The sequence below is a fragment of the Quercus lobata genome, chromosome 9, assembly GCF_001633185.2.
Source record: "Quercus lobata isolate SW786 chromosome 9, ValleyOak3.0 Primary Assembly, whole genome shotgun sequence".
Taxonomy (NCBI): Eukaryota; Viridiplantae; Streptophyta; class Magnoliopsida; order Fagales; family Fagaceae; genus Quercus; species Quercus lobata.
Window position 1 is genome coordinate 37,304,994 of NC_044912.1, and position 72,089 is coordinate 37,377,082.

At 35.8% G+C, this 72,089-nt stretch overlaps 4 protein-coding genes across 9 annotated transcripts; 1 reads left to right on the top strand and 3 right to left on the bottom strand.

The window, feature by feature from the left end:
* Positions 1-22,481: 22,481 nt before the first annotated feature.
* On the bottom strand, positions 22,482-23,231 carry LOC115961684. Its single transcript, XM_031080620.1, has 2 exons — positions 23,040-23,231; positions 22,482-22,901 (listed from the first exon to the last, which is right to left on the bottom strand). The coding sequence occupies exons 1-2, from the start codon at positions 23,229-23,231 to the stop codon at positions 22,482-22,484; spliced, it is 612 nt and encodes a 203-aa protein (XP_030936480.1).
* Positions 23,232-32,678: 9,447 nt separating this feature from the next.
* On the top strand, positions 32,679-33,842 carry LOC115959035. 3 transcript variants are annotated; one of them, XM_031077325.1, is made up of 3 exons: positions 32,679-33,170; positions 33,274-33,480; positions 33,577-33,842. In XM_031077325.1, the coding sequence occupies exons 1-3, from the start codon at positions 32,889-32,891 to the stop codon at positions 33,628-33,630; spliced, it is 543 nt and encodes a 180-aa protein (XP_030933185.1). In that variant the 5' UTR covers positions 32,679-32,888; the 3' UTR covers positions 33,631-33,842. The 3 variants fall into 3 exon arrangements, with proteins under 3 accessions (XP_030933185.1, XP_030933187.1, XP_030933184.1); XM_031077327.1 differs by having other exon boundaries at positions 33,274-33,471; XM_031077324.1 differs by having other exon boundaries at positions 33,274-33,842.
* A 586-nt stretch (positions 33,843-34,428) lies between these two features.
* Positions 34,429-43,213, bottom strand: LOC115960199. Of its 2 annotated transcripts, none has more exons than XM_031078970.1 (2): positions 42,975-43,213; positions 34,429-36,007 (listed from the first exon to the last, which is right to left on the bottom strand). In XM_031078970.1, exon 2 carries the CDS (start codon positions 35,992-35,994, stop codon positions 34,969-34,971), a length of 1,026 nt encoding a protein of 341 aa, XP_030934830.1. In that variant the 5' UTR covers positions 35,995-36,007; positions 42,975-43,213; the 3' UTR covers positions 34,429-34,968. The 2 variants fall into 2 exon arrangements, with proteins under 2 accessions (XP_030934830.1, XP_030934831.1); XM_031078971.1 differs by lacking the exon at positions 42,975-43,213 and adding an exon at positions 37,089-37,977.
* A 3,150-nt stretch (positions 43,214-46,363) lies between these two features.
* On the bottom strand, positions 46,364-57,151 carry LOC115959824 (mitogen-activated protein kinase kinase kinase 1-like). Of its 3 annotated transcripts, XM_031078424.1 has the most exons (10): positions 57,053-57,125; positions 55,830-56,933; positions 53,026-53,110; positions 52,801-52,863; positions 51,595-51,752; positions 49,828-49,900; positions 49,652-49,711; positions 48,090-48,200; positions 47,442-47,690; positions 46,364-46,852 (listed from the first exon to the last, which is right to left on the bottom strand). In XM_031078424.1, the coding sequence occupies exons 2-9, from the start codon at positions 56,822-56,824 to the stop codon at positions 47,478-47,480; spliced, it is 1,758 nt and encodes a 585-aa protein (XP_030934284.1). In that variant the 5' UTR covers positions 56,825-56,933; positions 57,053-57,125; the 3' UTR covers positions 46,364-46,852; positions 47,442-47,477. The 3 variants fall into 3 exon arrangements, with proteins under 3 accessions (XP_030934284.1, XP_030934283.1, XP_030934285.1); XM_031078423.1 differs by having other exon boundaries at positions 55,830-57,151; XM_031078425.1 differs by having other exon boundaries at positions 46,364-46,855; positions 55,830-57,151.
* Positions 57,152-72,089: the final 14,938 nt, after the last annotated feature.

The following is a 72,089-nucleotide window of genomic DNA, read 5'->3' on the forward strand; positions in this document are numbered from 1 at the left end:
ATGGATTTTGTGTTAGGATTGCCTAGGACTAAACGTGGAAGAGATTCAATTTTTGTGGTCGTGGATAGATTTTCTAAAATGGCACATTTTATTCCATGTCACAAAACGGATGACGCTTCACATGTTGCTGATTTGTTCTTTAGAGAGATTGTGAGATTACATGGCATGCCTAGGACAATTGTTTCGGATAGAGATGCTAAGTTCTTGAGCTATTTTTGGAAGACTTTGTGGTGTAAGCTAGGTACTAAGCTATTGTTTTCCACTACTTGTCATCCACAAATTGATGGTCAAACTGAAATAGTAAATAGGACTTTGTCTACTCTATTGAGAGCAATCATTAGAAAGAACATCAAAACATGAGAAGAATGTTTACCACATAGTGAGTTTGCATATAATAGAGTTGTTCATTTTGCTACCAAATTTTCGCCATTTGAAATTGTGTATAGGTTTAATCCTTTAACTCCATTGGATTTATCTCATTTACCTTTGATGGAACACGTTAATTTAGATGGCAAAAAGGAAGCTGACTTTGTGAAGCAGATTTATAAGAAAGCAAGACTCAACATTAAGCGAAGAACAGAGCAATATGCCACGCAAGCCAACAAGGGACATCGCAAACTGGTTTTTGAACCCGGAGATTGGGTTTGGCTGCATATGAGAAAAGAAAAATTCCCAGCGAAAAGATGTTCCAAATTGCTCCCAAGAGGAGATGGTCCCTTCCAAGTCCTCGAGCTTATCAATGACAATGCTTACAAGCTAGATTTACTTAGTAAGTACGATGTAAATGCCACTTTTAATATTACTGATTTGAGTCCTTTTAATGTAGGTGAAGATTTGAGGGCAAATCCTTTTCAAGAGGAGGGGAATAATGGAGATCAAGGCACCGCTTCGAAGGATCTCGTTCAAGTACCAATTGGGCCGGTTACAAGAGCACGAGCAAAGAAGTTCAAGGATGTACTCAACGGACTCATTCAAGTGTTATGGGCTCAAGCAAACTCGTGGAGGCCCATTGAGCATGATCCACGTGGGCAACAAAAAATCGTCACCTTGATTCAAGTTCTAGAAGGATCCGGTCAAGGCTAAGAATTGACATGAAATATTTTAGATCTATGTAAAAAACGTTATTCTAGGTTTAGGTGATTTATTTCCTTGTTTTTAGGTGCATTTAATGCTTTTTAGGTCAAACTTTATTCCTAATATAGTTAAGTATCAATTAAGAGTTATTTTAGAATATATTTTCTTGTTTGTCAAGTTTTAAGGAGCCCTTAAATAGTCATCTAAGTCTGTAAACGTTTTTCAGAGATTATTGATAAAACTTGTGAGGTTTATTCTCTTTGGTTCTTTGAAGAACTACTCAAACTTATTGGGAATTACCGTGGCGTTCATCTCGACTTATCAAATGAAGTTTCCACCACCGTTTGTGGTGTCTTCCTTATACCGAATTTCTTATTTGTCATAAACAACGGGTCGAGGTCTCCCATTTGAATCTGTCCATAGAACGATCTTGGGTTCCCTTTCGTTGTTGGGTCTCGTTATTCTTGACGGGCTTCACATCAGTAGTCCAGAGCATTGCTCCCGGACTATACAATAATTACTCACACATGTAGGTAAGAAGTTTTCCCTGCAATAAATAGGGTGGAATTGTGAAGACAAATTCATCGTAAGGAGACAGATGATGAAAATGTTTGATATGATAGGAAAGATGTGATAGAAGAAAAATACAATCCGGGTTCTAAGGATTATCTTTGGTATAACAGGAAAATATCTCTGATAGACGTGTGAAACCTAGAAAGTAGAATTCCTCTTGCAAGTTTCAACGAGGGGCTCTGTTTTGTGGAAAGATTATGTGGTAGTTAAAAAGAAAATCGTAACATGCATGTCTCAGACTTTGGTCTTGCCCCTTCATTTCCAACCGAAGGACAAAAGGGAAGGACTTCTCCTTGTCCTAATGGCTGATGCATGCATGAGGATAATGGCACCAGTTGACCCACTGGCCGCAAAGCACTACTTCCTAAATAGACCTGTATGTTTGCGGCGTGCCCTAATGACGTGTTATGTGAATGAATCTGAACTGTGTATTTTGATTCTAATTGCTGTATGATTAAACACTAGTGCTTTCCCCTTGGCGTTATAACAGGAATAAATCCAAATGCATGGTTGGTAAAAGAAGTACATAATTATTTTAATTTATAGAGAAAGTTTAGGACCACAAAATTTTGCTATATATTGCTGAAATGATTGATTGCAAGTACGTAATGGATGTATGTGAAAGTGGCTAGTCGTCTACTACTCATAGTAGTGGTGGCTCTAGGAATTATTTTTAGAATGGTCACTGAAAAATTTAAATTATACAAAATCTAATAAAAAGATGAATATTTGCTACAACTGTGAGTCGAGTTACTAAGAAGAGTAAAATTGTTGCGACTGCAAAACCAAAAAAAATATATTTGTCGTCACCATCAAGGAGAATTGACAACTACAATATTTTCCTTGGTTCCTTTTAGGGAAAAATAAAATTAGAAATTATTTTTAATGAATAAGTTAAACGAGCTACAAATTTGAATATTTAGCGATTTTTTTTTTTTTTTTATAATAGGCTTTTTGTTGAATAATTTGATCACTTGATGTTCTTTGGTCTTATCTTGTTTTTGTTTGATTTTATGTTTATTGTTATTTGGGCTAATATTTATTGTTGTTATTTAAGCTTTTTCTTTTTAATTTTATAAAAGGGATTAAGGATTGTTTTTGGGGGGAAGAATTAATTTTGGAGTAATACTACGTCTATAACATTTTTACAATAAATCTTATGCAAAAACTGTTATTTGTGATTAAAAAAATAATATCATTATTGGGCCCAAATTAGATTTAGTAACAGCTTACCATATTGGATTTGTTGTAAAAGTATTATGAAAATGTTGTGAATATAACATTGTTTTTATTTTTTTTGAACCACTTTTTGTAATTTTCAAAGTCAAGGTGTTTAACATTTTTATTAAGATGGTCACAATAGGTTAGTTTAACATATAATAATTTTTTGGCAAGTATATATATGCATTTTTTTGCAAGTCAGGGTTGTCCTATGACCACCCTAGCTTGCATGTGGCGCCGCCAGTGACTCATAACCGGTCATTTTAGTAAGTTGTAAAAAAAAGTTATATCCATAGAAAAACTGTTTTTTCTATATATTTATGTGAAAGTTTATCGGGTTTACTACATAACAATCCAAATAAACATAGGTTATGTGACTTGGTCAGTTGGATGTCTTCATAAGTCACATAATTAAAATATGTTCGTACATGATTATTTGAACCTTCAATTTAGAGAAAACTTTATCCTTAGTAAAATATAAGCAGTATACTATATATATATATATATATATATATAATTTTTTTTTTTAATTATTGTTAATCGTATAAGATCAATTACTCTAAAGAATACATGTGTTTTTTTTTTTTAATAATTTAAAAATATAATACAAGCATTAAATATTTTGTATGATACTTATACAAAAATACTTCAATTTGCATGAATTGTAATACCCTTATCAAAGCTATACTTATTTATTTTTATTATGAAAAAATAATTATCAGAATTAACATTTTTAATTTTTAATTATCAGAAAACTTTATTGTTTGTGTTCTTGAATTTTTCTCTTTGTTTTATTAATTATTGTTCTTTGATTTTGATTCTTAATTCGATATTCATGTCAAATATATATGTAGAAGTAAAAGATGTATATGCATATGTGTGTGTGCATATATATGTTAAATCATTTAATTAAAAAATATGAAAAATAATAATTTTCTAAAAAGTATGAAAAAATTGAAGAAATATGTGCTCAATATATTTGTTACTTAGTTAATATTTCTAAATTAGGTTTTATTTTTTAAAATATTTTTTTAACAATATCCTAGGAAATTGCATGAAGATAATATAAACATGTTATTAAATTAAATATAGTAAAGTCATTCTTCTAATTTCAGATAGAGTTATCATATAAACAAGATATTTACTTGGTGTAACAATGATTTTTAAGTTCAACTTTTATTATATAATATATGAATTACATGACGTAAAATGTACTCATATAATTTTTAATTTATGTTTTTTATACTAATTATTTTAATACATTGATAGTTGGGAATGGAGGAATTTAAATCCTAAATATTTTTATTAGAAATACTAAAAAAAATGCTAATTGAACTACATAAATCATGGCTTATACCAAAATTATAATACATTTAAACTTAATGAAATACACAAGTGTCTTTCTATCAAAGATATAAAGAAAAATACACGTGTACTATACACATTTTAATATTGTAAGACAACACATCAGTTTTTCTAAAGAGAAATTCTTAATTTACGTTGTATTATCAATGTCAACATATAATTGTCCTTTATTGGTTCATTTTTTTTTAAAAAAAAAAAAACAATTGTCCTTTATTGAAAAGTGGACCTAAGGGTTCACGCAGAAAATATGACAAAAAGATCGAATTGTGAATTATGGTCTTTCGTATGGTCCATAAAAGCCTTAAAGTCTTCACCCACTTAAATCACACTTGAATATTTAATTGATGATGTTTTTCAAATTTCCACTCAAGCAGCTTTCGGTTTGGACATGTGTCACGCAAATTATTCACCCCCCCCAACACACACACATACACACACATACATATATATATATATATATATATATAAAAGAAAATTAAAAGCTTCACATTCTTACATCTGACACATAAAATCATATTACACTGGTGAGGAAATGGAAATGGTGCTTAAGCAGGTTAAACAATGCGAGGAATTGATTACTGCCAAGGGAGAGACACACTTCGTGCCTAAACATGAAGGTGTAATTCCAGCAAAAAGGAGATCAGTGAAAAGAATGATGTTGAATTGCCCCCTAGGCCCATTTTGACAAGGCTAGTAGGAGATGCTTATATTTGGTAGTCAGTTTGCGATATAAGTTGCAATTGGGTTGTAAACGTTTGAAATGTGCTTAAATGGCATTTCAAATTTTATTAAGCTGTTCTGTCTACAATTTATGGTTGTTCTTTTGCATCTAGGGTTTATTAACTTTAGGGTTGTTCTTTTGCATCTATGGTTGTTCATTGTAATAATCACCTTTATCGTCCATGGTTTATAAGTATCGGAGATTATTATTATTATTTTTTAATTTTTTAATTTTTTTTGAGGGGATAGTGGAGGTTATGTGTAAACCAATTAAATTACAAATATTCCCTTGCTTTTTTTACTTGTCTGTTATGTTATATGTTTGTTTAGATATCGAAAGTTTTAGGCCCTTTTGGATATATATCACTTTAAGTTTATTTAAAAAAACTTTTTTTCCTCTCCTCGTGTGTGTGTTAAAAATACTTAATATTTAAAAAAAAAAAAAAAAGATATCGAAAGCTTTATTACCTATTTATTGTGAAACCAAATAATATATAATAGGTTTATGAGAAATTATTAAAAAAAAAAAAAAAAAAAAAAAAAAAAAAAAAAAAGAAGAAGAAGAAGAAGAAGAAGAAGAAGAAAGAATCATACATGAAGTACAAAGATTTACGTGGTTCGACTTTTGATTTATGTCTAGGTATGACATCTAAGGGAAAGATTTACTACGAAAATAGGGAGATTATAAAAAAAGAACAAAAATACTATCACCAAAATCTAAATTCCAAATACATTCAAAGAGTTCTCTCACGTTACAAAGACCGGTGAGATATTGTTAATTATATTCTATAGATGTGCCAAACTCTCTAATTAACCATTTGTCCAGATGTTTTGCCACGTATGTGTTTATATATATGGCAAGTGTTGCTTTTGTTGATACAATTCCTGGTTGAACACGGCCAAAACAATATCATTGTTTAACTAGGATTCGGTCAAATGCATTGACTAAATAAGTCGCATATATTACAAATCTTAACATTTGCTTAAATTTTGCAAAAGAAAATTTTGTTAAGAGTTCTCTCCTCCATTAAGAGTTGTTGTTGTTGTCGTCGACGACTTGTTGTTGTTGTTTTTATTTTTTTTATTTTTTAATTTATGGGAGGACCATTGGGCCAAAGGCACCAAACCTTTTAGTTAGGACGACGTGAAGGGAGGGCTATGGAGGCCATGGCCCCCATGACTTTTCAAAAATCCTAACTGCCTCTTGCATTTTTGGTTAAAAAATAATAATTTTGGATAAAATCTCAATAATGCCCCTTCTAGATTACCAAAAATATATAATGTATTTATATAGCTGACGACTAATGCATTTTTTATTCCCTCGAATTATTTTTATGGCATACATAACTCATTAATTTAAAAATAATGACTTGCTTTTATGTGTTAAATAAAAAATACAAATATTCCATGTAAAAGTAATAAATAAATAAATTATATATATAAATATATATATATATATATATTTATATATAAGTGTGTGTGTTATTCTTTAAACTAGTCGCTAACCCGTGCGATACACGGGCTAGTTTTTAAATAAAATGTTAACATGTTCAGGTTTAAACATCTCTCTAATTTCAATTATTGCAAGCTAAATTGGCTCTAATATAAGATGAAATATGTAATATTATGAAGTAATATTAAATATGAGATAAATACAAATATTATGAAGTAATATATTACAAAAATCATAATGTGCACTTACATTTGGTTTAATAAGTATTACAAAAGAACCCATGCAATGCACGGGAATGCTACTAATTTTTTTAATTAAAAATAAGTAAAAATTATATCCATAATAGAAGGACATGAAATGTAATTACTATCCCAAAAGATGACACATACACCACAGAATGCTTGTTTAGCCAATCAAATAGCAAGCCATTGTTGGACGAGTTACCTGATTGTGTTACTATTGGACCAACTGGGTACACTGATCTTTTTAATACATAACCAAATAGTTTATCATCTCTAAAAGCCGCAACTGTTTTAGGCTGAAGCTCCTCCCAAAAGTTTTTTATTTGCATATATTGGGCAAATGTCCCAATACTATGTATTTTTGCTATGGCTTTTTTTTATTTTTCAATTTCATTTATTTCATGACTTCTACTAAATATTCAATGTATTCATTATATTTGATGGTGTCTAAAAAAGTCTAAAAAAGGCCAACTCCTTACTCGTCCATGGATGTCGTCCACACAAAAAGGAGCGTCGTCCTAAGTTTACAAGGCAAACTACACTACTGTCGTCTAGAGAAACCTCTAGACGACGTTTTACTAACTAGTGTACTATCTCTCGTCCAAGCAGCACTTAGGACGAGGGCAAGGCAGTTTTTGACACACATAACCGCTATAGCGGTTATCAGATTGTATGCTCTGGACTCCGTGAAATAGGGGGAGGTTATCCAACGGATAACCGCTCCCTAAACCTATAAAAGGAGATGAATCTCCGACAAGAAAAGGTAGATTTTTTCTTCTTTACAAATTCTTTACAGACAATATTTTTCTTTGAGAGGAGAATTGCTAACTTCATCATCGGAGGAATTTCGACCGGCCAACCCCGGTCACCTCTGATCTTCTATTTCTTATCTTTCAGGCCCTCAACATCATCGTGATCCGTGCTATTCAACTAACTGATTCCTTGATCGCTATCAATATTTAAAAAACATTGAAGTAAAGTTGTATTCTCAAATAACTAAATATAAGAATTTAATTCCTCTTTGTTTTAATTTAAAAACAAATTGTGCATAAAGGCAAAAAAATTTCCTTTGTTCCTATATGTCTTTAGTACAAAAATCACAAATCCATTAAAACCAAATTGTGTATAGAAAATCTTAGAGATTGAAATACAACTTTAAAGTGTTTTTTGTATCTTCTTCCTTTGTTGCTTTGTAGTAGTTCCTGAATATGCCCTTTTGTTTTCCTTGAGTACAGATGTTGGTGTGAGTTGCACATTGCTTTGAACATCAAGTTTTTGAAATTTTGTAAAATCACCATCTTCTTTAGTTGATAAGTTGTTGCTACATTCATTTGAAGTATCACTGATGTAAGCCTAACAATAGAATAGGTTGAGGAATGTATTACAACATATACATCTTAAATATCATATTTGTAATTTTGCTAAATTAAAGAATACGTACTTCTGTCATTTTATCAAGCTGAATTGCTATGTCAGTTTCTTCAAAAGAGTCAAAAAATTTCTTGACAGTGTAGAAATCCCATCCATACTTGAGATTATAGTCATTTAGTTGTATTTGGAAAACAAATCATTTTCCTTTCAAATTTTCTATTTGCACAGGAAGGATGACTTCATCGGGCTCCTAGCAAAAGTAACATTTTTCAAATTGTAAACTCAAGTAAAGTTTAGTAAATATTAAATACTAATTTTATCTTCCACATTCTCACCTCTAAAGATTTGTCAAAAGGTCTTTCGCTGATATGTTGAGTAATTTTTCTGCTTCTGAATCAAATAAAATGAATGTGGCCATTCCTGAGCTATCTTCAACCTTTAATTGAATTCTATACCTGATAAAAGAAATGGCATATATAATGTTAATATCATATTAGTTATTGTATATTTTAATATAAAAAGTAAACATTTTCATTTTGTGTACCTTGGGATTGGGAAGCATGCCTTTTTGTTGCAATTGTCGCACCATAAAAATTTTTCTCTTGACTTTACCTTTTTACGACATATTTCGCAAGAGATGAAGTAACAACAAGAATTATCTATGTCAATGTTTATAATCTTTCCTTGATAGGTAAAGATAGTTTCCTAGAAATTGAATTTAATATCAATCAATTCATTATTTTATAGTTAAATTTTGTAAAAGCTGGTCTATAGTATATAAAGCAATGTTAAGGACACAATGTTATTGTTGAAGTTTTTTTTTTTCTTACCTCATTATCAGAGTCCCACATAATTTTTGTTATTTCACTTATGGTTCTTCTGTTGATGTTCATCGCTTCTTGAATTGTCACTTGTGGTTTGAATTGCTTTGGCATTTGTACTATTGGTTGGTTATTTTCCACTAGCCTATTATATTACATAAAGATATTAGACATAGTATTGTAAAGACTGTAAATATATTAAAAATGTGAATCCAAAACAAAGCCCTTACTGATCTTTGAATTCAGCAGTCTCAGGAATATCCAAATCAATATAAACCCTTGGTCCACTTGTTGACGATAAGTTATACTCTCCTGCAATGCATGGGATTCATTAGAAAAAAAAAAAAGTACATTGACTTAAAATGCCAAAATGACTTAAAATGTTCAGGTATAACCTGAAAATGCTTGAACATTTTCAGGTATAACCTGAAAATGCTTGAACATTTTCAGGTATATCCTGCAATAAAGAGTTTCATTTTGGGCCATTAATGACAAATATATTTTGTTTCCAAGATATATTAACCATCATAACATCATGCAGACAGTGATTGATCAATAATGAAGTTCAAATAAATGTTAGATTTGAGCCCCAGGACCTCTGGTAAAAGGTAATGTAAAAGTACAATATCAATATTACAATCCTATGCGTTAAGCATATTAATGCCTCACATAGGAACCACATACATACACATTTCCAAGATTGAGACTTGTTATCACCAACATGGACTCCTGTCTTTCTCACATCAATTACTAAACCCCTCACCAACACATTACCACCAATTAGGTTCCTATAATCAAACAATACAGAAAAGAAACCATGACCATAATAACAACATTGCACTCATATATTATATCATCCACCACAACACAAGTTATAGATTCACAAATAGCAAAATTACAATCACAAATTGACATAGCATATAACTATAAATCAAAGATACGTTTTCAGATTTAGCAAAAAACCCAATACGCCAAAACACAATATATATACTACATACCCCTTGAATTCTCTTGCCAGTGACAGGGCACTTGGGTCCACTTGCCCTCTTCTTAGAGGTCTGATACACCAACTTCCCACCTTAAAAATCCACACAAAAATACAAACATTAACACAAACCCATATCAAAAAATCAAACTAAAACACCATTTTTCAAAACAAAAACAAAAACCCAATATTAAAAATTTAAGATTTTTAAGTAAAGTTCAGTGGTTTGCCACTAAAGGAGTAGGAGGCCAATGCCTATGGACTATAGATTGATCATAGTTGATTTCTTTAGGTTTTAACAATTATGCATACAATAGCATTGTTTAGGAACACAACCTTCCTTTTATTCTACTAAAACTGATATAACTAAACTAAAATTCAAAAAAAGCTAAGAAATCCTAACTATTCTAAGTTTGAACTTGAAACAGTCAAAACATAAACCTACTAGCTGTAATTTTTTTTGCACAAACTGATATAACTACACTAAAATTTGAGTTTCATGAGTTCTTTACAACTCAAATTCAGAGAACACTAAAATAGAGTAGAAAGCGAAATCATGTACATAGATTATCACAAAGGCAAATGAATACCATACCTTAACCCTGACTTGAACGGAGGAAAACAACGAAGAGAAAGGCAATAAGAAGATAATAGTTAGAGTCCTAATAGTGATAGGGTTCGGATTCAAAAAAATAAATAATACTAGAGTTCTAATTAAATTTGTTTATTAGTTACCTGTGGGCCAGTCTCGACAGGCTGGGTTGGGTGTATTGCCGACCGACATAGTTGACGGGCCATGGGCTGGATGAGACCCACGGAAAATGGGGCTTCGTTTATGTTCTGAGGAAGAGTGGAAACTGAGGGAGGTGGATATGGGTATGGTGGGATCTGTGGCCATGGGCTTGATGAGACCCACAGCAAATGGGGCACCATTTTTGGGTTGTACAGGGTGGATGTGGGTGGTTTGTGGCAAATTGGTGGTTTGAGGAAGGAGATATCGGTGGTCTGAGGAAGGAGATCGATGGTCTGAGGCAAATCAGTGATTTGAGGAAGGAGAAATCGATGGTCTGAGGAAGGAGATTGATGGTCTGAAGAAGGTGTCTGTTGTGTATTTAGATGCGATGGTGGGAAAGGCAGAGCATCAGGAAAAGCATCGTGAGAGGGAAGAGATGGTTTATTACATTTTTTGGGTTTATTACGTTTTTTGGGTTTATTACATTTTTGTGTTGGTTTAAATTTTAATTTTAATTTTTTTTAATATTATGCTGACGTCGAAAATTGTGGGAGTTTCAAAGGTTTCGGTTTTATATATATATATATATATATAGATTAAAAATAAAACCAAATATATATATATATATATATATAGAGAGAGAGAGAGAGAGAGAGAGCAAGACTTAGGTACTGTTCTTTAGGTTCTCCTTTTAAAATTCTGCCATGTGGATTTTTTCACATGTGATAGGAATGTATTTTTTAGTTAAGTAGCCACATAGCAGAATCTTAAGAGAGGAATTTAAGAAACAACACTTAAAGTATTGTACCTAAGTTTTGTCTATATATATATATATGAGATGAGTTCAAGTTACACTTGGTGTAACTCTAAAGAGTTACACATGTTTTAAACCATTGGATTTAATTACATCCAACAGTTAAAAAAAAAAAAAAAAAAAAAAAACCCCATTAATGCTAATATTCTAATTGATCTCATTTATCATCCCTTATTTAATACATTCCATACTTACTTCTAAACCCAAAAAACTTTATACGGCTGACTCTTTCTCTCTCCACTGCCCATCTCTCTCTCTTTCTCTTTGCATGTTTCTCTCTCTGTCACCTCCATGGCCAGGTCACTGGTAGCAACCAAAAAAAAAAAAAAAGCCACACCCTGCCATACTTCGTTGAATAACACAACTATTGCTGCCCTATATGCCTGAAACTATTAATGTCATATATTGTTCTTCATCTTATAATATTGTTCATGGAAGTTGCAAATATACGATCTAATTCTCTAAGAGGTTGAACAGATGGAAATGTGTAAAATTCTTGTCTGTGGGATCACTTGGGTTTCTCGAAGTAGAGAAGTTGTTGGACAAGCTAAAGGCTTTACCACCTATTATTTCAAAAGTGTGATTCTTTTATATTTGATTGATGTTATGCGAAGTAAAGAGATTTGTCATTCCCTATTAAAGCTTGGGTATACATTCTGATGTGTGTAAGTTCTTGTCATGTTGAAGTGTTTTGCCTTGTGTTTGATCATGGAGGTTGACTTGTTCTTGGCCCCTAAGAACTTGTAATTCAATATGCTTCATGCTCTACTAGCACAATCAAAGCTCTCTAGCATTACTCTTGTTTTTTTATATAGTATGCCAATTCAAAAATTATTTTTACTACACATCAGAAATGCAAATGCTAAGATTGTTGTCAAGTAAGGCTTTGTGTGAGATTGTACCAAACATGGCACTTCTAAATATTACGTACATCTGTTTGGGCTGGTCTATACCAATCAAGGTTAGCTAAAGGAGCTAGGTCCTCCCTGAATTCAAGTGCACATTGAGACCTACCTCATCATGGAAAGGATTCTTGGGGCACATATTTGTGTTTCTAGTTTTTTAATCAAGGAAAAAAGAATTTTTTAAAACTACAAAAGCTAGCCTTGATAGTCATTTTCATCTTTTCCCTGAGACTGGTTTTCTGTTCCCCCAGTCTCTTGCATTTCAGCGTTGGTGACTATATAGCAAAATTTGAATTCGGCGACTGTAATAACTTTGATGTGATTATATAGTTTTTTTATAAGCTAATGTATGTTAAGTTCTTTGAAAAAAATTCAAGGGCCATCTTTCTATGGCAATTACTAGGGATTCAAGTCAGTCCAGCATAATTGTAGAACATATTAAACCGTACCTCCCTTGGTTTGATTTGTGGGAGTGGGTAAGAGAGTACCTTAGTTATATACAATTGGGATTTCTTTACGCAATTTTTTAATAACAAGCTCATGAAAAAAATAGGGATGATCTTGCAATTACTAGAAATAAGTATGGAATGTATTAAATAAGGGATAATCAATTAGAATATTAGCATTAATGAGGATCTTTTTTTAACCGTTAAATCTACTTAAATCCAATGGTTTAAAAAATGTGTAACTCTTTAGAGTTACACAAGGTGTAACTTGAACCCATCTCTCTCTTTATATATATATATAGTCATGAGAAAATAGAAACATAATGAAAGATTAAGCAAAAGTAGACATGAAAACAAAGGCTAACAAATGAAACATGTGGATCGATACTTGTTAGGTTCTAAAAGTTTAGAACAATTGGCAAATCGTGAACACAAACTTGTCTAGATATAGATCTTAGAGTCTATAGGTATTATTAGACAATGCTCAAGGTGATACAAGTCAAGATCCAAGAACAAGCAAGTTGCAGAAAAGAGAATTCGAAATTTGCCTGGTTCGATCGATCTAAGAACAAGCTCGACTAATCAAAATACGAGTCTACAGAATTTTAAGTTCGGCCCAACAGCGGTTCAAGCCCAAAAAGGATTAGGGTTTTAGATCCACTTCTTCTAGTATATAAAGGAAACCTTAGGTACGTTTTATTATGACTTTGGAGGTGCTTTTGTGAGATCTAAAAAGTTCTATACCTTCCTTTATCAAAGTCACTACCGGATATCACTCTCATATCTTTAGAATAGGTAGATTTGAAGTTGTTGCATCAAGATCAACAATAGTTGAAGATCTAAACCTTCAAGGGTGGTCTTGGAGTCACAAACAGGAGAGTTTGTGTTGATAAACCTTTGAGTGGAGTTTCAAAGTCATAAGTGTGGGTGCTTGTGTTGCAAAGGGTTAACAGAGAAGGAGTCCGTGGATTCAGAGCTTGCACGTGGCCGTGTCAGTAAGTTCTACATGTGGTAGCAATATGATGTTAGTGGTCTAAGTCTTATTATAAACTTCGATTCTCTATAGTGGATTTGCTTTTTACCTTGAGGATAGCTAGGTTAAATCCTCCCCAGGTTTTTTACCGATTTGGTTTTTCATGGGTGATCATATCATTGTGTTCTTTATATTTTCCGCTACTTTACGTTATATGACGTTATTGTTTTAATCTAGATCTGAATAATAAACTTAAGTATTCACTTGGTTAGTTAATTAGGTTAAACAATCTAGTTTATAGGGATCTAAAAACCTAACAATACTGACACCAATGGAGGGAAGACAACATATGGGAAAAAAGAAGAGACAAATTGAAACAATGAAAAATGAAATAGGTTGGAAAAAGATGAAAGCACAACATGGAAAGATAACGATGACAGAAACCAAATAACTGATAGTATTATCTAGTCTTCATTCATGGAAAGATCGACAGTTGAATCGATTTGTTCAAAGATACATGGGAAGGATTTCAAGGGAAAAAGAAATTGTGTCACACAAATTCACAATTATATTCCTATATTATCTCCAAATAGACGATAGAAATAACTATCCTTTCAAGCTTCTTAATTATAATACCTTCGAAGACATCCGATAAAATTAGAACGGTATAGAAAAAATTAGTGTTAGAAACTAAAGTTGGATTGAAGCACAGTTGATAAACCAATGCAAGTGTTCAGTTTCATTTCATTGCTACTTAAGCTACTTACCGTGTAATAAGTGATTTTGTATTAGGTGTACAGAACAACATGTCGTTTGTACATAAGAGTAGGTTTATTAGTTACATAGTAATGCCAGTTGTCATGATTAGATTGGATAGTAGGTTAGTTATTCTGTTATGTAGATTTCCACTCCTCTGCTCCCATTATATAAGGAACAGAGCAGATATTTATCAATATACGAAATCATTCTCTCAAGCTCTATATTGTTCATTCTCTCTCTGTATGGTCTGCACTTCCTCCATTGCTAAACCTTCGAGCTTGCATTTTGATTTCAACATGGTATCAGAGTTGAACTAGCTTAGAGAATCGTTCAAGTCTGGTATTCTCTGATTCCTCCTAGTTCAATTTTATTTTTCGATCTCTTGGTGCTTCTTTCAAATCAATTAGAAATTTTCTTCATTGTGTTCCTTATTGATTCTTGCACTAAGTTTATCATCTTCTAGATCTTGATTTCTTTAGCATATTGAAATCTAGATTCTCTTCTTCATAATTGGAAATTGATTTCTTTCCAATCTTAGGGTTTCAATTCCCATTGCAGTGAGTTCATCAAGATTGTAAATTGAATCTTGATTTGATTTCTTTCCAATTTTAGGGTTTCAATTCCCAATTTGCAGTTCTCTGTTGTGATTTCATCAAGATTGTAAATTGAATCTTGATTTGATTTGGTTATACATCATATCACTGCATTCATTGCTTGTTCTTTGAAGAATTCTCTAGAAAGTTAATTCTGGTTTTTCTTTTGTTAATTCTTGTTTGGGACTCTGTATCTTCATCATTGTACTAAATATGACTGAAAGTACATCTAGTGCAACTGCTCATACTGCCCAGCCTTGGGAAAATTCCTCCAGTCCATATTTCCTATCCAGTGGTGGTTATCTTGGTGTTTCATTGGTGGTTCAACCTCTTACTGAGGAGAATTATAACACATGGAGTAGGCCTATTCTAATCTCTTTGGATGCCAAGACCAAACTAGGGTTCATTGATGGCTTTATTCCTAAGCCTCAATCTGTTGATCATCCTTATTACACAGCCTGGTGTAAGTGTAATAGCACAGTCTTAGCTTGGTTGTTTAATTCTATTTCTAAAGATGTACAACCAAGTATAGTGTATTTCAAGATTGCCAGAGATGTATGGATTGACTTGCAATATAGATATGGGTAAGGCAATGGACCTAGAATTTTTGAGCTGAGAAAGGAGATTAATGCTTTAACTCAAGAGAATTTATCCATCAATGCATATTACACAAAGTTTAAGGGACTTTGGGATGAATTCACCAATTTTAGGACCTATTCTTGTGGTCATCAAGTAGAGGACTGTACAATGTCTTTTTTGATGGGATTGAATGAGACTTATGATGCTGTCAGAGGACAGATTCTTCTTAAGGCTCCTATGCCTCCCTTGAGAAAAGTTTTCTCTCTTATACTTCAAGATGAGAAGCAAAGGTAGGTACTGCCAAGAAGATACAGCTTGACACTGCAACTGCTTTAGCTTCAGTTTTAGCAGCAAAGAATGTTAAGAATGCTAAGAAAGGTAGGCCACAATGTACACACTGTGGTGCTATGGGTCATGTGGTTGATAAGTGCTATAAGTTGCATGGATACCCTCCTAGCTACAAGTTCAAGTTTGCTAAAGGCCAAGCTTCAACTACTTTACCACCATTTACCAACAATGTTATTGCTTCTGAAGATGATGCAAGTGAAGGTGTTAGCCTTACTAAGTCAGAATATCAACAGTTACTTGGTTTATTGAACTCCAACTGTCATTTTGGTACTCAAGGACCTTCTGAGGGAGCCGCAAATACCTATCAGGTTGCAAACATCATCACTCAGCCTTCATTTGATCTTCAAGGGAATGAGATATCAGGTATATGATCTGCTCCTTCCCTTGACTACTCAGTTTTTTCTTCATCCATCAATACTTCTTATATTCAGTCCACTGATTGGATTCTTGACAGTGGAGCCATTGACTATATGATTCATTCTTTAGCATTTTTCACCTCAATTACTTCTGTAGTACAAATTTCTGTTAGGCTTCCCAATGGTGATATGGCTAAAGTCACACACATTGGAACTGTGCAATTTCCATTAGTAAACTAACCCAACATCCTTCTTGTTGTTGCATTTTCCTTTCACAATACTATTTCATTCAAGACTTACAGCTCTGGAAGATGATTGGGTTGGGTAGAAATCAAGGTGGACTATACACATTGCAAAGCATCTTGCCAGATAGTTTGCCACCATGTGTTTCAGATGCTCTTTCCAAACTTTCATCTTCTTTTCCAACTGTAACAGCTCTTAATTCTTGTAATGTGCCTTCTGTTGATACAAGTAGTCTATGGCATTGTAGGTTAGGTCATCCATCTGCCAAGAGACTTGAATTGTTTCAATCTGTTGTACCAACTATCATTTCGTGCAATAATAAAACTTTTGATTGTTCTATCTATCCACTAGCTAAGCAAAGAAGATTATCATTTCTTACTTCTGTTTCTCACTCATCTGCATGTTTTGATTTAATACATGTTGATATCTGGGGTCCTTATTCCACACCATCCCTTAATGGTTCTAGGTATTTTCTCACCTTGGTAGATGACTATAGTAGGTGCACTTGGGTTTTTCTGATGAAATACAAGTCAGAGGCTTCATCTTTGATTCAATCTTTGTATAATCTCATTCTTACTCAATTTAAACTTCCTATTAAGGTCATTAGATTAGACAATGGACCTGAGTTTTCTTTGAATTCCTTTTATGCATCTAAAGGGATTATGCACCAACTGTCTTGTGTTGAAACACCTCAACAAAATTCAGTTGTTGAGAGAAAACACTAACATCTCCTTACTGTAGTTAAAGCATTGAGATTTCAAGCCAATTTACCTCTCAAGTTCTAGGGTGATTGTGTTCTCACTGTCACTTATTTAATCAATAGAACACCTAGTCTACTCCTTCAGAACATCACTCCTTATGAGAAACTTTTAGGACATTCTCCTTCTTATGGTCATTTAAGGATTTTTGGTTGTTTCTATTTTGTTTCAACATTATCTAGAGATAGGACTAAGTTTTATGCCAGGGCTAAGCCTTGTATGTTCCTTGGTTATCCTTTTGGTACTAAGGGTTATAAGGTCTATGATTTGGCTACTAAAACTTGTTTTGTCTCTAGAGATGTTGTCTTTAAGGAAACTATTTTTCCTTTTAAACATTGGTTGTCACATTCTAAATTAGTTTCTATTCATTCCTGCCCTTCCATGTTTCCTACTTAACCTGTCATACCAGAGTCTAGTCTGTCTTTTCCTACTGTAGAGTTCACTCCTCTTTATCATCGGATCTGGCTATTCTTCCTAATGAGTTTCCTGACCTTGTTCACCCTGATTCTGACTCTTCTAATCCATCTTGTGATGTTCCTCCTGTTGTTCAACCTGTTAGGCAGTCTACTAGAGTTAGAAAAACTCCTAGTCTTCTTCAAGACTATCTTTGCAACTTGGCTTTTGCACATGTGTTTGCCACAGTTTCACTTCCTCAATCAGATGATTCCACTACTGCTTCTAGTGAACTCTTTCCTATTCCAAACTTTCTTCTTCCCATAAATCCTTTGCCCTTGCTTTAACTATTGCTAAGGAACCTAATTCTTATGCTCAAGTTTTGCTTGATCCTAAATGGCTTAATGCCATGAAAGCTGAAATTGATGCACTTCAAGCTAACCATACTTGGGTTATATGCAAGCTTCCTCCTGGTAAGGTGCCAATTGGATGTAAATGGGTTTATAAAATCAAGTTAAAGGCTGATGGTTCTGTAGAGAGGTATAAGGCTCATTTAGTGGCTAAAGGTTTTACACAAACTGAGGGTATAGACTTTTATGAGACTTTTTTTCCTGTGGTTAAGTTTGTAACTATCGGAACTCTTTTGGCACTTGCTGCTGTTCAAGGTTGGCATCTCACTCAATTGGATGTCAACAATGCCTTCCTACATGGGGACTTACATGAGGAGGTTTACATGCTTCCTCCACCTGGGTTTGGCAACAAGGGGGAGGTTTGTAGACTTACAAAGTCTCTTTATGGGCTTAAACAAGCAAGCAGACCATGGTTTGCAAAGTTGTCTTCTATGATTATCATTCTTGTTTATGTTGATGATATTCTTATTGCCAGTAATGATGTGGATGCTGTGAATGTGTTTAAGCAATTTCTAGACAGCAAGTTCAAGCTCAAAGATTTGGGAACTTTGAAGTATTTCCTAAGTAGTAAGAACTTCAAATGGAATCTCCTTATGTCAGAGAAAGTATACCCTTGAGTTGCTGTTTGATGCTGGTATGTTAGCTTGTAAGCTAACAAGCATTCCTATGGACCAATCAGCTAAGTTCAACAGTTCAGTTGGTGATGCAGTCCCTAAGGCTTCATTGTATAGAAGGTTAATAGGGAGACTTCTCTATTTGACATTGACTAGGCCTGAAATTTGTTATTCAATCCACAAATTAAGTTAATTCATGAGCTCACCTAAAGTACCTCATCTTCAAGCTGCCTACAAAATCCTCAACTATTTGAAGAAAACACCAGGTAAAGGGTTGTTCCTGTCTACAAGATCATAATTGCAATTGAAGTGCTATTGTGATGCTGATTGGGCAGTTTGCCCTGACACCAAAAGGTCAATCACAAGGTTTTGTGTGTTTTTAGGAGATTCACTAATTTCTTGGAAGAGTAAAAAGCAGTAGGTAGTGTTAAGATCCTCTACTGAGTCAGAGTATAGATCAATGGCAACAGTCACTAGTGAGGTGGTTTGGCTTATTGTTTTGTTCAAAACCTTTGGTTTAAACCACACTCAACCTGCTTTTCTCTATTGTGATGGTAAAATAGCTCTTTATATTGTTGCCAATCCTGTGTATCATGAACGAATGAAGCATATTGAGATAGACTACCATTTCATTCGAGAAAAAATTGAAGATGGGATCATTAAAACATTACATGTTCCTACATGGCACTAGATTGCAAATTTCTTTACCAAAGCTCTAGGCCAGAAACAGTTCTCTCACTTGCTTTCCAAGATAAACTTAATTAACATATATGGTTCATCTTGAGGGGGAGTGTTAGAAACGAAAGCTAGATTGAAGCACAGTTGATAAACCAATGCAAGTATTTAGTTTCATTTCATTGTTGCTTAAGCTACTTACCATGTAATAAGTGATTTTGTATTAGGTGTACAGAACAGCATGTCGTTTGTACATAAGAGTAGGTTTATTAGTTACATAGTAGTGCCACTTGTCATGATTAGATTGGATAGTAGGTTAGTTATTCTGTTATGTAGATTTCCACTCCTTTGCTCCCATTATATAAGTAATAGAGCAGATATTTATCAATATACGAAATCATTATCTCACGCTCTATAATGTTCATTCTCTCTTTGTATGTCTTCACTTCCTCCATTGCTGAACCTTCAAGCTTGCATATTGATTTCAACAATTAGCATATCCTCTGCGCAAGGATGACAAGCTTCTTTATTATAACCTTATTCCTATTCCCTGCATAAATGTGGTCCTACTTTTCATTGGTCAATTCAAGGGATTAAAACTAGCTAGCACTATTGAATAATTTAAAAACAAAAATAATTTTCGGGATGGAATTAGGTTATTGGAAACACATGAAATTAGGTTACTGTTAGCCATGGTGTTTAGAAGAATGTCATGGTTTACTATCCTCCAAAAAGACTAATTGCTACATTAAAAAAAAAAAAAAAAAAAAAAAAAAAAAAAAAACAAATTGTTATAGGATATTTTTATAGGGTTTTATGTGTAATCTAAATCATAAAATGCCAACAATCTATGTCATCTTACATGTATAAACATGTGATTATTCAACTCATTATGTTAGATATTAATTTAGCATTGCTTAAACAGTTAAGGTGTGAAAACTTTTATAACTGAAGAGCTGAGTACAAAAAATTATGATTTCAAAGTATCAAAAGCCACTCTGCATAAATAGCTTTTCAAAATGGGTTAAAATGGACTCTGGAATTATTAAAACGCCAAAATGAAATTTCCAATTTCTTGTTAGTGTGAGTTTGGATCGCAAACGCAGATGGTGTTTGCGTCCAAACCTGGGTCCCGTGCACTGTTCACAAGACCCGCAAGTTTTTTAATAAAGCAAATGTAACATCCAAATTGGGTCCCACAGGCACTATTCATAGTTTAAAAATTATTTTGTAACAGTATTTTTAGCAATAAGTTTTCAATTTTCAGTAATAAGCGGTATCCAAATAAACCCTTAGTTGAAGGAAAAATTAAACCTAATCATTTTTAATATATGTATTTTTATTAATTTTAAAAATAAATTTCCAATTTCTTATTACAATTTTGGAAACTTCAATCTAATCTTGAACAAATCATTTCAAAATTCTTGTTACTGCACAGGTTAGAGATGTTAAAAGATTGATTAAGTTAATAGATCAACCATTTTCTTTGGTCCATTCAAATCCCTTCCATTTATTCAACAAGAGGAAGAAAGGTCTACACCTGTCTAACGACCAGGAAATAAAATGGTTTAAGGTAGCAATCATGCCAGTAAGCCTTTGGACCTCCTTAGGATTCCGAGGCAGCTGTAAGCTGTTGACAGCCCTGATTTGATCGGGACTAACCTCGATTCCCTTGTGGGTCACCATGTAGCCCAAGAATTTTCCCGATCCTACCCCAAATGAACATTTGGATACGTTGAGACGCAACTTATGTCTCCTCAGAATTTCAAAGATGTCCCCGAGGTCTCTCACATGGTCGGACACTGCCTTACTCTTTACTACCATGTCATCTATATAGACTTCAGTGTTCTTACCTAGTTGCGGCTCAAACATTCTGGTTATCATTCTCTGGTAGGTGGACCCTACGTTTTTCAAACCAAAAGGCATCACCTTGTAGTGGTAGTTTCCAATGGGAGTGACAAAAGCTGTCTTTTCTTGGTCGTCTACAGCTAGTGGTATCTGATGATATCCTTGAAAGGCATCTAAGAAGCTCATCCAAGGATGGCTCGCAGTCATGTCTACCAACTGATCTATCCGAGGCATAGGGAATAGATCTTTTAGGCAGGCTTTATTCAAATCCGTGAAGTCTACACAAACTCGCCATTTTCCACTCTTCTTCTTTACCACTACAGTATTGGCCAACCACTCAGGGTAAAAAACTTCCTTGATAGCCCCTGCTTTTTTAAGTTTCATCACCTCGTCCCTAACAGCGTTAACATGCTCATTCGACGGGTGCTGAGTTGGTTGTTTCTTGGGAGTAACAGATGGGTTAACATTTAGGTGGTGGCAAATGAAGCTCGGATCAACCCTTGGGGCCTCGTAGGCGTCCCATGCAAACACGTCCACATTTTCTGTAAGAAACCCAATTAGCTCTTCTTTCTCTTAGGGAGGTAGTTCCGAGCCGGCTTGAAAGAACTTTTCTGGATCAATGCCAACAGCTACCTTTTCTAGATCCTCGCATTTTGCCTCATCGGTTGATTCATTACCGGGCAATGCGAGGTGGCTGATTGCTATAAGCCCCTTCCAGTAGAGGCCGAGGGCTCAACACAAGGTTGGCGTGAGATGGCAGCCACCATGCACTATTTGGCCATGGTCTGATTCCCCACAATCTCTTTAACCTGGCCCTCCGACAAGTACTTCACCTTCTGGTGCAGGGTAGAAGAAGAGACAGCTCCTAGGGTATGAAGCCAAGGTCAAGCCACAATAGCTGTGTAGGGTGAATAAACATCGACTACAATGAAATCCACCTCCACCATGTCAGAACCGGTTTGTATAGGCAGTCTGATCTGGCCCCTTAGAGTAACGGTCTTCCCCTCGAAGCTTACCTGAGGGGAATCATACGCCGTTAGGTCCTCGGGTTTTAAGTTCAGCCCCTTGTACAGGTTGGGGTACATTACTTCCACAACACTGCCTTAATCTACTAACACTGTCCTAATCTACTAGCACTCTCTTCACATCATATCCTCCAATCTTGAGTGTGACCACCAGAGCATCATCATGAGGTTGGATGGTTCCGATCTAATCTTCGTCTGAAAAGCCCAGCACTGGTGAGGCTTCCTTCTTGGCCTTTTTGGACTCCCGATCATCTTCCTCAGTGGGAAGCCGAGCCACAGGCATTACCCTGGAAGGACAAGAGCTGGTCCTTCCTGGAGCAGCAAAAATGACATTTATCGTGCCTATAAGAGGTCTTAAGGAGGTGTCTCTCCGAGACTCAGGATTCGCCTGTCCTTGTTGACCACTGGAATGATGTAAGAGATGCCTTAATTTTCCTTCTCGGACTAGCTGGTCCAAGTGGTTCCTTAAGTTCCTGCAGTTCTTAGTGGCGTGCCCCGATTCTTGGTGGTATTGGCAATACAGGTTTTGGTTGCACTTCATAGGGCCTCTTGCCATCTTATTTGGCCATTTGAAGAATGGCTCGTTCTTGATCTTCTCCAGAGGCTGATGTACCAGATCTTGGAACACAGCATTAATTGCCAGCACGTCGGCAGATCCAGATTGCCCTGCAAAGTCTCTCCTCGGCCGGTTGTTGTTGTAAAATCGGTCCGACCTGAAGTCTCTCCTCTCCTAAGGAACAACCTTCGCTTTTCCTTTACCCAACTGCTGGTCTTCTTCAACCCTTTTATACTTGTCGATCCGGTCTATGAGTTTGCGTAGGCTAGTGACAGGCTTTCCTGTTAGGGATTTTCTTAAACCATGCTTAGTTGGGAGGCCGCTCTTAAAAGTGTTGATGGCGACGTCGTCATGGTTACCCTCTATCTCATTGTACATCTCCCAGTACCTATCCGATTAGGTTTTTATGGTCTCCCCTTCTCGCATGGACAAAGACAGTAAAGAATCCAAGGGCCAAGGAACCCTGCTACTCGTGATGAAGCAAGAGCCAAAGGCCTGGGTCAGTTGCTTAAAGGAACTTACGGAATTTGGCCTAAGGTCATCAAACCATCTCATCGCCACTGGTCCTAAGCTGGGCGAAAATACATTGCACATCAAAGCCTCGTCTTTGGAATGAACGACCATCCTCTAGTTAAATTGGCTTACATGCTATACGGGGTCCGTTCGACCATTGTACATAGTGAAAGTAGGTTGATGGAATCACCGAGGGAGCTTAGCCCCTTCTATCTTGCGTGTGAAGGGTGACTTAAAGATTCGATCCAAGGCCTTGCTCATGGTATCGTTCACTAGGCCTTTACGGGACGGACTTTTGTGTCTTCTTTTATGGTGGTGCTCTTCCTCATAAGAAAAGGTTTCACTTGATGGAGTTCTTGACCTTTTCCTATAATTGTTGCCCCCTTCATCACTAGTATCTGAACTAGAAGGGGAACGCCTCCGTTGCACACGACGTAGTTTCTTTTTAAGTTGTCGATCTCCTGCTGTAGGGTTTTGTTATCGTCCTGCTTTTGGGATATGTGACTTCTCACCCTAGAATGGCTTTTGGTTGTATGGGTAGTATGTACACTACCCTCTCGATGTTTGTCCCGATCTCTTTCCCGTTCAAGGTTAAGAAAGTTGTCCTGCCGTTGAGAACCTGCAGGCTCTATTTGGTGTGGACCTGTTTGGTGTGGACCTGATCCCAACATGTTTAACCATTGCACTCACTAGGGCACAAGCTCTCCCCACAGACGGCGCCAATTGTAGGGTCACAATTTGAGGCCCAAGTCCAAAATGTATGGATTCTTAATCCAATGAGCCCAATACAATGAATTTATAGAGAATGGATCAAAGAACTAGGTCCTAATGAATTAGACAACGTCTAATATTGAATTGCATAGCGTTCAAACACAAATAAAGGATGCTGATATCAATAAACTTTCAGTCCGAGGAGGTTAAATCTGGATATAATGATCACTCTAGAATATCATAATGATTTAGATTGCTTTACTATTTTTTCTCCCTCCTTTCCAATCCCCTTCTCATGGAGGGTCTCTCACATTATATAGCTTCTTTTGGATCATCTTGATCCTACACTTGTTGATCATCTTGATCCTACACTTGTTGAGTCCCTACTTAAGTACCTATCCCTACTTAAGTACCTGTCCCATCAGACACCCCTTTCAGCCTTCTGTGAGTTGTGGTAGTCAAGGCAGCACTGTTCAGAGGTCTTCTCCACATAAATGCGGCTAGAAAAGTAACTGCAATGCATTTAATGCGATGGTAGCAGCTTTTCCTTAGATATTTTGAGTTTCCTTCCTTCTCGTACGTTCATAGGGCACATTTAGTACATACTTGGACTACATTCATTGTATCCGAGGAGGTATTCCTCCTCGAATATCCTTCAATTCATCCCCCACTTATGAGACTTTAACTGAGAACCCCTTAGTAACTATTTGTTCCTCTTCGGACTTGTCTATATCCTCGAACAAAGTCCAAGGCCCAATACATTATTTTGGGCCCTAGTCCCTACAGTATATATACAAAACCAATTTTTAATTCAAAATTTAAAATTATGATAACATAAATAAGATCTCAATAACAATTGATTGCTCAAAATGACAATAGTTGTCCTCCTATAGCAAAGCAATCATCTCTCAACAACCATTTAACACTATAAATCTATGCAATTAATATGAATAAAATATTGGAACAACAAGTAATGAGCTAAATACCAAATAAAGTTTCAAATTCACGTACTTAACAAGAAACAAATAGAATATATCAACAAGGGTGGCTAACAACAAGTTAATGAATTCAATAGATCTCAACGTAAAGTTACGGCAAAACGAAGAGAAAACATGGTATTTGAATATATGAAAATGATTACTCAAACCATATAAGAATATCTCGTAAGAAGAAAATGTCACAAATACATGTATATTAAAGATGTCATGTCCTATGTACTCAATAGCACTGGAAGTGTCACATCCATGTATTGCCCCCATGGGTAGGATCACTGTAAAGTAAATAATTATTAGGGACCATAGTTGTAACATCTACCTTCACAACACCAATTACGTAATATGGATCATGGCCCATTTATTTCTGTTATGGTGGGGTAACTAAAATTATTTCATGGAAATAATTCAGTTAATGTTATATAGAAACATGATCAAACGAGTTTCACTTCAATTTGCTCAAGAGGTATAAGAATCTAATACCTATAAACCCATGTTTTGTTTTATCTTCTCACTTTCGATTAAAATTTGACCAAATTGGGAAGAACAACCTTTAATTGAAACCCTTACTTAAATATTTGAGAAATTAATTTAATGGATTTTTTTTTTTTTTTTTTTTGAGAAACTGTCAACCTATATAATGGATTGAAATTTGAAAGTCGGAACACAAAAAATTTAAATTTAAATTAAACGCCGCTATAGGTCCTAAGTCTTGAACGCCACTATAGGCCCTTGTAAGACTTAGGACCTATAGTGGCATTCATGAACGTCACTATAGATCCTTTTTTAATTTTAATTTTTTTGTAAAACCCAAGACCTATAGTGGCGTTCATAAATGCCACAAATGCCACTACAGACCCTTGTGAGACCCTGGCGTTCATGAACACCACTATAAGTCCTTTTTTTTTTTTTTTAAAGGACCTATGGTGGCATTTTATCAATATTATTATAGGCCCCTATATGACCCAGGACTTATAGTAGTGGCATTTATAAACACCACTATAAGTCCCAAAAAATTTATTTTTAATTTCTTTTCGGATTGGATTTTTTTTTTTTTTTCCCTAGACCTATAATGGTGTTTATAAATGTTGTTATAAGCCCTTGTTAGACCCGAGACCTACAGTTGCGTTTTTTAAATGCTAATATAGGTCAGTGTTTAAAAACGCTACTATAAAGCCCTCAGTATGTGGCTATAGATCAACCTATAGCGGCATTTTCAGAAAACGCCACTTTAGAGTACCTATAATGGCGTTTTTTATGAACACCACTAAAAAAAACACCACTATAGGTCCTAGTATGCTTTTAACAGTTAGATTTAATAGAAATTAAAGCTTTAATATAGTTACTACTTTTGGAGAGTTATATTAGTGGTAATTTGCTCCCAAATCTCTCTCTCTCTCTCTCTCATAATAATTTCATATAGTGGAAGGTTATACATATATATATTTGAATGAAGTATTACTTTGCCAATCTCTACAAATTCATGTTTTTTTAGGGTCCAGTTAACAAATACATTAGTACATTTGTTAATGAACTATTTTAAGAAAGTTTTGATACCACTTTTATGAAAATAAAAAAAGCTCTCAAAATATTAATTATTTTTTATCTTTTCTCATTATAATTTTCTTAAAATAATTTACTAACAAGTAACCAATGCACTTAAAGGATTAGTTAACTCTTTCCAATAGATGCAAGTTCATGTATTTTCCCATTTTTTGTATGCACGACAGCAAACCGTTAAATCACTATTTTTAATAGTGCATTAAATGTAACTGGTTGGGAATAATGATTGAATTCCTTTATCACGTAAACGAGAAATTATAAGATCCACATGGTGGACAAGTGACGTGGTCCACCATTCACTAAAAGACTCGCACTTGTTTAAAATTGCTGAGTTAGAAAAAAAATTTAAACAAAAATTGATTACTGACTCAGCAATTTTAAACAAGTGGGAGTCTTTTAGTGGAATAATAGACAAGTGATGTGTTCTACTAGAGGACTGTATAATTTCTCCGCTCATACACCGTATGCACTATTTAAGCAAGAGTTGAAAACTTAATCTAGGAGATGAAACTTAAATGGTGTTGGTGAAAACAAAAATAATATAAATAATGAAATTAGGAATTAGGATAGGATTGAAGCGAATCAGTTTTCTACCTCTTTATCAATGTTTGAATCTTTTTCTCCCCCAAGTTGAAATTAACTTTCCACTAAGATCTCACTAACTCATAAAACTCACTTTTTTTTATTCAATTAACTATATTATTCTTACCTTCTCAAAAAAAAAAAAAAAACTATATTATTCTTATGATAAATACTCCATCTATTCATATTAATATCAAAATTCATAACAAAAGGTCTTGGTTCCAAGTTTTTAGTTTCTCACGTAAATGTAAATATTTAGATTTTTCAATATCTCTTTATTAATAACTAATATAATGATTTATCTTTATCCATGACCCAAACTTATATATAAAATATTTGGCTTTTGGACTATCCATACACATAGAAAGTTATTTAAGATGGATGGACTGTAGGAGAGATTTAAAGGGTGATAATAATATCACATAGAGGTAACGATTGTATATATAAATAAAGCATTCGAGATGCTTTTTTCAAGCTAGTAGGAATTTCACATCAGATAGAGAGGTATTATGGTCACACTCAGATAGAGTTTCTGTAATTGGTTGTCTTCTTCATACACTTTTTATTTAGGGGAAAAAAACTAGCAGAAATTCTAGGATAAGAGACAACAAACTCTAAAAGTTAAAAGAGAAAAGGTGTAGTGAACAGAAGAATTCAAAGATCGAGGGAGGAAGACCACTTATTTGGTAAGAATTTTTTTTTTCAAGAAAATTTCTATCCCTAATTCCTCTGTTATGGTTTCTCAATGTTGGTTGTCGTTACCACACATTGTTAGATGCATGGGAACGTATTCCTATCTAAATGCTAAAAGAAATTGATTGGCATAGATAAGATTGTATCTGTAGGATTTCAAAATACTAGAAAAAATAAATATATAAATTTTTGTGTGTCCTCAAAGTTAAGACTCAGTATTGATTGGCATCAAATTAAATTTATTCTAACTTCTCATAAAAATTCTTTTTGCGTTAGTGAAACATAAGGAATACAACTTAACTTACATTCTAAAGGTTCTAAAGCTACTTAAAAAAATATATATATATATATATATATATAAATTATCTAGAATGTTTAGTGCTTTTTAATTCTCACAAAAATATAGAATTTCCCAGATAATTATAAGAAGAATCTCTTCAAGTCTAAAACTACTTGAAATATCCATAATAAACTTGAAATTATTTTTAATCAATAGCTATAGCCTAAATTATAAATTTTTGCAATTAACACCTTAATTCAAGAGTAGTTTTGCAAAGTCAATCTCCCGTCCAAAGACTCTAAACTAAAAAAATAATGGATAATTCCTTCGAAAAAAAAAAGTAATGGATAATGAATAGTGAGTACACTATGTAATCAAAATTAAGGTGTGTGTACTCAAAAGTCTAAACTACTTACATAATGTAATGAATAGTGAATACACTAAATCGGAATTAATTTATTCCACTAATTTGAACAGTATGGTGGACACTACATATTGATCTCAAATTAGAACGTTGCTCACATTTTTTTCATATAATAAATTTAGGGTACTCAAATGCCATTATAATTTAAGATGGATTATTGTTGTAATTTAATTATCTTTGAAAGTTTTGAAATTCTAGGGTTTCTAGGACTCTATTCTGTCATTTTTCTCAATTTGTTTCAGTCTTATCTCCTTACAATTTAAATATTTGTGAGGTAAAAAATAATTTTAAAATGTCGTTTTGTGTTTTCAATATTTTTTATATATTTTTCCAGTGCTATGAATAATTTTAGTAGCATATTTATAAGAAATATATGTAATTTTCAGATCTTAACTTTACTTATGTCTGTACTTTATGTCATACATAGTATATTTTATTCACAGTCGGTCTCCAAGGCAAAAAAAAAAAAAAAAAAAGATTACACTAGATTAAATGCTAGTGTAAAATTTAGATATGTTAAAAAATGTATTCTCCAACTCTTTTCCTAACTTGACAAACTACCATTTCTAAACACTTTTGCTATAAGCCTATAACTTCCAGCTATCGCTTTCATATCATTTCCACCATTCATACAAAGGGGAATTCAAAACCAGATTTTTCATATGGAGAAAGCTTGATGATATCATTAACATTACTAGGCTAATACAATTACATTTAACTGCTCTCAATTATTATTTTCGTGACAACCACTGCTACCATAATGGTAAAACCCAATATTGTTATTATAATATTGTAACCACTATGGTATGTGCTAGTATTATTATCCTCCTTGTCATCATCACCCCTCCCATTTTACTCATTATCATCAACTAGTTATATACAGTCACTTGCACAATTACCACCATCAAAATCATTATCAATTCATGGTGTCATTCTTCTATTTCAAACCATCCACACTGCTAAATTCAACATGACAACTCACTAGCAATTTAAACCTTTCCTTTTATCAATCAAACACCATATGGTTGAACTATAAATTAAAGAAAATACTATTTCTGTATCTACATATATGGTCACTGCAGAATACAGACAATTTTCAAATATACATTAATCATTTTGCTAATTTGTATTTTGTGTGTTCTTATATTGAACTTAAAAAGGATATTTAATCATTCAAAAGAGATGGCGAACTTATTAGTACCAATTTCATTCAAAGTAGGAAATCAGGGTGTTCCATTATACAAAAGAGCCTAGAAGGGTTATTTGAGCTGTGTGTAGCAACTTTTATAGAAAATTTTCAATTGATTATTTGTTACGTAGAAATAGATCGGATATCTGAAAGATACCCATGATTTGCATTATTAACTGGACAACTGGATTTAACTAAAAAAAATGTATGGACAAGTCTTTGTAAGGTAAAGGACGGGTTAGAGAAAAAAAAAAGAAAAAAGAAAAACCACTGCAAATTCCAAAGGTTGAATGAAACAAATTGGGACAAATATGTTGTGTGAAGTGGCGCATGGGAGCCTCAGCCCCTAACGGTCAAAGAACAAAAACATGAGGGTGGGTCAAGAGAGAAAAAGATGGGTCAGGGTCAGGACTCAGGAGTCACAAAAAACAACTAGGGGCGGCTAATAGGAGACTGAGAAGTTGGGGTTAGCTAGGGGAGGCATTGGCCCTTCGGTAAAGCCTAGAGCCACCTTCACTGGTTCATGTCTCTCTCTGTCTCTATACTTTTTCACTGGTTCATGCCCCTCTCTATCTCTTTCTCTCTCTAGACTTTTTGGGGGTAGGTGTCTCTATAAAAGAAAAAATTTGGCGATTTAGTTACCTTAATTAATAAAATCTTTTATTACCGAATAAGAAATTAGTAAGTCAAATCTTGTCTTCACCAAAAATTAAATTAATTGATATTTTACTTTAATTGTATTAAAAAAATCATTATGAAGTAAACATGGTAAGTCTGTCAGATTTAAATTCTACTGCATTTTAAAATATAAAAATAAAATAAAATAAAATAAAAAAAGATAAAATAAAGTCCACAGTTTGAGGGGACAATCCAGAGTGCTTGGATTTCTGGTTTGAAACACATGGTGCATAAATCTGTTCCTCACAATGTGTACTGTCATGTGATACAACTTTAATAAAAAGGATCATTGAATATAATAAAAACTGCGCATGAGATGCTTGTTTTATTTTATTGGCTTCTGAATGGATTTTCTTCTCCTCATATGGTATATAGTTATCTTTTTTTCTTTTTCTTTTTTTTTTTTTTTTTTTTGAGAATCCGAGTATATAGTTATCTGTGTATACCACAAAACCCACATTTTATTTGCTTGTGTTCTGAGATCTTTAATCTAGTGGCCCCAATTTGCTCATTTAGCTCTGTCCATGCGGTGGTTGATTTGTTTCTTTGTATAACTTAGATATTTTCTTTTTCTTTCTTTTTGTCAAGTCCATCATTCATGTCTAGTCTAAACTTTGATATTTTCTTTTTCATTCTTTTTCGTGAGGTCCATCAAGCATGTCTAAGTCTTTTTCTGTTTTTTGAGCAGCAAGCATGTCTATGTCTAATTTCGATAGGTGAGAACGATGAAAGATAGACAAAACAAAAACTAGATTTCTCTTTTTGTGATTATTATAATTTCTCTTTAAATTGACCATTTAAGAATTTATGATGCAACATTTGTTTTTGTAAACCTTTAACCCTAGAAACTATGTCCTATAATACTACTTGTCTCAAACTTGAACCTGTGCTGTCACCTTAAGGAATCTTCTCCCAAAAAATTGTTACTTTTGATCAACTATTCTAATAATGAGTGTTAGGTGTATTTGAATATCGCTTATTTTGCTGAAATTGAAAAATTATTACTGAAAGTACTGTAAATAAAGGTAAAAGTTAGTTAAAATAGTACAATGAAGTCTATAAATAATGCCAAAAAAGTGTAGTAAGGCCCATAAATAGCAGTAAAAATAAGCTGAATAATGAAATAATTTTCATTTTCATTTCCACCCAAACGCACACTTAGGAGGGGGAGAAGGGCAACAATCCCTCGTTTGACAAGAGGGGAAATGAACAATCTCCCATTTTCCCTTCTTTCTATAAACTTAAACTTATATAATTTAAATGTTGAGACACGTGAGAACTAATTTAAAGAGGAAACATTTTTTTTTTATAAAAGGTAATAAAATTCATGATTGTTCTTAGTTGTCCAATTACTTTGATACCCTCCACAAGTTTCGATTTTATATATATATATATATATATATATATATAGAAACAATGATATCTAGATCCCTACTTATTTATGCCCTTAAGTGTATGTAGGATCCCCTCATCTCACATACATCAAGTTATTACATGGAAAAATCCTTTAGAGGTGACTTTAAGATGTTAACTAGAGATTTTGAATACAAAATGCCGTGTATATCATAAGACATTAAAAATCACTATGACCAACCGCTTGGGTTTTGAATTTCTGTTTCTTAATTGCTCGTTAGAATAACAAAGCCATAATAGCTCCCTTAGGAAGGAGCAATATTTGGGTTAGGGGACATACTTTTCTAACTCTTTTGGTCACCCTTGTAATTTATTATAATAACGGGAAAATTATTCAAATGACCAGCCCAAAATTTTCTCTCTTTTGAATTCCCCATTTATCTTACATTTTTTTAAAAACTATTCTTTCAAAGATAATATGATTTATGAGTGAGAAAGTTGTGAGATTAAAGGTGATTATATATGCGTGTGTGTAATGTAAACAAATTAATGCACATAATTCTAATTGATAAGCCCCAAATGATACAGATATGAGAAGTGCAATGCAAAGATTTGCCATTTGTCCATTACTGTAACTTTTTCAATACAACCGGTGCATATTATTTGGCCCAAATTATACGCCGCAGCCTGCAGGGTTGAGCTTATTGTTCTCAGATTTCAGGCCCAAAGTTATCACAATCCAGTAAGTAACGCATATCTGACCCGTTATTCAAAACCCGATTGTTTTGCTTTGCATTAAAGCATTGCACAAAGCCCAATCCTAGACCTTTACCTTCATTTTGAGCTTTGTTTTTGCCGGAGCTATGTTTGTTGCTCTCAGAACAATCCATGTGAAGATTCATTTGTCTCACATGTTTGAACTTTGAAAGCAACATTCTCTGGCAATAACATTAATGTCAAGGCTCTTAGCCAACTTAGATAAAATCAATAATGGCTCAGTAACAATTAGAGTCAGCTCTTAACCAATTTGTTCTTAGATTTTCACAGATTGATATCCATGAGTAAGCAAGAGATTGAGGAAGAGAAAATGAGCAAGACTCAGAATGGAGTTATCATCTCTGTCTACGTGGAATCACCCAAAATTGGATCTCCTCAAAGAACAAGAACTGCTGCTATAAAGAAAAGTACTAACAAGCCCAAATCATCATCATCATCAGTTTCCAAAAAGCCTCAAATCGCAGCAAGAAAGAAAGGATTTGATCGCCGGGCTCAGCTTCTAGCCTACGCTAGAGAATTGAGAAATGCTGGTTCCCAAGAGGCTCAAAGGCCTAAGCTCAAGGTATGTTCTTCCAATTCCCATATGCAATGTAGCAAAAAAGTGCACGCAAATTGCATGCATGCATGAACGTAATTTTTCAATAAATGTGTAATGGCTTGAACAGAAATGGAAATGGTTGACAATACCAATGAGCCTGTGCTTTCCGTCTCGTCGGATTCTTGAAAGAACCAGTAGCCGATGGAGATATGAGCGCATACCAACAGAAGTTTACACAGAAAATATTGTAGATTCGTCGTGCGGTTCCGAATGCATCAGTGGCAAGAAGAGAAGGGCCATTAAGAGGATCAAATCTCACTTCTTTGTAAAACTTGTAACACAATGTCTTTCATTTATTCTTTACCATTTACTTTTCCCGAGTTTTGCATTTTGGTTACGATATTTGCTTTGTTTGTTGGTGTTTTTGCAGAGTAAATTAAGGTGTATGTTGAAAGAATTATCATGCAGTTGTAAAAACATATGATGGTGGTATTGATGAAGCTGATGATTGCAGAGACTACTCCAATCTACAACGTTAAATATGTGTTTGGTTTCATTTATGATTGTCGCAGATTTAGATCTGTTCTAGTCTTCTAGATGAAGATGTATAGTTCAATGCTGGATCTTTTGTTTTTCTATCCCCCGATTTTGCTATGTTTGTTACTGAAAATTAATGAAAGATCCGTAATTTTCTCCAATGTGTAGAACTGTATCATAGAAGTAGCATCAAACGTTTGACGGGTCAAATAAGTTCATTTGCCACCTTACAGTATTTTATGGGATTGAGATAAGGCCCCTCCCATTGAATTCTGCAACTTCTAATTTTTACTTAGATGTAAAATATGTAATACCTAAAAATACATCCCCGTTGTTGATTTTTTCTTTACTAATAATTCAATTGTTTGACAAATACATACATATTTGGTCTTTTTTTAATAGGAATATTTGTCATAGTTTAGAAGAAACCAACAGATTTGACGGCAGAAATGATAGTCTACTAGGCTGTCCCTATATCATTGTACCATCGACAATGCAATCAAGAAATTTTCTTTTACTGCTATGTTTTAAAGCAAAGTTTATGCAATATAATCTATGCTTGCGCTGGTTTGTCATAGTTTAGAAGAAACCAACAGATTTGACGGCAGAAATGAGAAATTCTATTAGGTTGTCCCTAGATCATTGTACCATCAACAATGCAATCAAGAAACTTCAAATATACTAATAATCCTGGTGAAAAAAAAAACAAAACAAAACAAAACCAAAAAAAAAAAAAACAAAAAACTTATCAGGAAATAACATCCAGAAAAGCTATAAAACCACATTGTCACAATTTGTCGGGTAGGATCACAATTGATGTCACTGCATGGTTGGGAGGCTGTAAAAGCAAATTATACAAATATTCTTCAGGGCTGTACAGAATGCCATTTGTGAGAAGAATGGTGGACACCAAGAAACATCAGTTTTAAAATGAAAACATTTTATCAAAAGAAAATGAACCATTATATGTCCCTACTCATATGACCAATATGCATGACCAAATGATGGAAAAATCCATGCACCTACAGGGAAACTGACAACTAAATGTTTTGGTTCTTTTCTAGAGACCTAAAAATCCAGAGGCAATGTCACCTCAAACTAGATCTAGTGATACTAAACCAGATAGTGGCGTAAAAAGCTTCACTCTGTCAATGATATGATGACAATGCTCTGGCATATCATTATGAAGTGGTGCCATAAATAAGACTTCGGCTGCAAATGAATGTAAAGCACCCAACTGTAGAAGAGCTGCAGCTCAGTCCTTCGACATTTCTCTGTTATTTTGTCAGAAAAGTGTTGCTCTTATATGCCGCCTCCATTGCCTCCTAGAACGTGCAACTTGTAAACTACGTTCACCATGTCCATATGAAGCAGCAGAACGAACACCACGTCCATATGAAGCAGCAGAACGAACACCACGGCCATATGAAGCAGCAGAACGAACAGCGGTAGCATGCACAAAATCACCATCAAACAAGCCATGGTCCCTATTATTTCTACTCCGTGAGTAAATGCCATGAGTACGTCCACGATCAAATGATGCCAGAGGAAAGAAAGCATCATCAAAATAGTCATCCAAATCAGAATCAGAAGTGTCACCATAGTTAGGCTCTAACACATAGTCCCCCAGAACCACAGCCCCAGGTGTTGATGAGATAATTGTGCTGATCACATCACTTTGCTCCCTCTCACGCTCAAGCCTCTTCCATTTTTCTTTAAGTACAGGGTCCACTGCTCGCGGACAGGCCAATGGGTGCTTCGACCTAACATGTTTTCTGAGTTGCTTATAAGTTCCAACAAATGAACAATCATCCAGCATGCAGGATCTCTTCTTTGCATTCAGATATTTTCTTGCTGGCTCAACCACAGTCCAACCCTTCACCTGCCCACGACAGAGAGGGCATAAAAGTTCTGGCACTTCCATCTTTTCATTGTGATGCTCCAGACCAGAAATTAAACTCAAATTTTCCACTAACCCATCCAAATGTTGAGAACTTTGAATGGGAGTTACTTTTGTGTAGGCTTTCTTGTATTGCTCAAGACAGTTGGAATACCGATGGCTAGTGGCACACATAAAAGTGCGACAACCCTTGTTATAAGAGGAACAAAGAAGGAGAACAGCATTGTGAGGGTACTCCAAACAAACTGGGCAGGTTGCATTTTTCCAATCTTTCTTGTCTGATGCTTTCGAACATCTCTTCTTAAGGTGAACATCTTTGAAATTATTCCGACAGCAAGATGGCGATGGAGAATGGGTAACCCCATGATTACGGGCGTTAGTCTTACGTCGCACTTTGCTGACTTTAGCCATTTACGAGTGAAACCTGAGATTCAATTGCCAGGAGAGAGAGAGAGATCAGATATTCTGACAAAATAAAAGGTGGTAAGATAACATCCTAAAAAGTCCATTGCACATTTGCAGATATCATTAAAAAAATACGTATTAGTTCTAACAGCATCTAAACAATCTCTTCCTTATTTTGAACTTCTTAACACAACTTTAGCCATTTATGAGTGACACCTGAGATTCAATTTCCAGGAGAGAGAGAGAGATCAGATATTCTGACAAAATAAAAGGTGTTAAGATAACATCCTAAAAAGTTCATTGCACATTTGCAGATATCATTAAAAAAATACGTATTAGTTTTAACAGCATCTAAATGATCCCTTCCTTATTTTGAACAACTTCTTAACACAAGGGCATTTTATTATTACTGTAAATCTTTTTAATATTATACAGGCTTGCCAAACATAAGTCACCAATCACCGTAAAATTATAAACAAGTTATAACTAAGTGAGACCGTGATGAACCCACTTACAGAGAACAAGTGGACACCAATGTTAACTAGTTTCAATGCTCTATTCGTTTCCTAGACTTTGGACATCCAACACAAAAAGCCAAGTCCACTTAACATAGCTAATAAGACATTGTTTACCCAATATGTCTTGAACCCATGAAGTCATCCTCCATCCTATTATTAGGGAAGGAATAAGTGCCATTTAAGCTATAGCTCATTGACCATAACTAATAAGATATTTTGACTTCTAAAAGACAAGATTCTTTTTCTTTTTTTCTTTTTTATTTAAAAACAACACTAATGAGTAATGACATCCAACAAGAACCACATTACAAGATTTATTAAGGCCATGACATCCAACCAAGAAACACATTAGAGGATTTGTTGAGGCAAAACGGAGTATTGTGGGACTATAAAAGGTAAATAACCAGATTTGCTATACCCTAAATAACATCGAGTATATGTGCCATAGAGCATATTTCCTTGGAACAAAAACATCATTGTCAATAAAAGAAAAAATGGGGGTCAATTTCAAGCAGATAGGTGTAATTTTCAAGTTGTCAGTTAAGTTTGGATGCATTGGCACCACATGCTCAGCATCCTTACCTTGCCATAGACCCCTGCTCGACCCTAATCCTCCCCAACCCTTGAACTGGATAGAAACTACTAAATCATGAAGCTGGCCACAGAGTTTAGGTTCCCTTTAGTAGGGTTCCACCAACATAACCCATGAGTCAAGTGTCTTTTGGTTTAAAATGCATTATTTACCTGCATGGCAACTTTTTGAAAAAAGACTAGGAAACATGATTTTAAAAAACACAAACACACACACATACAAGTTAAAATATCATTCAGTGAAGTAACGGTCCTTACATTATATAATAAAACTGTAGAGCAAAAATTTAAGTAATATAATACAAAGCTTGATGCAAACTACTTAATCTATGTATGCATAGTTCCTCATTAGCCATAAATAGGATAGTGGATTCTACAGATAATCAGCATTACCAGTGCAAAATACAAGGAAATCACATTTCAAGAGGTGCAACTCTAATTAATAACTGAAAATTACTGCAAGAAAAATCAAATCTAGAAGAAATGCAAGAGGCCTTTTTCTTCAAAAAAAGCTTGACCTATCATTCAATTTGATGTAGTCCACGTGCAATCCTTCTTTGATTCAAGTAAGCTTCTTGGGGAGGTGAATGCAACAATTATAAATATGGTTCCTAGGGTAAATAATCCATCAAGTATGGGTGATTTTAGGCCAACTTCTTGCTACAACACCATTTATAAATGCATAACAAAAATCTAGCTAATAGACTCAAAGCTAGTTTAATTGACATCATAAGCCCCAATCAAACTGCCTTTGTGCCTAGCAAAAGCATAGCAGAGAATGTGCTATGAGCTCAAGAAATTATAAAGAACTATTATAGGGAAAAGGAGCATGGAAGGTGCACTATAAGGGTGGATCTTTGAAAGTTTAAGATTTAGGCCTCGTTTGGGAGGAGAGAATGGAATGGAATGGAAATGAATGAAAATAATAATTTAGAATATTCTTTCCTTCCCTTGTTTGGGAGTTTTAATAGAAGAAATGGAAAATTCATTCTCTTACTTGAGAGTTTAAGTGGGAGGGAATGGAATGTGTAGGAGGTAACACTCATTCCTATCTATTCCTTTAAAACCTCAAAGTTTCATTCCTCCCAAAATTGAGAAGAATGGGAGGGAATGGAATTAGATTTAATGTTTTTTTTACTAAAACTCCCAAAATACCCCTATATATTCAACCTTTTATTTTAAAATAGGGGTCTAATAGTAATATTGTAGTAAAATGATTCCATTCAATTTTCTCCATGTTACTCTCAAACAAGATTACTTACATTCCATTCATTTTCATTCATTTCCATTTCTTAATTTTAAAATATCCAATCAAGGTTACTTAATATCATTCCATTCCATTCCATCTTTTTCCTTTCCATTCCATTCTATTCCCTTATGATCATTCCATTCCATTCTATTCTTTTATAAACTCCCAAATGAAGCCTTAGGCTATGTTTGTTTTGGGTGTAAATGAAATTGGGAAAATATTTTACGCCCTGATGTGTGTTTGGGTGCACATGTAAAACTCGGTCAAACTGAAAACCATTTACTTTGACTATAAAATTTTGCCCTTTCACTCGTAAAATCATTTACACTCTCAATTTACCTTCAAACCCATATTTACGGACTGAAAACCTAAAGAGAGAGAGAGCAAGAAGAGAGAATGAACTAGGAACCCAACCAAGCTTCGGACCAGCCCAGATTGCACCGCCCCACTGCCTAGATCCTGCCGCCCCACCACCTAGATCACGCTGCCCCACCAGACCAGCCAAGCTTCCTCTCTTTTCTCTCTTCTTCCTCATCTCTTCTTCTCTTCCATTTTCGACCTCTGCCCCTCCATCTCTATCAAACCCAAGCCCAGATCCTCCACACATCGATCTCGCTGCCTCAACCCATCCCCCACCCATGCTGTCACTGCCCTCTTTGGCTTTTTTTATTTATTGTAAAATAACATTTGTTCTTGGGTTTTGGAGCATCAGTGGTGGGTTGATTTGTGGGATTGTGGGTTTTGATGGTGGCCAATTGGGGGTGGTGGATTGGTAGCTGGGGTGGTTTGTGGGTTTCAATGGTGGTGGGTTGTGGGTTTTGGTTGATGGGTTTTGGTATTGATTTTGATATTAATGGGTTTTGATTTTGATTGACTTTTTCAGGTGAATTGGTTATGTGGTGGTTGATGGTGGCTGGGTTTGTAGTGGCCGGTGGTGGTTGGGTTTAGGGTGGTGACTGTGGTGGCTAAGTTTTCTGAAAATAGGTTTATACATGCATTACCAAACACTGAAAATACTTTTCCAGCAAATTTTCCAAAACACAAACAAACAACTGAAAATATTTTACACTCAGAAAACATTTTACATATTGCCAAACACAACCTTAGTGGAATGGGAATTTAGTTTGCAATGTCTTCATGCTGTGGCGTTTTTATTTATGATACATTGATTGAATGAAGAAGAGCATTACCACTCCAAAGTTCTGTGTAGCTATTAAGAGAGTGTTAGCTAGCTATTTAAGAGTTAAAGGACTTAGCCAAGCAGATCTCTTGGCCCCTTATCTGTTTGTATAGGCAATGGAGATCTCAACTTGTTTGTTGAAGAAGAGAGTTTTGGGGTTCAAGACTTTCTAAGGGAGGAAAAAACTAAAACGAATACAACAAGAAAATTGAAGAACAAAAACAGTTTTTCTAGATACACACAGATTTGAACCGATGGCAGCATTGGCAGGTGTAGGTGGGATTCATAGCCAAATCTCTTTTTTAAAGACAAAAGACTAAATCAGTTGAGCAAACTGAAATCCATGAAGAACAAAAACAATAAAAATAACCTAGAAGTTGGCACCTAGAGTTGCTTGTGAGAAACAAAGAGAAATGAAGAGTAAGTGAGAATGAATGAGATGATAAAGTAAATAAGTTGATTGTGGTGTAGTGCTTTACTACTTTCACGGGTGGGCTTGGGAAATGAGTAAAGTGCTTTCTCTTTGATTTTTAAGGGTTTAGAATTTTAGATAATGAAAAGATGGGATCTTGAATGTGTTGATGGCTGTTTGGTATCAAAACAAAGAGTAAAACATGATATAAAGAAAGATAAAACACTAGGTAATCACACTAAAGTAGGTGAAGACAGTCACACCCTAGAAAAGTGACCCAAAACACAAAATAAGACTCATGAGCCTTTTTGTACAGCCAAAGACAGCCCATTCCAAAAATTAGGAAATTAACAAATTGCCCCATTTCTAGTAGAACTTACTTAAAACTGATCTAGCAGCAAATAAACAAAAACAAACAATAAAATAAGGCTCAATTCAACATTAGAGTAACTAAGCAAGATCCCAAGAGAGCTCTCCATCATCCAAAGCATTCCAAATGAATGCTTGAGCACTAGAACTAGCTTACCCTTGCCTCCTATAAGTCTTCATAGGGGGGTTTCCAGTTACATTGCCCATGAAAGATTTTGCTCATGGAGCTATATTTCATTAGAGATTACAATCCAAAACAAAATGAGGATAATGTATTGGCAAGAATGTTAGACCATATAGAAACTATAATTAGAAGGCATACTTACAAATTACAATTTATACTTTCAACTTTCTAGATTCTACAACTTCTTTTTGTACCAAGCCTCTATTATCATTTTCAGAAAGAAAGAAAATGAAAATTCAATGGTGTAAAAGAACCAGTTATCTAATGAATTCAACTTCAAGAATTGCACCAATTAACAACCCTTGGGACTGATATGCCTAAATCATCCTGACAACCAGGTGGAGCTCATAGTAGATGAAGATAGAGACTTGCAAATAATTGTTTATATGTAGGGGTATAAATAAATAAAGTCAGCTTCATAGCATGAGGGATCTTCAAGCAACAGCACTTAGCATACCTAAGACTGAAGTAACTACTTTTTTTTCTTTTGATAAGTAATAAAACTTCATTGAAAAATATAGAAATCATATAAAAAAACCAAAGCACACAGGAAGTATACTAAGGAAAACAGCATAACATCAAAAAACTATAGTGCATGGATGTACAACTATCAAGCAAATCAGCCAAAGAATTAAAAGTAAAAACACCAGACACAATTGTCCACTCAAGCAAAGTCTAGAGGAAAGGCAGCTTCAAATCATGGGTTGATCTCTCCCATCCTTCAAAAGTATGAGCATTCCTCTCCCACCAAATACCCCACATGAGGCAACAATGGATCATGCTCCAAATCACTGCAGATTTACGCCTGTTATACTTACTCGACCATCTAGCTAGAAGCTCCAAAACACCTCTCAGCATAACCAATTGAACCCCAAATAATGAAAATACCATAACAACTCTCTAGCTACAGCATACAGGGCAATGCATAAGTAAATGGTCAATAGTCTCCCCATCCTTCTTACTCGAGGCCTCTGCAAATTATCAATGGTTAAAATTCTCCCCAAGCCACAGTCCAAAGAAATAAGCCGACTGTTGTTGGCACTTTTGGTTTCCATAAAGACTTCCAAGAATGAAGTAACTAATACTGCTAAATCATCAATTGTCTTACAAAGAAAACATTTTGCCTCAAATTGAGACTAATTTTTGAAATTGGCAACGAAGCCTCATTTGCACCCTTATCATTAGTTTATAATTCAAGAATCAAAAAACCACACCTACCAAGGGGAATCAATTCAAGGTTTCAAGACAAAGATTGAAGTCCTATATTCAAACTAGCTAGTACTAAAGCTGGAAATGGTTGGCATTTACCAAGTTCGTTAACCAAGACACGAAGGAAAGAAATATAAAACATGATCTTAAGAAGGAATTCTAAAAATAAAAATTTTAACATGTCAGTACAACCCCAAATCGTCCATCATCCAGGTTCATTCTCTTGTAGAAATACAACCAAACAAGATTACGTTAAACATTGGAGAGAGTTGACCTCCGAACCATATTTGGGTAACCCCATTTGCAATATCCAGTGATGGATCTTATTTTCCCCCTAATTTCTCATTATAATTGTAGTTTTGCAATGCCAATATATGGTAATCAAGGAGGCAAAGAAATTGCATGCAATTTAACTAGTTTAATGCTCCTCATGAATTTTTTCGGTAATTGTTTTAGGTTGCACCACTACCATAAATCATGTCAGTCAACCAACCCTTTGGCTTTGTATCCCTACACTGCCCCCATGGTCTTCTATATTCTCTGTTGTACAATAAGCAATGCTCATTGTCAAAATTAATAGAGGTTCTCTCTAAACCAACTTACAAGTGAACTCATCCAAGTGCTGATGTTTCAAGTTCATACAGAAAGATTTAAAAATTATAATAGACTAAGCAAGTATATTCCTCCATAGATCAAAGAGTCAACAACTAACTTTCCAAGAAAATTTCATCTAGCCAAATGACAAAAAAAGATTCTCCCCTGACAACACAATTGTGTGTGCCTTTTGTTGTACTTTGGACACAATAAGAGTGAAATAAATATATGATTTCTTATTAGTTTTATGCAACATCTCAGCCTAAAAGAACCCACACAAAAAAAAAAAAAAAAAAAACGTAGGGAACCTTTCGAAAGAAGAGTCCTTTGGACTCGCCTCTATTGAGTAAAACCTACACGCCACCCGCCAGAACCAGTTGCCCTTCCTTTTGGGAAATTGCGGGAGGGATCGCAAGATGATTCTCAAAGCCAATTTAGAAAATACCATTTTCCAAAATAATTTGAAAATAAACGGCAGCAATACTTGCATTTGCTTTTGTGTAAACCCTAAACTAAACTTTTTTTTTTTTTTTTGGTATACTGTAAAAACCTAATCTTGATAAGTAGTGCAAGTTATGAATCACTATAAAGAAATTGATAATAATCAGAAATGAAACCCTAGATAAGAATAAAGCGATTAGAAAAGAGGAGGATTAATTGAGATCGGGAAGCGATTTTACCTGGAATGGATGTGAGGTGGATTGGATTGGAGCAATGTGCGTGTTTTTGAGTGAGCAGCTGATCGATCTCTCACTCTCTAGAGTCGAAAGGAAGAAGAAGAAGAAGAAGAGGCAGTGGGTTCGTTCCGTGACTTGCGTTGCGTTGCGTTTGCGTGCGTGAGCTGCTTTACTATGCTATCTCATCTCATGATTCCGATCCGTGCCGCGCTGTGCTGTTGTCATTATTACGCCACTATTAGTTTATTATCCATATATATAGTAGGACTTGGCTGCTACAACTCACCAATAAACCTTTTCTTTTTTTGAGCACCACTCACCAATAACCTTTGATTTCACTTCGCACGTACAATTTTTTTTTTTTTTTAATAATTAGTTGCAACAACTTACCAAAAGGCAAATTTGAACCACAACTATCTTTATTGAAAAAAAAAAGTGTTATAATTAAGTTACAAATTTCTTTTGCACATGGCATATTATAATTCATAGAAAATCTAAACTATAAGTGTTTACCAAACTACACAACTGTCACTAATCAATGAAAACCACCCATAAAATGGAGTAACCACACTACATTAGACGATGTGGTGCGGTGTGCAATTCTATGTTAAGAAAACCGCATAAAACCAAACCGCACCTCGTGCGCGCATGCACACGTATATATATTAGTCTCTATTCACACGCATTGCGCATGTTTAGAAGCTCTTCCATTTTTTTTTTTTTTCAAAGTATAAAACTTTTCATTCATCATAATTCAAGGTTAATACATTTTTCAATTACAAATATACGTAGGGTTGTGAGGCTTTTATTTTGGTATTCAATCAACAACAATAAATGAAATCTCATATTACTCATTTGCATTCACTTGGGCCTTAAGTGCTTCTATAACATTGTGCTTCTAATTCATCACCATCGTCAACTATTACAATAATCAATATAATCACTCTATGATAATATCTTTCAAAATGCATTTTTTTTCCTCTGCCAAAATGACTAAAAAACAGAATATGAAATTGAGAGTTACCTAATTGTGATTTGTGAGATGGTGGATTAACTATGGAGTACCATTTTATTATATTTTCAAATTAATCATTTTGAAACTTTGGATTGAAAGAAATGATAAATATAAATGTCCAGTCCTTTAGTGGTTAGGATGATGAGGTTAGGATGGTGTGAGTGACGAGAGTTGAGATGTGTTTAATGGTTACATGGATAAATGCTTTAGAAAAAGTGTTTCAATTTGAATTTGTGTATTGGTTAGTGAGGTTAGAGGGAAGGGATTTTTAAAAAGCTAAAATTTAGGATTTTGAAAATGAGTAAACACTTGAAAACGAGGGTTTAGCGTAGCCGTGAAGGGTAGATTGGTCTTCTATATGAGTTCCTCTACCGTTAAGGATGTCCTTCCTTTTAGGACTTCAAAAATTCTACCAACTAGCACGATGGGGCTAGAATCCTCCATGCTCTTAGAAGTTTAGGACCCCTTGGGAGAGGATGTGCCAAATCAAATCTCAGTTTCATTTGAGAATCTCGTGCATGTTCTAACTTCTAAGAGCATTCTCATCAGCTCTCTAAAAAAAAATGCCATTTTAACACACCAAAAACCCACTTTATCATTTTAGAACATCATTTTACAACATACCATTTATCAGATGTTCTATACTTCAATTCTATATATTAAAATAATATTTCCTACACATTAAATAATATTAAAAAAATTCCAACACATTAAACTACAATCACAATCAACCTCCACAAACCACCAACGGCAACGGCAAATCACCACCAACGGCAAATCAACCTCCACAAACTACAACAAATTCCAGCCCAAATCACAATCACTGGATCTCCAACAAATTCCAAATCAAACAACCTCAACAAAAAAGAAAAGAAAAAGAAAAAGAAACTCAAAATCTTCAACAAACACTGCCGGACCACTACAGCCACAAACACCGCCGCCCACTACAGCCACAAACATTGCCGGCCCAAAACTCAACCAACCACCGCCACAACCACGACACCACCACCGGCCCAAAATCCCAACCCAACCGATCAATCAATGACCCAAAACCCACACATCAAAACCCACTACGGCCACAACACCGCCGCCCACTACAGCCACAAACATCGCCGGCCCAAAGCTCAACCAACCACCGCCACAACCACGACTCCACCACCGGCCCAAAATCCCAACCCAACCGTTCAATCAATGACCCAAAACCCATACATCAAAACCCACTACAGCCACAACACCACCGCCCACTACTACCACAAACATCGCCGGCCCAAAACTCAACCAACCACCGCCACAACCACCGGCCCAAAATCCCAACCCAACCGATCAATCAATGACCCAAAACCCACACATCGAAACCCATCCCAAATATCACACCCATGACCCGATTAAGAGATCTAAAGGTCGGCGGCAAGGGTTGTGGAGGTCGGCGGTGAGAGCTGTGGAGGTTGACGGCGAGGTGAGGCGGCAAGAGATCTTGAGCAAAGATGAGAGAGATCTTGAGCAGGGAGGACTGAGAGGGAAGAGATAGAGAGTGACGGAGAGAGAAGAGAAAAATGCAAAATGATGAGAGAGGAGAGAGAACGAGGAATAAAAAAATAATATTCAGAAATAGCATTTTCATCCATACGCTCTCAAAAATGAGAGCATACTATAGCATGTTCTATAATTTTAGCACATTTAGCATACCTGATGAGGGCCTGTTTTTGTGTTTGGTGTGTCAAATGTGCCAAATATTTGACATTTGGCACATTTGAGAGACCTGATGATAGTGCTCTAAGTAAGCTCATGCCCTTGCGTTCCAATGCAGTTATCTATTAGCTATCAAAATTAGAACTAGAGGGACCTCTTGACTTGAGTTCGCTGCTTCGCCACAATTCTTTTGGCATCCATGAATCTAGGTAACTCTCTGCAATCTTTGTTGAGAAAACCAAAATCGTTTTTCTAAAACAGTGCTAATTGTTGATGCAGTTGAACATAAGGCCAGAAGGTACCGACAATGGACTCTGTCATTACTAGTGACGCTTGAAGAACAATTTGCTATGAGGCGACTAGGATCCCTTTGTATGGATTCCAAAGGCTACTCAAAGTTCTGAGATATTCGTTTGTCTTTGGAATTCAAAGGGGCGAGATTCATAGACATTTGGGGCTATGCTATTTTCGATTTTTTTTTTTAAAGAATCTTATCGCGCAAACCCATGTTGGAAAGTTCATATTCCAGCGTAAGTTTCATTGTCATTGATACGATTCGACATTCGTTCACAAGAAGAAATGATTTTCATAGTGGCGTTGGGAGCCAAATTTTTAAACCACCCCCACCTCCTGGGGCTATAACAAACTCATCATATTCTTTATTCAATGAAATGAACAGTGCATACAATAAATCACAAAAGCAAAATAGGCAAAAACTTGCACTTAAAAAAGATGTACTCCACATTGTCCATTAATAGATATATACAAATTGTGTATGCCCTCCTAATATTACAACAATTACTCTCACACCTTGCCCCTAAAATCTTTCAACCCTATATTCTCAACTCTAAAAAAATATTAGAATAAAGAACTACTGCACATCAAAGAATTCTTTCTCCCTACTCCACCCCCTGCCCCAGCCCCGCCCCCATGGCAGACAAAGTAACAATAAAAGAATTTAAGAGCTGCAAGCACTGCATGCTGCTTCGCAGTTTTAGATCCATTTCTAGAACTAAAGCAATGCTTAGAAATTTGATTTCAGCCATAACATGCATGCAGATTGACTTTTTACTGTCCACTGAACAAGAAATACTTAATGGCTGCCACACGGGTCCCAGAACACTTCACTTGGGGATGCAACACGAAAAAATTCTTGCGCACTTAAAGATGGACATAGCTGCTATCAATAGCAAAGAGTTTGTATCAGTGACTGAAAATAATAAAACTAACCCAAGATGCAGAGAAAATGTCAGATGCATAAAATTTTTTGAAACAGTAACATACGAGCATGTCGGCAGATATGGGAAAACGATGAGTAACTCTCAGGTATTTTTTTTGGCCCTAGGAGGAAGGCTAAATCTATCATGTTAATTAATGGAGAATTTTTCAGCTCAACAACTCCAATCCAAACGACAAAGACAGGACAGTTTAAATCCAATGCCCAGCTTAGTAAATATAATGATCATAGTGGTGGAAATTCAGGTTCCTAAATAGAAAATATTAACAGTTATTCCAAGTGTCTTAGGGTTCTTCTCATGTCTTCTAGCAAGGAATAAGGTTCTCATGTTGTGACAAAGATGAACACCCATGACAATGTCTGATACTCTAATTAATAGAAAGGAATTTCTCAATTATTCAGGATTCAACAACATGCCAGAGGTAACATTCATGTTCAATTTTCCTATTCTGTTTACTTCCACTGTCATGGAGTGTCAGGAAGAAAGAGCAGGCTACATAAAGATGTTAAAATAAATAATAACTTTCACCTTATCATCTTTCATGGATTTGTGAAGGAAAATATTTCAACCCCGTCTACCAAGACTGCGAGGAGATGCTGAGCCTGAGGATGTGGAGAGTGGCCTCTTTACAAATGGATGGTCTAAGAGCTGAACAGCAGTGGGACGATGATCTGGATTAACTTTAAGGCACTGCAGGATAAAATCCTGTGCATCTTTTGAGAGAGACTTAGGAACAGGGGGTGCCTCACCCTTTCCAATTTTAAATAATGCTGCAAACTGCCAAGTCACAAAAGTAAACAACACTGTTAATCTCACAAAAGCAACAGTCAAGCAACTAATAAAATTGCATGAATAAAAAAAGGAGTAAGATATATCATGCAGGTTCCACTCAAGGGCATTGCATCAGCAAAGAGAAAATTATATAAATTTTTTTAATAAAAATTACAAAAATAGAATACATACATACGTGCATGTGTGTGCGCGCACGCACGTGCAAGAAATATTGACTTCAAACTGAAGTGTTGAATACCATAGAATTTTCTCAAAATCAACCAAACAAGTATATCTAAACAATTATAAGAGAAGAACATGTTTCACCAATACATAAAACACATCACCATCATCATAACAATAAACACCAAGGAGAAAAAAAGAAAAGAAAAGCATGACACGCACACATTCCAATTCTGCATATGGAATCTGACGGGTTAACATCTCCAATACTGTGCATCCAAGACTCCATATATCAGCTGGAAGTCCATAACCCTGGTTCTTCCTATTAACAACCTGTACATGCACAGCATGATAATCAGAAACAATTGACACTTTATTTTTGTAGATATGAATAAAAATGAATTCCTTGGAAAGGGGCAAATAGGTGTAATTGATAAAATTTACTAGACATTATATACTCCATATAATCAGCATGCAATCTCCCCAACAACAAATGGCAAAGTTTATAAAATGTGTAATATCTTTTAGGTTCAATTCTTTCAAAGGCAAAAGAAATGTCCACTAAATATATGTATGCCTCCAAAAAATAGCATTAGGCCATCTAAACAAAAAATTTCTAATTGGAGATAAAGAAAAGGCCGGTATTACACAAATTTTGTGATACTCCACCAAAAATGCAGCAGTATAAAACCCATCATCAACCTTCAATGCCCATCAACTTATTGAAATGATCTAGCTTAAACATATAGATGATGTAAAATTATGGAAAAGATAAGTTCAGATGCACGACGGCGAGCTTATATATATGACCTATTTTTTCAGTAGCCTATGAAAGATACAAAGAAGGCCTATGAAAGACTAAATAGTAACTAAAGTAGCCCATGAAATACAAAGAAGGCCCCACATCAAAACAAGACAGCAATTCTTGAATTGTTTGATGTTCAATGTTGTTTTCCTCAAACTCTTTACCGTTTGCATCAAGTTGGTACTAAAGGTTAGTTAAGTTGTGCTTTCCCTATGTAGTTCATTTCTAGAAAATAATTTCACATTAAATCCAAAATGATCTGAGATGGGACAATCCACAACTCACAAGACAGGTCACCACACCAGACAGGCTCTTAGGTAAGTAACCAGGTCAAATGCATAAGGTCCATATGGTTACCAAACTGCAGCACTTTAGATTCAATTAGGATGAGAAACAAGGTTATCAAGTACCAACACAGAATATCAAGATTCTGTCAGAACTGCAAGAACAAAATAACATAATCATAATGGTGCCTCAGTCTGATATACACTGTTGCACTGCACACTTTGGATTGCCTACATTTTCTATGATTTATAAGGCTATTTTAGCTTTCAATCCAATTGTCAGTTACCAATATGAACTGGTGAATTCAGCAACAGGATTGAGTCTATGAAATGGATCTATCAAAGTTCAGGAAGAAAGGAAAATTTAAGAGCCATCCAAAAAAGGTTTTCCTAAAAGTGCCAAACTCAACGCTTCCAACTGCAATTACCAACGATGCTGGTTCCTAACTGAAGCAGTCAAGCTACACAGACATTATAAAGAATGCCAGTCCATGACTTACACACAAGTCCTAACAAATAAAAGAGCAAAATTATAATGCATCAGCAATAACTGTTAACAGAGCTGACATGCACTCAAATAAGATAATATTTAAAACCATGTTTTCTCCAACATTTGAAACTGACCATAAGAGAATTCATTGTTACAGGAACCACTTGTTAGTCTAAAAACATAAAAGAAAAGAGTAAAGCCAAACCTCAGGGGCCATCCAGAATGCAGTCCCCTGGCAAGATTTAACATCATTCAATTTGGTAGCCTGAAAAATGGTACACAATATTAGATAAAGAAAAGAAAATCGTTTCAGAAGTTGTTTAAGATGATGGAAAAAAAAATGATAGAGGAAGCAAAAAAATAAAATAAAAAAATAAAAACCTTTGCCAATCCAAAATCTGCAAGCTTCACAGATCCACTTGCATCCACCAAGATATTTGCACATTTAATATCCCTTCAAAACATGAAAGAAAGAGATAAGTGACTGTGTGTTTATCTCTGCATAGTGGAACTGCCAATCACCTCTCAACCTTTGCTCTAGAAAAGGCATAAAAAATAGTGATTTCCTAAACAATGTTTTTTTTCTACAAGTAACCAAGAATGTTATTAGATAAGAGGAAGCTCACATAATAGAGCCTCCTAACATTCACAATAGTAGATTCCAGCGGTCCATGAACTCCACCAAAGAATTACAAGATACTCCCCCAACAATGGTAAAACATTCAAACAAACAAAAGAAAAGACTTTTATCTCAATAGTAGTCACTAGATCTCCCTGTGCCTTCAAAGGTTTGTTGTTTTACTCTCTCCAACTTGTCCACATAAGACAATAAGGAGTTTGCATTCCAAATGACACTATTACTATGCTGGCCATACAACCCTTCCAGCAAAATAAAACATCTATTAACTTCATTGGCATCACCCAATGAAACCCAAATGCAGAAAACACAAAGGACCACATCTCGTGAGCAAGTGAGAAATGCAACAATCGATTATCCACAAATTCACATTTACCCGTAAACATGCAACGCCGGTTAACCAGAATAGTATTATATTTAATAGATTAGCCATATTAAAAATTTTACCCAATGCAGTTGTGGCCACAAGGAAAGCCAGTTTCTTAGACACTTTGCTGCCCCATACACACCAAATGGCTACCACTAGCACCTCTTAAACATTCATAATGAGAGCATACAACAAATTAACAGTTTGGAACCCATCACAAGTAACAGTTCCCACAACAAACATTAAATTAGGATACAACAAACCCATTAGGGAAACCACCCTCTCCAATTTCCAATCATGAAAAGCTTGAATAAATCAATAAAAAGGGTTTTCAAAGAAACTAAATTCAGTACTTCAGAGACCAGGTGAGAAAATAGATAATCTAGAGCTGAAATAAGTGTTCATCAAGAAAAACCAATCACTCAATTCCAGGGACCTCTGATGGAAGTACCAAAGGCTAAGGATAAGCAAGTTTAAATAACAAAGAAATTTCAAAATGAGGTATAAATTCAGTATGAGGCCTAATTCAAGGCCTCCATGCTAATACTGCTTATTATGGTTTAAGCAGGGGATTATGTTAGCAATTTCTAGATTTTCCAAACATGGACCATAGTTTCCTATTTCAGGTCTTTTACATATTTTTGTTTGGCTTTACTGACTATATTAGGAGACCAAGACTAGGAGTAGTAGAAGTCAGGATGAATTAATGAAACACTTCAATTTTATAAAGAACTTTGGTTGAAAAGTTTGGGGCATATGACACTTTCTTTTGAGGCTGAGGTTCCAATTAAATTCACCTAGGTGAGGCCTCTAGAAGGCCATGAAGCAATCACATCATGCATGTGACACAGCATCCCCCAACTTTGTTTGGGGGGGGGGGGGGGGGGGGGGGGGGGGGGGGGGGGAGGGGAGGTTGAGGCACCCAAAAAAAACAATTGGTCTGGTTTGTGGCAATGGATCTGACTTATGATGCAGCTCACTGGGGGCAAAGATAAACATAGAACTTGAAAACAATAAAACCAGATATAAGGAACACATATCTAAGCAATAAAACAATGTCAAAATCAGGTGAGAACAAGATAACCAATATAACTTAAGGATCACATGTAAATGCAGCACAAATGACACAGAGAATGACTTTCACCTGTGAACAACTTTTCTGTCATGAAGATACTTCAAACCATGCAGAATCTGTCTTGTATATGCGGAGACTTGGGAATCTCGAAGATGATACCTCCTATAAAGCATTTGGAGGGAGCCCTTGGTTACAAGCTCAAGAAAGATATATAGTTTTGATTCATCCTGCAACCACCATAGATCAGAATGTAAGATAGGCTTTAACGGGAAAATTTACGTAAAACAAGAAACTATAACTAAGAAATGTGACTATTGTGGAAGGAGCAAAATAGTTGGATTTTTGAAGATTCAGAAAGATCAAGGTCCCAGTTGGAATTATTTTTTATTAGAACTTTGTTTGATTTGAGTTGTGCATACAAATTGCTACTCTTTTTTAGAATTCACTTAAATTTTGTGCATAATTCTTTTAGGTTACAGTATGCTCATTATTGTGAGCATGAAGTAATTATTCTTTTAATATAATATCATACTTATAAAAATAAATAAATAAAAGAAGATGATCAGGCATCCTGCAAAGTGCTTGGCGATGCAGTATCATCCTTATATAAATCATGAAAAATGTGGATACAAACACAAGGATAGAAGAATGACTGACACCACAGCTGACGTCATCACAAGCCGGGAATTAGATGTGAGACAACAACATATGAAATTCTGTACTTGCATGTCAATCCACCTATATTGCATGTATATTTTTAACTATATTTGAATTGGTAACTGGCAAGACTATGAAAAAGGATGAAATTACGCAGTAATAACTTGATAATAAATTATATAGCAGACAGTACTACATATTAATATTTTTCACTATCAATACATAAAATTGGACTCTTTTATACAGGTGCAGACAGGCACCACAGGGCAGGAGTATCAAGCCAAGGAGAGCATGACAAGTCACTATGAGGAGTTTGCTTAAATATCATGACATGAATATAAGTAATTTAAACTGCCACTCAGCTCTAGCTCAAATGACAACTCTTCCCCTTATAAACGCAAGGTAACGTGAGGTCATGCATTGTAGACCCACTAGATGTGTGTGTAACTACCAATCAAATATATATATATATATATAAGCAATTTAAACTTTGAATAGCGATTTTAAGAAGCATAATTAGTTCCAACAGTGGGTGAATGGTATGATGAACTGTAATGACAACTTTCATATTATGTGGTCTAGATTCAAGACTCAGAAAGAGCATGGGAAAAAAAGTACCTTATCTGTGCCATAGTATTGAACTATGTTCTCATGTTCAAACTGACTTAAAAGACTGATCTCCTGAAAAGGAATCACAGGATGAAAAAAATAAGAATCTCACCAAAAACACAGGAACAGAATACTTTTTAGTCCCAAAAATTTACCAAGATTGTCAGAATATCAGAGAATATCAATACTCAGGACCAAAACATTACACCAGATCAAAATAAAAACCCGCCTCACCTGCTCAAGGTAATAAACACTTTGCTTTCCCTGACTTCCTTGATCCAGAAGTGAAACTTCCTTCACAGCAAAGAAGAATCCATCGCTGCGGAGGGGGCAGGGAGAATTAATTATAAACAAAGAAGTACAAATAACAGATCAAGATCCATTCATAATAGAGTGACTAAATTTTACGCTGGCCGTCAACCTACCAAACCCTCCTCCTTTTCCTGGGCTTGGGAACAGTTGTGAACAAATATATAACACTATGCACAGACACAGGTGGAGTTACAAATAACCGTTTAGGACCAACAAAAAATAAAGAAAGTTCTTGATTTGATAATATAAAGATTCTGGCATTTAAATCCATCTGCTAGGCAGGTGGTAATGGGGTAGGACAGTTTTGTAGTAGGTCTTAGGTTCAAATAATGACCAGGTAACTTGAAGATTGCATCATAAAACCAACACAGCCAACCACCAAAACATAGCATCTGTGGATCAATCTGCTTTTTCATCACTTGTAGGGATCTAATCTAAGCTTTCTAAAAGCATCAGCAAAAGGTTCCAATTTATATCATCAATGCCAAACAATCTCTCGATCTAGATCTTTCTCTCAATTGGACTTCGTCTATCATAACGTACTCACCTGAACTAGGTTTTCATGAGCTGCCTCAACTTTCACAAAAATAGTGAGACACCTCATTTCAAAGGGTTGTTAGTTGCTATGGAAAGTTTTTATCATTTATGAAAAAATTACTATAAGGTCACTCTCTTTTATAGTCAAAGTGTTCTTCTAGTCTGCTTATCAAAAAAGTGTTCTTCTAGTCTTCCTCTGATCTTTAGTTTAAAGCATGACTATGAAGGTATGGACCACTGAGAATGTGGACTCAACTTCTCAATAGGTCCTAATAGAAAGTAGTATCAAATCTTTTCTTTTCAATTGTTGATAAATAAAGTAGCATCAAATCTTTAACTTGATAGATATATACATCTAAGCCAACAACAGTTACTTCTTTGACAATTTGTTATGTTATAGAATAGGGCCATAAAATTTAAGGTAATGTGGATCTCTACATATTAGGCATTGCAATAACAAAAATGACTTAACACGAAGGAGATCATTAATATTTCTTTGGATCGATAAGTTACAAATGCACCCAATAGTTCTTATATCCATGACTTCACCTCCAAACTATTCTTACACGGGGAGAAGGAGGTAGCATTTGAGCTTTAGCTCATTAGAAAGAGGAGAACATTAATATTATCAAACAACAAACTTGCAGCAAGTCATTTGAACTTTGCCAACCTCCACCCCCCCGCCCCACTCCTTCCCTCTTTTCTCTCCTCTTAAAAAAATAATAAATTAATAAGGCAAAAAGATAAACAATCTCCCCGTGGTTTCACTGTAACATTTAGGGTACATTTAGTACACTAAATGGCGTATACAAATACTCTATACCATTTATTGTGTATCACTCTATATTTCATCAATCACAACTTGTCATGTATTGATTATACTTTTCTTACAAAATAACTAAAATTTAAAATGGGAAAAAAAAAATTCAGTAAATGACAAATTATGATTGGTGGAACATAAAGTGGTACACAAAAAGTAGTACAGAAGATTTGTATTCCTAAATGGCAATCACGTTAGGAATCGTAATCCGCATTACTAAAAAAAAGATGATGTAATGGAATAACTAATCCTATTAATACTTTTGGTTATGAAATAGGAATAAAACCACAAATATGTATTTTTGGAAACATAATAATTTTATAATTATTATGTAAATAGAGATACTTTGTATTTTTGGAAATATAATAATTTCTAAAGTTATTACATGTATTAAAGAGTAGCTATTACATCAATTTTAGAAAGGAATAGATATTCCTCACTTAAAGGAATATCTATTTATAAGGAATAAATAACTATTACTTGTAATAAAAATGCAACCAAATAATTGAATAGCCATTCCATTAAAGCATATCAAGTGTGCCCTTAATGTTTTATGTACGAAATCTTAATTGCCTAACATTTAACCCCTGGAGTTTTTTTAGTGTAACACTTACACAACCCCTATGTGGTATTGTTTTATGTGAAAATATAGCTTTAAATATGGACATGTGTCATCATATGAAAAACGAAAAACTCAGTTTATTTTAATAGATGTTTACTGATTTACATATAACATAAAACAATACCACAACAGATTAAGGAAGGGAAGTGGAGGGGAGTAGAGTAGAGTAAAGGTGGCTAAAAATAGGCTAATTTTGTGTCAATTCCACTCTATTCTACTCTACTTCCCCTCCCTCCCCCTCAATCCAATCAGACCATAAGTGATACATTACAACTATTGCGGTTTCATGTTTTGGAGAAACTACATGGGTTTTTTTATTAATTTTCCTAATAAAGAAATAATCAATCGCTAGCTTATATGGAAGAGGAAGCCAAGAAACTTGTAGCTCAACTAATTGGCACTCCTAATGTTTCCAAATAAGACATCCAAAGTTCAAATATCCTCTCCACCGTTGTAACAACTATCAAAATCGATTTAGAGGAAAATCCCTAATTTTAGTCACATGACATTTTTAATAAGTCATGTTACTTATTCAAATAATAAACGTGGATAATAACGTAATGGGTTGGAAGAGATTCGTCCAAACGAATTTATAGGTGCTCTGTCATCTAAAAATCATCCACGTAATGGGGTTGGAAGAGATTCCTCCAAACGGGTTTATAGGTTAAAACTTTGTCATCTAAAGAATGCAGAGCTAAATAATGTATCATAGTCATAGCATAGTATAAACAGCTTTGGAAAACTTACTCAGAGATTCCTTCGTACACAGATCCAAAGGAGCCCCGTCCCAGAAGTTCACCCTTTTGCCAATACGCAATAGAACGCCTAAATCTCCCATTGGGAGAAATACTAGACGTAGGGTCCGTGGTAGTGCTAGACGAATCGTCATCATTCGTAGTAAACGAACAAGACGACTCCGATAGCAACTCTCTCTTCACCGTAGCCGCCGCCGCCGCCGCCTCAACTTCTTTTTCTTCTCCTCCTTTGTCCTCTTCCTCCTCCTCCTCCTCCTCCTCTTTCACTTCTTCATCTGATGAAGAACTTAACAATCCGCCATGAACCATTACCGGACCACCATCGCCCGCAAAGTCCTTCAACAGGTCCCAAGTCGAGCAAGCCATATCGATAGCCGGAAGTCTCATCCCCGGCGGTGGCTTTAGCACCGGCGGCCGAGTTCCTTTAATTCCACCACCACCACAACCGCCGGTCACACAACAGCCACTTGACTCGGCTGGATCAGACCGAGTCAACTCAGTTTCATCCACTATTCTAACAGCATCAACAATTCTCTCACAAATCAATTCAGCTATAGCTTCAGCTTCGGACTCGGTCCTCACCGCCGTGTCTTTCACTTCCTCTATTTTCGGACTATCCAACCCTTGCAACCTAGACCTGGGAAGAAGATCCGAAGACGATCGGATCTTCCGTGCTTCCCACGCCGCCGCGGGTATCGCAAAGTCTTCGGGTCCCGATAGCCCTAACCTCTTGCATATCACATCGAACTCGCCGTCGATTCCTTCGATTCGGAAGCTCGTGCGGTCCGATAAATCCAAAGATCGCGTGTGGAGAGAAGAAGAAAACAAAGAAGACTCTTCCAGAGAGGAAGAGGACGATGCGGCGTCGTACTCAATGTGCTTCACAGCATTGCGGCGCTCTAGCTTCGGTTTCCTCGAGTTCTTTCTCCGATCCATGCCTTTGCTTTGCTTGCTACTATGACCAAAAAATCGAGGTAGGTGATGCATCGCGAGCCAAACCCATCGAAAGTTCACCACTAGGGTTTTTGGTGGAAAGTGCGAGAAACTTCTCTCTTGAGTATCCTCTTTCTCTCTCTCTTCCAAGAAAATTTTTAAACTGAATCAAAAAAGAAAAAGTAAGAAGTAATTTATGTACCGAGAAAATTTGGAGAGAAAAATGGTAGAAAAAGTTTATGGTATTGAGGAATGGAGGAGAGGAAAAAAGAAGAGGCTGACCAAAGAGACGCGAAATGGTTGAAGAATTAAGAGAGAGAGACTGGTAAACGCCGTCGAAAGAGAGAGGGAAAACGCGGTGCCACATGGACGCATTGTGTATGTCTAGGATCACTGAATTGGGATAAATAATTTTATTAAAGAAAAATACTAAACTGTATTTTTTCTTTTTCTTTTTCTTTTTAAAGAGTTTTAATCAAGAAAATAGCTATTTATCTTTGTATGTTGATCGGTTTTTGGTGTAGATCGAGATTGAATAATAGTAAACTCTAATTAATTGCACTTGTTGAGTTACACACTACCAAATACAGTCCACTTGAAAACAATATTTTACTGGTATCAAATAATTCTAGTTAACTTAACTGACAAAATCTTTTATTTCTTAAACTGATGTTTTGATATAATAGTTAATAATAGTCATCCTAAGCCTATTTTTAAAATAGTAATAAGTAAGTAGTGTATCCCGTATACCTGGCAAATTTTTATTAATTTTTATTTAAATTTATTATTAATATTATTTTTTTATTTATCATTAATCATTTGTTGATATCAATATTTGTGTGATTTAGACTTTTTCACAGTAAAAATATCGCAAGTATACAAAAATGTGTAACTGTCACGGCTCTCTTTTATTTTTCTTTTGTTTGCGGGTTCGTTGGAGGTTCCTTTTATAAAAAGAAGAAGATTCGACTTTAAAATTCACGCCCAACGCCCACGGAACGCAGGCTGTTCTTCAAAATAAGATTTTTTTTTTTTTTTTTTTTTTTTCAATTTTGTGGTTTGCTGATATTTTTGTAGGATAACATTTTCTTAAAAAAAGAAAAAAGAAAAAAAAAATTGGCTGGTTGGTAGAACGAGGTCTGAAACTGTGGTCAAACGCAACCGCCAACATGATAAAAATTTAAAATACAGTTCCCACGTGAAAATACAGCTCATTTTGGAGCATAGTGTTCTGCATTTTTTTTATTATTATTTTTTCCTGTTATCTATGATAAGAGTATTCAAAAAGTTAATTATGATTTTATAAAATATTAAAAATATTTCAAATTTACTTAGATTTTATTTTTTGAGAAATAAACACACACACAAGGGAAAGGGAAAGGAAAAGAAGTTCTAACACAAAAGCACATCACAACTTCACTCAAAAACCATGATAACTTTTCAAATTTAATTAGATAATTCTTATTCTTAAAAAATAAAAAATGGGGTTAAAATTGTAATTCAACAAAATTCAAAAAAAAAACTACAAGAGAAACTTTTTTTCCTAAAAATTAGCAAATTATCTATTTTTTTCTCAAAAACTAGCACACACTAAACTCAGTAAATAAATTTAAATTGAAAAATTACTTTAAACTCAAAATAAATAAAAAAGTCTCATCGCATGTGCAAAACGTGTGTAATAAGGCTAATTATCTGTACTATTATTTAAAGGGCTTCTCCTTTTTGGATTCCTCAATTTTTTGTTCAAAAATAGCTTTACACTCCTATGTTTAAATAGAGGCAAGACTAAAGGACAATCTAGTAAAAATATAACTTTAACTTCCACTAAAACGTTGCCTAAAAAATAGAACCACTCTCCTGTTGATTTTAAAAATTGCTTTATCCATTTATCAATTAGATTAAAAAAAAACACAGAGCCTTTTCTTCAGTGAGAAACCTATCACTACATTTCTTTTCTGTTTTCATTTTGTAGTTTGAATATTGAAAATGGGTTTTACTGTTTGAGTGTTGTTGCTTAAAAGATGAAAATTTAGGAACCTAGAAGAGATCCCATGGGTCAAGCTAGAGTCGACTTTGTGGTTGAGTCCACTACTGTTTTTACCAAAAGGAAATGGTCGCTGCCCATTTGAAGGTTTGCCTTTTCTTTTTTATTTAGTTGTAAGAAACTATGTTATACATAAAAAAATGTGTTTGTGTTTTAATATCATATGGAGTTGTAAAAATTTGGGCTTTTCTTAGTTTTTTAATAAAATTCAATTGGGTTTGTTTTCGAATTCTTTTTGTAATTTTGTGATATTAATTGGCAGCACAAGAACAATAGTACACCTTCCTTTTTCTTTTTCTTTTCTTTTCCTTAAAAATTGAATTCTTCATAGTCATCCTTAGTCTCCAACAATGGAGATTCTGTTTTTAGGGGTTTCTCTTGTTTGGATTTCTCAATTTTTTGTTGAAAAATAGCCTTACACTCCTACGTTTAGGTAAAGACAAAACTAAATGACAATCTGGTAAAAATACAACTTTAACTTCCACTAAAAAGTTGCCTAAAAAATAGAACCACTCTTTTGTTCATTTTTAAAATTGCTATATCCACTTATCAATTAGATTATTAAAAGAAAATTTAAAAATTTAAAAAAAAAAAAAAAAAAAAAAAAAAAAGCACAGAGCCTTTTCTTCGATGAGAAATCCATCACTGCATTTCTTTTCTGTTTTCATTTTGTAGTTTGAAAATTGAAAATGGGTTTTACCGTTTGAGTGTTGTTGCTTAAAAGATGAAAATTTTTCAAGAACCTAGAAGAGATCCCATGGGTCAGGTTGGAGCTGGCTTTGTGGTTGAGTCCACTACTGTTTTAACCAAAAGGAAAAGGTTGCTGCCCATTTGAAGGCTTGCCTTTTCTTTTTTATTCAGTTGTAAGAAATTGTGTTATACATCAAAAAATGTGTTTGTATTTTAATATCATATGGGGTTGTAAAAATCTGGGCTTTTCTTAGTTTCTTAGTTGTAAATATCATATGGCCCAATTTTTATATCATTATATTCATTGGATTTGGTATTTTACATTTTTTGTTTGAATGGATGGGAATTCGTGGAACAAATTGTTTCGTCAACATGGTTTTTAGTTGGGTGATTTTTTTTTCTAGCACTGATTGAAGACATATTGTAGTTTGGTTAATATTTTGTAATTCATTTTCATTATTCCTATTTTTTTTTCATGACTTTTGTTTACTCTAACTATAATCTATCGAATAATAGATTTGGGTTTAAACATTTGGAAGTTTTGCTGCGAGTGAAATAATTTTTTGGTATAAATATCATCACACCCCTTGATATTTTATGATTTGAAAATGTCTTCAAATTATGATGAATGAACACTATTAATTTTTATGCAAAAAATAGAAAAGACAAACGCGTGCTCAGAAGCTAATTATTATTATTATTAATTTGATTGAGTAGTGTTCTATTTCAAATTTTCAATTCTACTTCTAATAATTTATAAAAGTTTAATAATAATGGTGGACAATAATTTCACGTGCACTTTTTTTTTTATACCCATTTCACGTGCACTTCAAAAACTCTCACACCATATAGAGTACTTTAATAGGAAAATGTTTGAAGTTATAGGTAGTGGAGTAAATAAACTCAATTGTTTATAAATAGTTTATAATTCAGGTGATGCTACTTATTCAATAACTTTTACAATTTTTTTCGCAACAGATAGATTGGCAACGGCAAGTATATATTGGTTCACACTCATGAATGACCACATTTTTACCTATTAATAATAACTTGTTAATTCAACATTTTGTGAATTTTTTTTTTACTCTAAACTTATGGTAATAATTTTGGTTTGGTTTGGTTTGATAAAAAAAATTGTTTATATTCATTTATTTAACAAATAAGTGTTTCTCAAAAAATAAAAATAATAAAAACAAATAAGTTAAGCTCAATCCTAATTTAAGCTTGACTATCAAAGAACGCAAGTGTTTTTGCTAACTATTAAACAAATTAAGTTCTAACATAATAATGTGCTCATAAGTACGAAGCTCAATTAATGTATATGTTTATACGTACAAATATTTAAAATATAATTATTTAACAATACGAGATTGGGAATCTGATTTTTATAAGTTTATAAAAAGCATTCTATCTTATTAATTCAATTAATAAAACTTCAATTATAATTTAGTTATTAATTACTGTATTAGCATAGTGAGGGGAGTGAAAACAATCACCACTCAGGCTTTAGGCCCAAGAAGTAATTGGGCCATAGGGAAAGAATTGGGCCAAGCCTATGTATTGAAGGAAATGCTCAATGGGTAATAAACCATGAAAGGAAGAAAGTTGGGTCATCCTAAGTACCACAGAAAAGATGAGTGACATAGGAAATCAGTTCCCGTGGAAATGGTAAGGTGCCAACTTACCCGAGGTATGGTGTACCATAAGCCATGTGTGATTTTTAGGAGATTCCTAGAACCACGGGAAACTTCCGGAACATACAAAAAGGTTGAAGATCTTTGCCTCTGCATTAATGATGGAGTTCTTACCTAACCTCCGCTACATAAAATACAAGTAAGACAGCTTGAACAATACAAACGACCCCCAAAAGTCAAAGTTCCAAGATAAGGGTGGGGAGGAATCCGATAAAGTTAAAGAAAATATCCCTGAGGCTCTGTCAGGCAACAGGACAACTGTGGTGATAAGAGTAAGGATTGAAGTTATAAAAGGAAGAGGAGAGGCAAAAGGTGGGGATCTAAAAAACAAAGAGGAAAAAAGGAGCATAAAGAAGAAAAATCATCCAAAGAAAGAGGGAGTAAAGATAACATTGTAGGAACGTGAGAGTTATCTATTGTAATATTTGAGTTGAGAAAAATCAATTGCTTGAGTTTCCCATTATGGAGTGTTTTCCCTTGTTATTTTCTTATATGTATGTTGTTTGAATAGTTTGAGTGAGAATTCTTGAAGAACTCCATGGGGACCAGTTTTTACGTCCCCACAATTGGCGCCGTTTGTGAGAAATACTCTACTAAGCAGAAGACTTAAGAATTGATTTGTTTTAGACTATGGTGAACCAATCACAGAGTGGTCCTGCTCATTTGGAGTGACCTAGCTTTTTATAAAAATCTATTCATGTGGATCGACGTGTGAGATCTGAAGTTCATAAAGAGAATCAATGGCAACCTAGCCCACCTCTGCAAGTAGAAGGGATTGCTACCATATAGAAGGCCCGTCCTACTATGATAGGGGTGGGGAGGTGGAAAGGTTGAGAGAGCAGGTGGCGTTGCTGCAGAGAAACACCGAGAAGGATAAAGAGTTGCTTCGCCGTAAAGACAGAGCTTCATCATTAGAGAGGACCAAGCCCGACACCCAATCACTTTTGAGCAGATGAATGTGTATTAGACAATAGGAATATGAAACGTGATAGGAGATCACCTCCTCCCCATGGAGAGCGAGAGTAGTCTTCACATAGGGAAAAGACAATCTCTCCACCTCATAACAAGAATAGAAGGGAAGAGCAAGATAGGGAGCAGTATAAAGGACCAATTCCTCAGTGCTCGTTAGCCCCTCAATCTTGAGTCCCCCTGGTGCCAAAGGTTTCCAGTGGTGATGCCATGGGTAAGGCACTGCATCAAATATCTTAATCCCCCTTCTTCGAAGAGATTGAGAAACTGACTTACTACGAAGATTCACAAAGCCAACTTTCACTATTTATGATGGCAAAATGGATCCCATGGAACATGTCAATCATTATAACCAAAGCATAGACATATATTCTAAAAACGAGGCTCTGATGTGTAAAATTTTTCCTTCGAGCATGGGGCCAATAGCTATAAGATGGTTCGATGGGTTGGAATCCGAGGATATGATGAGCTAATCAAAGCGTTCGAAGCGAGATTTGTGCATGCAGTAGGACCCCGAAGCCTTTCGCCTCACTCCTCTTATCGGCTTTGAAGGAAGGCGAAACCCTCAAAGCTTATTCAGATCGTTACTAGGAATTATACAATGAGATCAGGGGAGATAACATGGGAATTGTTGCAAGTACCTTCAAGGTAGGGCTCCCCATCGATTCCAACTTGAGGGCTTCGTTGGCTTTGAAGCCAATCACGGATATGAATAAATTAATAGAGCAAGTGGAGGCATATAAGAGGTTAGAGGACAACCAGTTGCAAGATAAAGCTAAAGTAAAAGCACCCATAGTAGAGAAAGTTAAGGCAAATCAAGCTCCCCAACCTCAAAGGGAATTTTTCTCTCAGGCTCAGAAGATGAGGCCCAAAATGGTTAGTTCATTATACAAAGAGCCTGTATACCAGATTGTGGAAAAAAATAAAGAATGAGCCATACTTCCACTAGTCGAACAAGATAAGTGGGGAAGTAATGAGAAGAAACCAGAGCCTTTATTGTTCATATCATTGGGATCGGGGGCATACAACTGAGGATTGCCGAACCCTAGAGGACCACTTGCACCAGCTGGAAAAAGGCAGGTTATTTTGGAGAACTCTTAGTATGGGAAGATTCTAGTTCACAAGACCTGAAAGGGGCAACCACTTCAAGAACTTCGATGTGTTTGCATGTAATCCATATGAAGCACCCGGGGGTAGATCCAAATTTTATTTGTCATCGGCTAAATTCTGACCCCCTGTGTCCATCGAAGAAGCAGAAACCTTGCGGGTCCTCGGATGTACACGCTGGGGCAGTAAAGGAAGAGGTAGATAGACTCAAAGAAGCTGGGGTAATTAAGGAGGTCTTTTATCTCAAGTGGCTAGCTAACACAATAATGGTGAAGAAGAAGAATGGAAAGTGGCGAGTATGTGTGGACTTCACGAATTTGAACAAAGCGTGTCTGAAAGATCATTTTCCCATGCCCAAGATTGATCAACTTGTTGATGCAACTTTTGGGCACCCTAGGATGAGTTTTCTTGATGCGTTTCAGGGGTACCATCAAATAGCTTAGCCCCCGAAGACCAGGAGAAAACCTCTTTCATTACCCCTACTAGTAATTTTCATTACAAGGTCATGCCATTTGATTTAAAGAATGTGGGGTCTACTTATCAAAGAATGGTTACCAAGATGTTCAAGCAGCAATTGGGAAGGAATATGGAGGCTTATATAGATGGCACGGTGGTAAAGAGTAAAGTCGTGGAGGATCACCTTAAAGATCTCACAGAAACCTTCGAGACATTATGGAAGCACTGTCTAAAATTGAATGCTTCTAAGTGTGCCTTTGAGGTCAGCTCGGGAAAGTTTTTAGGTTATCTGGTGACTCACCGAGGTATAAAAGTTAATCCAGATCAAATTGTTGCTTTGCAAAGTTTGAAGTCTCCTAGGAACCCTAAAGAGGTCCAGCAACTTGCTGGGATGACTGCAGCTCTTAATCGATTCATTTCGCGGTCTACAAATAGATGTCGACCTTTCTTCCAACTGCTAAAGAAGTGGAAAAGCTTTCAGTGGATGAATGAATGCCAGCAAGCATTTGACGAACTGAAGTTGTATTTATCTCAGGCTCCCGTCTTGTCAAGGCGGGTACCTGGAGAAACGTTGTATATATATTTAGCTGTGACTGATCATGCGGTGAGTGCTGTCCTGTTAAAGTTAGATCAAGGAGTTCAGAAGCCGATCTTTTATGTTAGCAAGACTCTTGTAGAAGCAGAAACACGTTATCTCCTTTTTGGAAAAAACTGCGCTTGCAATAATTCATGCCGTACTAAGATTGCCGCACTATTTTAAAGCCCATATAGTAGTTGTGCTAACCAAGCATCCCTTGCAGGCGTTGCTCAGGAGGTCAAATTTCATAGGAAGAATAGCCAAGTGAGGGGCCTCCTTGGGAGCATTAGATATTCAGTATAGGCCTTATACTTCCATCAAAGGGCAGGTTTTAGCAGATTTCGTTACTAAATTCACTCCCGAGCAAACTGAAGTTTTGTTAATAGAGGGAAGCAAGGCAATGGAACCTTGGAAACAAATATGGCAAGTGTATGTGGATGGAGCATCAAACTACTGAGGGGTAGGGGTTGGAATTATACTCATTTCTCTGGAAGGAGTCAGAATGGAAAAGTCATTCACGCTGGGTTTTCCTACCTCAAATAATGAAGCAAAGTATGAAGCTCTCCTAGTGGGGCTCAGAATGTCTAGATAAGACAGAGTAAAATTGCATTGTGATTCATGGCTAGTTGTTAGTCAGATTACAAGCGAGTTCAAAGCAAAGGACTAGAGAATGATAAGCTACTTAAAGGAGGTTGGGATACTTAAGTATCAATTCAAGAAGGTAGAGATCTCGCATATCTCAAGGGGCGGTAATAGTCATGCCGACTCTCTAGCTACCCTAGCTTCTTCAGTGGAATATCCATTTTCAAGGATTGTGACAGTTGAACTTTTGCCATTTTCTAGCCTAACTCCTTTCGACAAGAGCTTATCCTGAGCATACATCCATCCGCTATTTGGTTGGATCTAATTGTAGATTATCTCTGAAAAAGGATTTTGCCTAAGGATAAGAAAGAGTCTAAGCAGATCAGATGTAGGTCTCCACGGTATTGGGTCTCCAAAGAAGGGAAATTATATAAGAGGTCATATTCAGGGCCCTTTCTGTTACACGTGCATCCCGAGGCAGTTGAAACACTTTTGGAAGAGTTGCATGAAGGGATATGTGGAAGTCACATGGGAGGCAAGTTGTTGGCGTGCGAAGCCCTTACTCAGGGGTATTGGTGGCTAAACATATAGAAACAATCATTGGAGTACTCTAGAAAATGCGATCAATGCCAAAGGTTTGCTCTAAGCATTCATCAACTCGAGGTTCCTCTCAACCCTATATCCAGTCTGTGGCCTTTTGCCTAGTGGGGGTTAGATATAGTGGGACCTTTTTCGAAACCCATGGGAAGTAGAAAATGCTCCTAGTGGGGACAGATTATTTCACCAAATGGGTGGAAGCAGAGCCCCTTGCCAATATCCGAGACACAGATGCGAAAAGGTTCGTTTGGAAGAATATTGTGATACGGTTTGGTGTGCCAAGGGTTCTCATATCAGAAAATGGATTGCAGTTTGATAATAATGTCTTTCAACGATACTACTCGGAATTGGGAATTGTTAAAAGGTATTCTACTCTGTCTTATCCATAAAGCAACGATTAGGCAAAGGCGACCAACAAGTTCATAGTAAATGGCCTGAAGAAGAGGCTGGATAACTCAAAGGGATGATGGGCAGAAGAGCTTCCAAGTGTACTATGGGCGTATCAGACCACTCAATGGCGCTCCATGGGAAAGACTCCTTTCTCGATGACATATGCTGCAGAGGCGGTAATACCCGTGGAAACTGGGCTCCCTACTTCTCAGATTGACGTGTTTCAAGTTGGAGAGAATGATCAATTACTCTGCAAGCATTTGGATCTAATTGAAGAAAGCCAAGATGTTGCATCGGTAAGGCTGGCTAACTATCAACAGAGGATTTACTGAGGATACAACAAGGGAATCAAGAATAGGGAGTTTATTCCAGGAGATTTGGTATTAAGAAAATTTTTAGGAAATACCCGAGACCCAGCTATGGGAAAGCTAGGCCCAACTTGGGAGGGGCCTTATAGGGTCACATCCATTACTGGGATTGGTGCTTATCGGCTGGAAGATTTGGATGAAAGACCTGTAGCTAGGCCATGGAATGTATTTAATTTAAAGAAGTATTACTTTTGAATGCCATATATAAAATATGCACTACTTGCACTTTTGCTTTATCTCAGCTCAGTAAACAATAATAGATCCTATGAAGCCCACTTCGGGATGCTGAAATAGAAAGGGATTTTAAACCCCGAGGTACTAGACCCTGTCTTTGCCTCGAGTAAGTTTTAAGCTGATTTCTTTACCTTAGTCTGACTTCAAGGTTACTAATAAAGAATGAAATTAAAACTTCATTGAAATTAAACCCCGAGGTACTAGACCCTATCTTTACCTCGGGTAAGTTTTAAGCTAAATTATTTGCCTTGGTCTGACTTTAGGGTCACTAACAAAGAAAGAAATTAAAACTTCATTGAAAGAAAACCCCATGGTACTAGACCCTGTCCTTACCTCGGGTAGGTTTTAAGCTGAATTTTCTGCCTTAGCCTGACTTCAAGGTCACTAACAAAGAATGAAATTAAAACTTTATTGAAAGTAAACCCAGAGGTACTAGACATTGTCATTGCCTCGGGAGAGTTGTGAACTGAGCCTTCTATCTTAGTATGATTCTATACTTACTAACAGAAAGCTAGGTAAGGACTTTACATAAGAAGAGAAACAAGCTCCGTAGTAATGGACTTCATCTTTGCCCCGAATCGAATTCAAACGGTTACTTTACTTAGTTTGTACAATGGGACATTGGTAAAAGGTATGGGTGAAACTTGATAGTGCATAAGAGATGAGTGCCACATAGCAAGTATCTCGGGTAAGTGATTAACTAGATTCATTGTCTTAATTTGATCCAGTAGCCAATTATAAAACATTATCAAAGCTTGGCAAATCGTTAATGTAGTAACAGAACAATGGGATCCCCTCAACGGGAAAAAACTAGGAAAAGTAGCAATTAGATGTATGAATACATCAGGAAACATAAGCATGAGGCATAGATTGATAAGAAGAAAATATTTAAGAGATATTTTCATAAATAGAAGTTCCAAACACTTAAAGTAATTAGTATAGATAAAAGCATCCAAAACCGGGCAAACTATAGAATTGTTTTTAGAGAAATGAAAATTCAAAGGAAGTTAAACACGAGGAGGCTCCTTGGTTGAAGATAATGCAGCAGAAGTGGTCTCCTCTCCTCCTAATGTCGTGGAAGGCCTAGCCCCTTCAACCCCTCAGATAGGAGATTCTTCTTTGATGATGGCCTAGATCTTGGGGTTTGGTATGATGACTAGCTCTGTGGGGATAGGAACATTACGCTCTTGCCTCAAGGAAGATGCAACCTCCACTTCTAGCTTGTCCAAAGCTGCAATCCACCCTTTAGTAAAATAGACTTGAAGGTTCTGCTGCATCTCGAGCTTTACAGTTATTGACCTTGGTAGTAGGCCTCTTGAATTTTGGCATCATCAAATGCCACATAACTTTGCAACTCAGCATCTTTCCCCACGAGAGCAGTCATGACCTCCTACAATTCCTTCTCCAAAGCCTCCGCCCTCTCGGTAATGGCTTACTTCCAAAATAACTAAGTATTATGTCCCAAAAAAAAAAAAAAAATCAAACAAAAGTTATAAAGGGGAGAGAAAAAACTTATGATAGAAAACTATTAAAAAAAACTACCAAATTGTATTAACCAAAAATAGCATTTTAAAAAATACAATGATTCATCAACCTAAAGTAAAGTTACAAAAAAGAATAAATTATATTATATTATATATATATATATATATATATATAGAGAGAGAGAGAGAGAGAGAGAGAGAGAAAATAATCACATTTTTTGGGAAAAAATAGAAAATAAAATGAGAAGAAGCGTCAAAATAAAAATACAATCATGAGTCAAACACCAAATTATCCAAGCCATGCTATATAATAGAATAACATTATTATGGGGGCCAAAGAATTTGACAACTCCAGCCAACTTCATACTAAGCCCAAGGCCCACGCTGAGGAGGAAGAAATGGCTGAGGACGAACAAAGAAAGCTCAAATAGCCTAGAAACATTGCTGAGGACAATCCTGTTCTCGGCATTCCAGATCCCAGAAGGAAAGAACGGCACGTCGTCAAAGACAGCCTCCCAGAGCACCCCCAAAAAAAGGACAAATATAGTAGGACACCTATGGGGGTATGGTGTAGGAGCAATTCAAGGAGAAACTGTCACCTCCGCATTAAATGCACCCAACCAACGTTTTGGCCGCATTAATGAGGAAATGACCCCTGAACAGTGCGGTCTTGGTTGCCGCAACTCACAGAGGGTTTGGGAATGTGGCTGATGGGACGAGCACTCGAATAATGACCTGCATGATCAACAGATGGGTGGCCAAGATCGATTGGAATGAGATATATAATGTGAGAGATCCTCCAAGAATGGGGGATCGAAAATCAGGAGGGAGAGAAAAAAGGAGAATGCGGGAACAATTTGCATGATCTTGGAAACCTTCGTGACCTAGCACTAAAGAAAGAAGAATAACACTAAGTTCCTCGGACGAAGTGCCCGAAGACAGAATTTCATACTTTAGTCTATATCCCTATTATTCAATCCATACATAACCGTGTCTAGTTGTTGTAATCCCGACTAAGGCCTAGTTCTTAAACCCATTCTCTATAAATTTATTGTATTGGGCTGGTTGGGCTTAAGTCCACTCATCCAATAGAAGAAGTGCTCGAACCCAGTCCCTACAATTATATTATTGTAAACTATCTTTATATGCAATAGTATAACATTTAACAATCATAGATAAGAAAAAATATAATAACTTAAAAACACAAAACCCAATTGCATCAACCCAAAGTAGAATTCTAAAGAATACATAAATTCATCAATCTAAAGTAGAGATACAAAAAATAAAAAAAGTTCACACAAAAATAAAACATGAAATAGAGAGAGAGTTACCTTTTTTCATATGAAAAAATATGTTAGGAGATCCTCGTTGTCATTACTCAGTTCCTCGGCTCTAGCCTTGGCAGCTTGGTACCTCTCTTCAATCACCACGGAACACTGATATCCCTACCATATAACAAAAATAGAGTTTTTAAATAATTTTTAATAAAATAACTAAAAAGAAGTTGTACGGCACCTAACATCCAAGTCCATTTGGGCCTTGGGCCATGGATTAATAATGTGGGCCGGGGGTCCAACCTCCGCACCGCTAAGGATCCCGTCCCAAGCCTACAATAACTACCAGTCCAAGCTAGGTGTTGTCCGAATACTTGAAAAGCAAACTGCGGGTGCCTCACTCATATACTGCTCAGAAAATCATCCCCGGACAATATACATATGCTCGGTCATATCGCCATTTGAGTGCTCGGCAGAACCCTAGGAAACTTTGCTGCCGAACACACTTGCTGCAGTGGGAACCATTTCCAAAGCCACTCATACCTAAACATCCACTTAAATTTATCAGCATTTGACCTCTCTTTGCACTAGTTAAAAAGATAATGATGATCCCCCCATTAACAATGGACTATAAATAGGAGAAACGAATGAATGGAAAGGGGATGCAATTTTGGGATGAGAAAAGAGAGAGAAAGAGAGGGTCTGAGAGGAAGAAAACGTAGAGAAAGAGAGAAAAGTGATCTCATTGAGTCTCTAAACCTAGAACAACCCAAAGTAGGATACCCAGACCCACCATACAAATAAGTTGTGAGCCCAAGTAGCGGTTTGGCCCAGCAAACCCGTCTTTAGTGTGAACAGAAGTGAAAAGAATAATAAGGAGGCAAGGAATAATTTGTTACCATGATGGCTTCCCTCTTTATGTTGAGCAAGAGGGATTCATCATCCCACTTGGCCTAGTGGTTCATATTCGCGGGAAAAGGGAGAGCTTCACCAACACTCTCGGCTACTTTGCCCTCGCGGCCTTCTCTCTAAGCTTAACACTATCCGTTGTGGGGAGGGGAATCCCGTCCACCATAAAGGTGTGGACATAAGTAGGAGCCCCTGCAGCATCAACCTGAGAATCCCCAAGGTCGGGGGGGGGGGGGGAGTTTTTAGAGCTAGGAGTTGTAGAGGATTGGCCTACCCTAGTCTCCGGGGCAAGAGTTGCAACTACTGTAGCGACAGGAGTCGTTTGAATGGCCACGGTAGGAGTGGCCAAAAGTTGTGGAAAAGTCACTCCACTTCATTGGAACGTCATCTTAGCTGGAGATTTGTCTATTCGGCTTCCTGAACTTTAGATTCTTCTTGGGGGGGGGGGGGGGAAGGACAACATGAAGAAGCGTTGCCTGTTTTCTTCTTCTTCCTTTAGCGTTGCGAGCGGTCAGTTGGAGTTAACTCTACGATAGTGACCCCAAGGTCTGTTGGAGTGAAAGGAGGAGAGAGTTGCTCTGATACCTTCCTTCTTTTCGATGGGCTTGTTCGGAAGGGGATAAAATGTATCCCTTGCTGCGAACGTCAATGTAAGGGAGCAAAGAATGCTTCGTGGTTATAGCCTTTCTCGCAGCCTGGTAGCTTCGATATACGGGGGAGTAGCCGAGTATTAGGTAGGCTACATGGAGTTAGCCATCGTTGTATAGGTAAATTGGAGATCTCAGCAACCTGTTCAAGTCCATGGAGTTGATTAGTTGCCTCTTCTTCTTGAAGGCGTGGCTCTCTGAAAAAGAAGCGAGCAAAGGTCAGTCATGTAGAGTATGAAAGACAACTAGGGAAAAAAGGCAAAATAATAATAGTAAGTCAGTTGAAAGTATATTCTATTAAGTCTACCCACCTGCTTTACCCGCACAAGTGGGGCAATGGATTCCGCTAGGGTACCAGTTCCCCGAGACAACCAAGTAGTCTCCTTCTGTTTCCTTGTCAGAATCTAGAAGGCATGAGCTAAGCCTCACTACCCCGTGCCAAATCCTAAAGTAAAACTCAGAGATTTTACTATCTTGAAAACTATAATTATAATTGATATCGTGCTTGGTGAGCTTCAATCTGAGCTTCTTGTTAGGGGTATCTACACTATTGACAATCCTAAATACATTGGGGGTACATTGGTCAGGACAAACCTTAAAGTGGCGTAGGAAATTCGTGAGTAGGTCACTCATAGGAATCCTAACTCCTCCTTCCACAATAGCGACGAGTGGGATTACCACACTGCCCTTCCCCCTAGAAAGTATTGCCTCAGATTCCGGGCAGTACCTCACTTCAACATCCTCAGGGAAGTTGTACTTCCTTCTAAACTCTCTTAAACTCTCAGGAGTATCTACCATAGGCTTAAACTTCCCCCATAGACTAAAGAGAGCTCTACGATATAGGTTGAAATGAAAAGAAAAGGAGGAAACAAAAAAAGTTAAGAAAGAAGGTGATGAGATGAAACTAAAATTTGTAAGAAAAAGGAGGAGACAACAGGAAGTAGAAGCAGGAGGAAAAGAGTCGCTGAAGGCCGCCTGTAGTTCATTGGAGAAGGGAATGGTGGAGAGAAAAGAGAAAGAGAAGTTTTTCTTAGAGTTTTGATAGGACAATAACGGAGGAGCTTGAAACAGGGTCTAGGCTCTCCCTTATGTAAGAGAGGTGAGGAAGAGGAAGGGACATATAAAACTCTTCCTTTCCCACCCATTTTTCGTTTTCAAAAAGGCCTATCTAGCCGCCCATTCAACAACATGCGTTGATGGTCGTGGGGCGAGAACCACAAGCGTGTCCATGACATTTATTGCCTGACACCGCCATTGTTCATAAATGCCAGTTCTCAAACTACAATCCCCATGTCAG

What these genes read in the sequence shown, in the direction of transcription:
- LOC115961684 (XM_031080620.1), bottom strand. Translation starts at nt 23,231, where the DNA reads ATGTACAATGAGATAGAGGGTAACCATGACGACGTCGCCATCAACACT. An exon ending in TGGGTAAAGGAAAAGCGAAG is followed by an intron (nt 22,902 to 23,039) that starts GTTGTTCCTTAG and finishes CTGGTACATCAG; the next exon opens with CCTCTGGAGAAGATCAAGAA.
- LOC115959035 (XM_031077324.1), top strand. Translation starts at nt 32,889, where the DNA reads ATGAGTAAGCAAGAGATTGAGGAAGAGAAAATGAGCAAGACTCAGAAT. An exon ending in CTCAAAGGCCTAAGCTCAAG is followed by an intron (nt 33,171 to 33,273) that starts GTATGTTCTTCC and finishes TGGCTTGAACAG; the next exon opens with AAATGGAAATGGTTGACAAT.
- LOC115960199 (XM_031078970.1), bottom strand. Translation starts at nt 35,994, where the DNA reads ATGGCTAAAGTCAGCAAAGTGCGACGTAAGACTAACGCCCGTAATCAT.
- LOC115959824 (XM_031078423.1), bottom strand. Translation starts at nt 56,824, where the DNA reads ATGCATCACCTACCTCGATTTTTTGGTCATAGTAGCAAGCAAAGCAAA. An exon ending in GTGTACGAAGGAATCTCTGA is followed by an intron (nt 53,111 to 55,829) that starts GTAAGTTTTCCA and finishes CCCCCTCCGCAG; the next exon opens with CGATGGATTCTTCTTTGCTG. An exon ending in GACAGAAAAGTTGTTCACAG is followed by an intron (nt 49,901 to 51,594) that starts GTGAAAGTCATT and finishes CATGTTTTGAAG; the next exon opens with GGATATTAAATGTGCAAATA.